Genomic DNA, 70,266 nt, shown 5'->3' with positions numbered 1-70,266 from the left:
GCAAGTACAGTGTATTGGACTGAAGAGGAGCTACTGTTCTTGTCAGTTTCCTAAGGAGAGTTGAACTAGATACGGCCCGTGTGTGTAGGAAGCACAATTCTTTTGTTCTGAGCAAGCTCACTCTTCGGACCCCATAGGAAACACAGTAGAGTAGAAGAATGCCCTTTTCTCAAAAGCAGAGTGTGTTTCTTGTAAGGCAAGCTAGCGTTTGTTTCCCAGTCCTAAATGGAGTTGAATCACATGCAGTTTCTGGTCCTATGAGCAAGAGTTGTTTTCTGGTAAGAAGAGTCACTATTGTGCTCCCCTTGTCAGACACAGGGCAAATAGCACTTGAGTCTTTTCCCAGCATGTACAGTGTATTGGACTAAAGAGGATCTACTGTTCTTGACAGTTTCCTATGCAGAATTGAACTAGATATGGTCCGTGTGTGTAGGAAGCACAGTTCTTTTGTTCTGAGCAAGCTCACTGTTCTGGCGCTATAGGAAACACAGTAGAGTAGAAGAGTGCTCTTTTCTCAAAAGCAGAGTGTGTTTCTTGTAAGGCGAGCTAGCGTTTGTTTCCCAGTACTAAATGGAGTTGAATCACATGCAGTTTCTATTCCTACGAGCAAGAGCTGTTTTCTGGTAAGAAGAGTCCCTATTGCGCTCCCATTGCCATACACAGTGCAAATAGCACTGGCGTCTGTTCGCAGCAAGTACAGTGAATTGGACTGAAGAGGAGCTACTGTTCTTGTCAGTTTCCTAAGAAGAGTTGAACCAGATATGGCCCGTTTGTGTAGGAAGCACAGTTCTTTTGTTCTGAGCAAGCTCACTGTTCGGACCATATGGAAACGCAGTAGAGTAGAAGAGTGCTCTTTTCTCAATAGCAGAGTGTGTTTCTTGTAAGGCGAGCTAGTGTTTGTTTCCCAGTCCTAAATGGAGTTGAATCCCATGCAGTTTTTGTTCCTACGAGCAAGAGTTGTTTTCTGGTAAGGAAAGTCACTCTTGCGCTCCCATTGCCATACACAGTGCAAGTAGCACTCGCATCTGTTCCCAGCAAGTACACTGTACTGGACTGAAGAGGAGCTACTGTTCTTGTCAGTTTCCTAAGCAGAGTTGAACTAGATATGGCCCGTGTGTGTAGAAAGCACAGTTCTTTTGTTCTGAGCAAGCTCACTGTTCGGACGCCATAGGAAACCCAGTAGAAGAGAAGAGTGCTCTTTTCTCAAAAGCAGAGTGTGTTTCTTGAAAGGTGAGCTAGCGTTTGTTTCCAAGTCCTAAATGTTGTTGAATCCCATGCAGTTGCTGGTCCTACGAGCAAGAGTTGTTTTCTGGTAAGAAGAGTCACTATTGCGCTCCCATTGCCATGCACAGTGCAAAAGGCACTCACGTCTGTTCCCAGAAAGTACAGTGTATTGGACTGAAGAGGAGCTACTGTTCTTGTCAGTTTCCTAATCAGAGTTGAACTAGATATGGCCCATGTGTGTAGGAAGCACAGTTCTTTTTTTCTGAGCAAGCTCAATGTTCGGACCCCATAGGAAACACAGTAGAGTAGAAGAGTGCTCATTTCTCAAAAGCAGATTGTGTTTCTTGTAAGGCGAACTAGCTTTTGTTTCCCCGTCCTAAACGGAGTTGAATCACATGCAGTTTCTGGTCCTTAGAGCAAGAGTTGTTTTCTGGTAAGAAGAGTCACTATTGTGCTCCCATCATACACAGTGCAAATAGCACTCACATCTGTTCACAGCAAGTACAGTGTATTGGATTGAAGAGGAGCTACTGTTCTTGTCAGTTTCCTAAGCAGAGTTGAGCTAGATATGGCCCCTGTGTGTAGGAAGCACAGTTCTTTTGTTCTGAGCAAGCTCACTGATTGGACCCCATATGAAACACATTAGATCAGAAGAGTGACTTTTCTCAAAAGCAGATTGTGTTTCCTGTACGGCGAACTAGCGTTTGTTTCCCAGTCCTAAATGGAGTTGAATCCCATGAAGTTTCTGGTCCTATGAGCAAGAGTTGTTTTCTGGTAAGAAGAGTCACTATTGTGCTCCCCTTGTCAGACACAGGGCAAATAGCACTGGAGTCTTTTCCCAGCATGTACAGTGTATTGGACCAAAGAGGATCTACTCTTCTTGTCATTTTCCTATGCAGAATTGAACTAGATATTGCCCGTGTGTGTAGGAAGCACAGTTCTTTTGTTCTGAGCAAGCTCACTGTTCGGACCATATGGAAACACAGTAGAGAAGAAGAGTGCTCTTTTCTCAAAAGCAGAGTGTGTTTCTTGTAAGGCGAGCTAGTCTTTGTTTCCCAGTCAGAAATGGAGTTGAATCCCATGCAGTTTTTGGTCTTATGAGCAAGAGTTGTTTTCTGGTAAGGAAAGTCACTATCGCGCTCCAATTGCCATACACAGTGCAAATAGCACTCACGTCTGTTCCCAGCAAGTACAGTGTATTGGACTGAACTGGAGCTACTTATCTTGTCAGTTTCCTAAGCAGAGTTGAACTAGATATGGCCCGTGAGTGTAGGAAGCACAGTTCTTTTGTTCTGAGAAAGCTAACTTTTCAGACCCCATAGGAAACACAGTAGAGTAGAAGAGTGCTCTTTTCTCAAAAGCAGAGTGTGTTTCTTGTAAGGCGAGCTAGTGTTTGTTTCCCAGTCCTAAATGGAGTTGAATCCCACTCAGTTTTTGTTCCTACAAGCAAGAGTTGTTTTCTGGTAAGGAAAGTCACTATTGTGCTCCCATTGCCATACACAGTGCAAGTAGCACTCGCATCTGTTCCCAGCAAGTACACTGTATTGGACTGAAGAGGAGCTACTGTTCTTGTCAGTTTCCTAAGCAGAATTGAACTAGATATGGCCCCTGTGTGTAGGAAGCACAGTTCTTTTGTTCTGAGCAAGCTGACTGTTTGGACCCTATATGTAACACATTAGAGTAGAAGAGTGATTTTTCTCAAAAGCAGATTGTGTTTCCTGTAAGGCGAACTAGCGTTTGTTTCCCAGTCCTAAATGGAGTTGAATCCCATGCAGTTTTTGGTCCTATGAGCAAGAGTTGTTTTCTGGTAAGGAAAGTCACTATTGCCCTCACATTGCCATACACAGTGCAAATGGCACTCACGTCTGTTCCCAGCAAGTACGGTGTATTGGACTTAAGAGGATCTACTGTTCTTGTCTGTTTCCTAAGCAGAATTAAACTAGATATGGCCCGTGTGTGTAGGAATCACAGTTCTTTTGGTCTGAGCAAGCTCACTGTTCTGGCCCTATAGGAAACACAGTAAAGTAGATGACTGCTCTTTTCTCAAACGCAGAGTGTATTTCTTGTAAGGCGAGCTAGCGTTTGTTTCCCAGTCCTAAATGGAGTTGAATCACATGCAGTTTCTGGTCCTAGGAGCAAGAGTTGTTTTCTGGTAAGGAAATTCAATATTGTGCTCCCATTGCCATACACAGTGCAAATAGCACTGGCGTCTTTTCCCAGCAAGTACAGTGTATTGGACTGAAGAGGAGCTACTGTTCTTGTCAGTATCCTAAGCAGAGTTGAACCAGATATGGCCCGTGTGTGTAGGAAGCACAGTTATTTTGTTCTGAGCAAGCTCACTGTACTGGCCCAATTGGAAACACAGTAGAGAAGAAGAGTGCTCTTTTCTCAAATGCAGAGTGTGTTTCTTGTAAGGTGAGCTAGCGTTTGTTTCCCATTCCTAAATGAAGTTGAGTCACATGCAGTTTTTTGTCCTACGAGCAAGAGTTGTTTTCTGGTAAGGAAAGTCACTATTGCGCTCCCATTGCCATACACAGTGCAAATAGCACTGGCGTCTGTTCCCAGGAAGTACAGTGTATTGGACTGAAGAGGAGCTACTGCTCTTGTCAGTTTCCTAAGGAGAGTTGAACTAGATATGGCCCGTGTGTGTAGGAAGCACAGTTCTTTTGTTCTGAGCAAGCTCACTGTTCGGACCCCATAGGAAACACAGTAGAGTAGAAGAGTGCCCTTTTCTCAAAAGCAGAGTGTGTTTCTTGTAAGGTGAGCTAGTGTTTGTTTCCCAGTCAGAAATGGAGTTGAATCCCATGCAGTTTTTGGTCTTATGAGCAAGAGTTGTTTTCTGGTAAGGAAAGTCACTGTTGCGCTCCAATTGCCATACACAGTGCAAATAGCACTCAAGTCTGTTCCCAGCAAGTACAGTGTATTGGACTGAACTGGAGCTACTGATCTTGTCAGTTTCCTAAGCAGAGTTGAACTAGATATGGACCGTGTGTGTAGGAAGCACAGTTCTTTTGTTCTGAAAAAGCTCACTGTTCAGACCCCATAGGAAACACAGTAGAGTAGAAGAGTGCTCTTTTCTCAAAAGCAGAGTGTGTTTCTTCTAAGGCGAGCTAGCGTTTGTATCCAGTCCTAAATGGAGTTGAATCCCACGCAGTTTTTGTTCCTACGAGCAAGAGTTGTTTTCTGGTAAGGAAAGTCACTATTGCGCTCCCATTGCCATACACAGTGCAAGTAGCACTCGCATCTGTTCCCAGCAAGTACACTGTATTGGACTGAAGAGGAGCTACTGTTCTTGTCAGTTTCCTAAGCAGAATTGAACTAGATATGGCCCGTGTCTGTAGGAAGCACAGTTCTTTTGTTCTGAGCAAGCTCACTGTTCGGACCCAATAGGAAACAAAGTAGAGTAGAAGAGTGCTCTTTTCTCAAAAGCAGAGTGTGTTTCTTGTAAGGCGAGCTAGCGTTTGTTTCCCAGTCCTAAATGGAGTTGAATCCCATGCAGTTTTTGGTCCTATGAGCAAGAGTTGTTTTCTCGTAAGGAAAGTCACTATTGTGCTCCCATTTCCATACATAGTGCAAATAGCACTCACGTCTGTTCCCAGCAAGTACAGTGTATTGGACGGAAGAGGAGCTACTGTTCTTGTCAGTTTCCTAAGGAGAGTTGAACTAGATATTGCCCGTGTGTGTAGGAAGCACAGTTCTTTTGTTCGGAGCAAGCTCACTGTTCGGACCATAAGGAAACACAGTAGAGTAGATGAGTGCTCTTCTCTCAAAAGCAGAGTGTGTTTCTTGTAAGGCGAGCTAGTGTTTGTTTCCCAGTCAAAATGGAGGTGAATCCCATGCAGTTTCTGGTCCTACGAGCAAGAGTTTTTTTCTGTTAAGAAGAGTCACTATTGTGCTCCCATTGCCATACACAGTGCAAATAGCCTCATGTCTGTTCACAGCAAGTACAGTGTATTGGACTGAAGAGGAGCTACTGTTCTTGTCAGTTTCCTAAGCAGAGTTGAACTAGATATGGCCCATGTGTGTAGGAAGCACAGATCTTTTTTTCTGAGCAAGCTCAATGTTCAGACCCCATATGAAACACATTAGAGTAGAAGAGTGCTCTTTTCTCAAAATCAGATTGTGTTTCTTGTAAGGCGAACTAGCTTTTGTTTCCCCGTCCTAAACGGAGTTGAATCACATGCAGTTTCTGGTCCTATAAGCAAGAGTTGTTTTCTGGTAAGAAGAGTCACTATTGTGCTCCCATCATACACAGTGCAAATAGCATTCACATCTGTTCGCAGCAAGTACAGTGTATTGGACTGAAGAGGAGCTACTGGTCTTGTCAGTTTCCTAAGCTGAATGGAGCCAGATATGGCCCGTGTGTGTAGGAAGCACAGTTCTTTTGTTCTGAGCAAGCTCACTGTTCTGGCCCTATAAGAAACACAATAGAGTTTAAGAGTGCTCTTCTCTCAAAAGCAGAGTGTGTTTCTTGTAAGGCGAGCTAGCGTTTGTTTCCCAGGCCTAAATGAATTTGAATCACATGCAGTTTCTGGTCCTAAGAGCAAGGTTGTTTTCTGTTAAGGAAAATCACCATTGCGCTCCCATTGCCATACACAGTGCAAATAGCACTCATGTCTGTTCCCAGCAAGTACAGTGTATTGGACTGAAGAGGAGCTACTGTTCTTGTCAGTTTCCTAAGCAGAGTTGAACTAGATATGGCCCGTGTGTGTACAAAGCACAGTTCTTTTGTTCTGAGCAAGCTCATTGTTCGGATGCCATAGGAAACCCAGTAGAGTAGAAGAGTGCTCTTTTCTCAAAAGCAGAGTGTGTTTCTTTTAAGGTGAGCTAGCTTTTGTTTCCCAGTCCTAAATGTTGTTGAATCCCATGCAGTTGCTGGTCCTACGAGCAAGAGTTGTTTTATGGTAAGAAGAGTCACTATTGCGCTCCCATTGCCATGCACAGTGCAAATAGCACTCACGTCTGTTCCCAGAAAGTACAGTGTATTGGACTGAAGAGGAGCTACTGTTCTTGTCTGTTTCCTAAGCAGAGTTGAACTAGATATGGCCCGTGTGTGTAGGAAGCACAGTTCTTTTGTTCTGAGTAAGCTCACTGTTCTGGCCCTATAGGAAACACAGTAGAGTAGAAGAGTGCTCTTTTCTCAAAAGCAGAGTGTGTTTCTTCTAAGGTGAGCTAGCGTTTGTTTCCGAGTCCTAAATGGATTTGAGGACATGCAGTTTCTGGTCGTATGAGCAAGAGTTGTTTTCTGGTAAGAAGAGTCACTATTGTGCTCCCATTGCCATACACAGTGCAAATAGCACTCACGTCTGTTCCCAGCAAGTACAGTGTATTGGACTGAAGAGGCGCTACTGTTCTTGTCAGTTTCCTAAGCAGAGTTGAACTAGATATGGCCCATGTGTTTAGGAAGCATAGTTCTTTTTTTCTGAGCAAGCTCATTGTTCGGACCCCATAGGAAACACATTAGAGTAGAAGAGTGCTCTTTTCTCAAAAGCAGATTGTGTTTTTGTAAGGCATACTAGCTTTTGTTTCGCAGTCCTAAACGGAGTTGAATCACATGCAGTTTCTGGTCCTAAGAGCAAGAGTTGTTTTCTGGTAAGAAGAGTCACTATTGTGCTCGCACCATACACAGTACAAATAGCACTCACATATGTACGCAGCAAGTCCAGTGTATTGGACTGAAGAGGAGCTACTGTTCTTGTCAGTTTCCTAAGGAGAGTTGAACTAGATATGGCCCGTGTGTGTAGGAAGCACAATTCTTTTGTTCTGAGCAAGCTCACTGTTCGGACCCCATAGGAAACACAGTAGAGTAGAAGAATGCCCTTTTCTCAAAAGCAGAGTGTGTTTCTTGTAAGGCGAGCTAGCGTTTGTTTCCCAGTCCTAAATGGAGTTGAATCACATGCAGTTTCTGGTCCTATGAGCAAGAGTTGTTTTCTGGTAAGAAGAGTCACTATTGTGCTCCCCTTGTCAGACACAGGGCAAATAGCACTTGAGTCTTTTCCCAGCATGTACAGTGTATTGGACTAAAGAGGATCTACTGTTCTTGTCAGTTTCCTATGCAGAATTGAACTAGATATGGTCCGTGTGTGTAGGAAGCACAGTTCTTTTGTTCTGAGCAAGCTCACTGTTCTGGCGCTATAGGAAACACAGTAGAGTAGAAGAGTGCTCTTTTCTCAAAAGCAGAGTGTGTTTCTTGTAAGGCGAGCTAGCGTTTGTTTCCCAGTCCTAAATGGAGTTGAATCACATACAGTTTCTATTCCTACGAGCAAGAGCTGTTTTCTGGTAAGAAGAGTCCCTATTGCGCTCCCATTGCCATACACAGTGCAAATAGCACTGGCGTCTGTTCGCAGCAAGTACAGTGAATTGGACTGAAGAGGAGCTACTGTTCTTGTCAGTTTCCTAAGAAGAGTTGAACCAGATATGGCCCGTTTGTGTAGGAAGCACAGTTCTTTTGTTCTGAGCAAGCTCACTGTTCTGGCCCTATAAGAAACACAGTAGAGTTTAAGAGTGCTCTTTTCTCAAAAGCAGAGTGTGTTTCTTGTAAGGCGAGCTAGCGTTTGTTTCCCAGGCCTAAATGAATTTGAATCACATGCAGTTTCTGGTCCTAAGAGCAAGGTTGTTTTCTGTTAAGGAAAATATCCATTGCGCTCTCATTGCCATACACAGTGCAAATAGCACTCATGTCTGTTCCCAGCAAGTACAGTGTATTGGACTGAAGAGGAGCTACTGTTATTGTCAGTTTCCTAAGCAGAGTTGAACTAGATAAGGCCCGTGTGTGTAGAAAGCACAGTTCTTTTGTTCTGAGCAAGCTCATTGTTCGGATGCCATAGGAAACCCAGTAGAGAAGAAGAGTGCTCTTTTCTCAAAAGCAGAGTGTGTTTCTTGTAAGGTGAGCTAGCTTTTGTTTCCCAGGCCTAAATGTTGTTGAATCCCATGCAGTTGCTGGTCCTACGAGCAAGAGTTGTTTTCTGGTAAGAAGAGTCACTATTGCGCTCCCATTGCCATGCACAGTGCAAATAGCACTCATGTCTGTTCCCTGAAAGTACAGTGTATTGGACTGAAGAGGAGCTACTGTTCTTGTCTGTTTCCTAAGCAGAGTTGAACTAGATATGGCCCGTATGTGTACGAAGCACAGTTCTTTTGTTCTGAGCAAGCTCACTGTTCTGGCCCTATAGGAAACACAGTAGAGTAGAAGAGTGCTCTTTTCTCAAAAGCATAGTGTGTTTCTTGTAAGGTGAGCTAGCGTTTGTTTCCGAGTCCTAAATGGATTTGAGGACATGCAGTTTCTGGTCGTATGAGCAAGAGTTGTTTTCTGGTAAAAAGAGTCACTATTGTGCTCCCATTGCCATACACAGTGCAAATAGCACTCAGGTCTGTTCCCAGCAAGTACAGTGTATTGGACTGAAGAGGCGCTACTGTTCTTGTCAGTTTCCTAAGCAGAGTTGAACTAGATATGGCCCATGTGTTTAGGAAGCATAGTTCTTTTTTTCTGAGCAAGCTCATTGTTCGGACCCCATAGGAAACACATTAGAGTAGAAGAGTGCTCTTTTCTCAAAAGCAGATTGTGTTTCTTGTAAGGCATACTAGCTTTTGTTTCACAGTCCTAAACGGAGTTGAATCACATGCAGTTTCTGGTCCTAAGAGCAAGAGTTGTTTTCTGCTAAGAAGAGTCACTATTGTGCTCGCATCATACACAGTGCAAATAGCACTCACATATGTTCCCAGCAAGTACAGTGTATTGGACTGAAGAGGAGCTACTGTTCTTGTCAGTTTCCTAAGGAGAGTTGAACTAGATACGGCCCGTGTGTGTAGGAAGCACAATTCTTTTGTTCTGAGCAAGCTCACTCTTCGGACCCCATAGGAAACACAGTAGAGTAGAAGAATGCCCTTTTCTCAAAAGCAGAGTGTGTTTCTTGTAAGGCAAGCTAGCGTTTGTTTCCCAGTCCTAAATGGAGTTGAATCACATGCAGTTTCTGGTCCTATGAGCAAGAGTTGTTTTCTGGTAAGAAGAGTCACTATTGTGCTCCCCTTGTCAGACACAGGGCAAATAGCACTTGAGTCTTTTCCCAGCATGTACAGTGTATTGGACTAAAGAGGATCTACTGTTCTTGACAGTTTCCTATGCAGAATTGAACTAGATATGGTCCGTGTGTGTAGGAAGCACAGTTCTTTTGTTCTGAGCAAGCTCACTGTTCTGGCGCTATAGGAAACACAGTAGAGTAGAAGAGTGCTCTTTTCTCAAAAGCAGAGTGTGTTTCTTGTAAGGCGAGCTAGCGTTTGTTTCCCAGTACTAAATGGAGTTGAATCACATGCAGTTTCTATTCCTACGAGCAAGAGCTGTTTTCTGGTAAGAAGAGTCCCTATTGCGCTCCCATTGCCATACACAGTGCAAATAGCACTGGCGTCTGTTCGCAGCAAGTACAGTGAATTGGACTGAAGAGGAGCTACTGTTCTTGTCAGTTTCCTAAGAAGAGTTGAACCAGATATGGCCCGTTTGTGTAGGAAGCACAGTTCTTTTGTTCTGAGCAAGCTCACTGTTCGGACCATATGGAAACGCAGTAGAGTAGAAGAGTGCTCTTTTCTCAATAGCAGAGTGTGTTTCTTGTAAGGCGAGCTAGTGTTTGTTTCCCAGTCCTAAATGGAGTTGAATCCCATGCAGTTTTTGGTCCTATGAGCAAGAGTTGTTTTCTGGTAAGGAAAGTCACTATTGCCCTCACATTGCCATACACAGTGCAAATGGCACTCACGTCTGTTCCCAGCAAGTACAGTGTATTGGACTTAAGAGGATCTACTGTTCTTGTCTGTTTCCTAAGCAGAATTAAACTAGATATGGACCGTGTGTGTAGGAAGCACAGTTCTTTTGTTCTGAGCAAGCTCACTGTTATGGCCCTATAGGAAACACAGTAGAGTAGATGACTGCTCTTTTCTCAAACGCAGAGTGTATTTCTTGTAAGGCGAGCTAGCGTTTGTTTCCCAGTCCTAAATGGAGTTGAATCACATGCAGTTTCTGGTCCTACGAGCAAGAGTTGTTTTCTGGTAAGGAAAGTCAAAATTGTGCTCCCATTGCCATACACAGTGCAAATAGCACTGGCGTCTTTTCCCAGCAAGTACAGTGTTTTGGACTGAAGAGGTGCTACGGTTCTTGTCAGTATCCTAAGCAGAGTTGAACCAGATATGGCCCGTGTGTGTAGGAAGCACAGTTATTTTGTTCTGAGCAAGCTCACTGTACTGGCCCTATTGGAAACACAGTAGAGGAGAAGAGTGCTCTTTTCTCAAATGCAGAGTGTGTTTCTTGTAAGGTGAGCTAGCGTTTGTTTCCCAGTCCTAAATGAAGTTGAGTCACATGCAGTTTTTGGTCCTACGAGCAAGAGTTGTTTTCTGGTAAGGAAAGTCACTATTGTGCTCCCCTTGCCATACATAGTGCATATCGCACTCGCGTCTGTTCCCAGCAAGTACATTCTATTGGACTGAAGAGGGTCTACTGCTCTTCTCAGTTTCCGAAGGAGAGTTGAACTAGATATGGCCCGCATGTGTAGGAATCACAGCTCTTTTGTTCTGAGCAAGCTCACTGTTCGGACCCCATAGGAAACACAGTAGAGTAGAAGAGTGCTCTTTTCTCAAAAGCAGAGTGCGTTTCTTGTAAGGCGAGCTAGCGTTTGTTTTCCATTCCTAAATGGAGTTTAATCACATGCAGTTTCTGGTCCTATGAGGAACAGTTGTTTTCTGGTAAGAAGAGTCACTATTGTGCTCCCATTTTCATACACAGGGCAAATAGCACTGGCGTCTGTTCCCAGCATGTACAGTGTATTGGACTGAAGAGGATCTACTGTTCTTGTCAGTTTCCTATGCAGAATTGAACTAGATATGGTCCGTGTGTGTAGGAAGCACAGTTCTTTTGTTCTGAGCAAGCTCACTGTTCTGGCGCTATAGGAAACACAGTAGAGTAGAAGAGTGCTCTTTTCTCAAAAGCAGAGTGTGTTTCTTGTAAGGCGAGCTAGCGTTTGTTTCCCAGTCCTAAATGGAGTTGAATCACATACAGTTTCTATTCCTACGAGCAAGAGCTGTTTTCTGGTAAGAAGAGTCCCTATTGCGCTCCCATTGCCATACACAGTGCAAATAGCACTGGCGTCTGTTCGCAGCAAGTACAGTGAATTGGACTGAAGAGGAGCTACTGTTCTTGTCAGTTTCCTAAGCAGAGTTGAACTAGATATGGCCCGTGTGTGTAGGAAGCACAGTACTTTTGTTCTGAGCAAGCTCACTGTTCGGACCATATGGAAACACAGTAGAGTAGAAGAGTGCTCTTTTCTCAAAAGCAGAGTGTGTTTCTTGTAAGGCGAGCTAGTGTTTGTTTCCCAGTCAGAAATGGAGTTGAATCCCATGCAGTTTTTGGTCTTATGAGCAAGAGTTGTTTTCTGGTAAGGAAAGTCACTATTGCGCTCCAATTGCCATACACAGTGCAAATAGCACTCACGTCTGCTTCCAGCAAGTACAGTGCATTGGAGTGAAGTGGAGCTACTGATCTTGTCAGTTTCCTAAGCAGAGTTGAACTAGATATGGCCCGTGTGTGTAGGAAGCACAGTTCTTCTGTTCTGAGAAAGCTCACTGTTCGGACTCCATAGGAAACACAGTAGAGTAGAAGAGTACTCTTTTCTCAAAAGCAGAGTGTGTTTCTTCTAAGGCGAGCTAGCGTTTGTATCCCAGTCCTAAATGGAGTTGAATCCCATGCAGTTTTTGTTCCTACGAGCAAGAGTTGTTTTCTGGTAAGGAAAGTCACTCTTGCGCTCCCATTGCCATACACAGTGCAAGTAGCACTCGCATCTGTTCCCAGCAAGTACACTGTATTGGACTGAAGAGGAGCTACTGTTCTTGTCAGTTTCCTAAGCAGAATTGAACTAGATATGGCCCGTGTGTGTAGGAAGCACAGTTCTTTTGTTCTGAGAAAGCTCTCTGTTCAGACCCCATAGGAAACACAGTAGAGTAGAAGAGTGCTCTTTTCTCAAAAGCAGAGTGTGTTTATTGTAAGGCGAGCTAGCATAGGTTTCCCAGTCCTAAATGGAGTTGAATCACATGCAGTTTTTGTTCCTAAGAGCAAGAGGTGTTTTCTGGTAAGGAAAGTCACTATTGCGCTCCCATTGCCATACACATTGCAAGTAGCAGTCACATCTGTTCCCAGCAAGTACACGGTATTGGACTGAAGAGGAGCTACTGTTTTTGTCAGTTTCCTAAGCACAGTTGAACTAGATATGGCCCGTGTGTGTAGAAAGCACAGTTCTTTTGTTCTGAGAAAGCTCACTGTTCGGACGCCATAGGAAACCCAGTAGAAGAGAAGAGTGCTCTTTTCTCAAATGCAGAGTGTGTTTCTTCTAAGGTGAGCTAGCGTTTGTTTCCAAGTCCTAAATGTTGTTGAATCCCATGCAGTTGCTGGTCCTACGAGCAAGAGTTGTTTTCTGGTAAGAAGAGTCACTATTGCGCTCCCATTGCCATGCACAGTGCAAAAGGCACTCACGTCTGTTCCCGGAAAGTACAGTGTATTGGACTGAAGAGGAGCTACTGTTCTTGTCAGTTTCCTAATCAGAGTTGAACTAGATATGGCATATGTGTGTAGGAAGCACAGTTCTTTTTTTCTGAGCAAGCTCAATGTTCGGACCCCATAGGAAACACAGTAGAGTAGAAGAGTGCTCATTTCTCAAAAGCAGATTGTGTTTCTTGTAAGGCGAACTAGCTTTTGTTTCCCCGTCCTAAACGGAGTTGAATCACATGCAGTTTCTGGTCCTAAGAGCAAGAGTTGTTTTCTGGTAAGAAGAGTCACTATTGTGCTCCCATCATACACAGTGCAAATAGCACTCACATCTGTTCACAGCAAGTACAGTGTATTGGATTGAAGAGGAGCTACTGTTCTTGTCAGTTTCCTAAGCAGAGTTGAGCTAGATATGGCCCCTGTGTGTAGGAAGCACAGTTCTTTTGTTCTGAGCAAGCTCACTGATTGGACCCCATATGAAACACATTAGATCAGAAGAGTGACTTTTCTCAAAAGCAGATTGTGTTTCCTGTACAGCGAACTAGCGTTTGTTTCCCAGTCCTAAATGGAGTTGAATCCCATGAAGTTTCTGGTCGTATGAGCAAGAGTTGTTTTCTGGTAAGAAGAGTCACTATTGTACTCCCCTTCTCAGACACAGGGCAAATAGCACTGGAGTCTTTTCCCAGCATGTACAGTGTATTGGACCAAAGAGGATCTACTCTTCTTGTCATTTTCCTATGCAGAATTGAACTAGATATTGCCCGTGTGTGTAGGAAGCACAGTTCTTTTGTTCTGAGCAAGCTCACTGTTCGGACCATATGGAAACACAGTAGAGAAGAAGAGTGCTCTTTTCTCAAAAGCAGAGTGTGTTTCTTGTAAGGCGAGCTAGTCTTTGTTTCCCAGTCAGAAATGGAGTTGAATCCCATGCAGTTTTTGGTCTTATGAGCAAGAGTTGTTTTCTGGTAAGGAAAGTCACTATCGCGCTCCAATTGCCATACACAGTGCAAATAGCACTCACGTCTGTTTCCAGCAAGTACAGTGTATTGGACTGAACTGGAGCTACTTATCTTGTCAGTTTCCTAAGCAGAGTTGAACTAGATATGGCCCGTGAGTGTAGGAAGCACAGTTCTTTTGTTCTGAGAAAGCTAACTTTTCAGACCCCATAGGAAACACAGTAGAGTAGAAGAGTGCTCTTTTCTCAAAAGCAGTGTGTGTTTCTTGTAAGGCGAGCTAGTGTTTGTTTCCCAGTCCTAAATGGAGTTGAATCCCACTCAGTTTTTGTTCCTACAAGCAAGAGTTGTTTTCTGGTAAGGAAAGTCACTATTGTGCTCCCATTGCCATACACAGTGCAAGTAGCACTCGCATCTGTTCCCAGCAAGTACACTGTATTGGACTGAAGAGGAGCTACTGTTCTTGTCAGTTTCCTAAGCAGAATTGAACTAGATATGGCCCCTGTGTGTAGGAAGCACAGTTCTTTTGTTGTGAGCAAGCTGACTGTTTGGACCCTATATGTAACACATTAGAGTAGAAGAGTGATTTTTCTCAAAAGCAGATTGTGTTTCCTGTAAGGCGAACTAGCGTTTGTTTCCCAGTCCTAAATGGAGTTGAATCCCATGCAGTTTTTGGTCCTATGAGCAAGAGTTGTTTTCTGGTAAGGAAAGTCACTATTGCCCTCACATTGCCATACACAGTGCAAATGGCACTCACGTCTGATCCCAGCAAGTACGGTGTATTGGACTTAAGAGGATCTACTGTTCTTGTCTGTTTCCTAAGCAGAATTAAACTAGATATGGCCCGTGTGTGTAGGAATCACAGTTCTTTTGGTCTGAGCAAGCTCACTGTTCTGGCCCTATAGGAAACACAGTAAAGTAGATGACTGCTCTTTTCTCAAACGCAGAGTGTATTTCTTGTAAGGCGAGCTAGCGTTTGTTTCCCAGTCCTAAATGGAGTTGAATCACATGCAGTTTCTGGTCCTAGGAGCAAGAGTTGTTTTCTGGTAAGGAAATTCAATATTGTGCTCCCATTGCCATACACAGTGCAAATAGCACTGGCGTCTTTTCCCAGCAAGTACAGTGTATTGGACTGAAGAGGAGCTACTGTTCTTGTCAGTATCCTAAGCAGAGTTGAACCAGATATGGCCCGTGTGTGTAGGAAGCACAGTTATTTTGTTCTGAGCAAGCTCACTGTACTGGCCCAATTGGAAACACTGTAGAGAAGAAGAGTGCTCTTTTCTCAAATGCAGAGTGTGTTTCTTGTAAGGTGAGCTAGCGTTTGTTTCCCATTCCTAAATGAAGTTGAGTCACATGCAGTTTTTTGTCCTACGAGCAAGAGTTGTTTTCTGGTAAGGAAAGTCACTATTGCGCTCCCATTGCCATACACAGTGCAAATAGCACTGGCGTCTGTTCCCAGGAAGTACAGAGTATTGGACTGAAGAGGAGCTACTGCTCTTGTCAGTTTCCTAAGGAGAGTTGAACTAGATATGGCCCGTGTGTGTAGGAAGCACAGTTCTTTTGTTCTGAGCAAGCTCACTGTTCGGACCCCATAGGAAACACAGTAGAGTAGAAGAGTGCCCTTTTCTCAAAAGCAGAGTGTGTTTCTTGTAAGGCGAGCTAGCGTTTGTTTCCCAGTCCTAAATGGAGTTGAATCACATGCAGTTTCTGGTCCTATGAGCAAGAGTTGTTTTCTGGTAAGAAGAGTCACTATTGTGCTCCCCTTGTCAGACACAGGGCAAATAGCACTGGAGTCTGTTCCCAGCATGTACAGTGTATTGGACTAAAGAGGATCTACTGTTCTTGTCGTTTTCCTATGCAGAATTGAACTAGATATTGCCCGTGTGTGTAGGAAGCACAGTTCTTTTGTTCTGAGCAAGCTCACTGTTCTGGGCCTATAGGAAACACAGTAGAGTAGAAGAGTGCTCTTTTCTCAAAAGCAGAGTGTGTTTCTTGTAAGGCGAGCTAGCGTTTGTTTCCCAGGCCTAAATGGAGTTGAATCACATGCAGTTTCTGTTCCTACGAGCAAGAGTTGTTTTCTGGTAAGAAGAGTCACTATTGCGCTCCTATTGCCATACACAGTCAAATAGCACTGGCGTCTGTTCGCAGCAAGTACAGTGTATTGGACTGAAGAGGAGCTACTGTTCTTGTCATTTTCCTATGCAGAATTGAACTAGATATTGCCCTTGTGTGTAGGAAGCACAGTTCTTTTGTTCTGAGCAAGCTCACTGTTCGGACCATATGGAAACACAGTAGAGTAGAAGAGTGCTCTTTTCTCAAAAGCAGAGTGTGTTTCTTGTAAGGCGAGCTAGCGTTTGTTTCCCAGTCCTAAATGGAGTTGAATCCCATGCAGTTTCTGGTCCTATGAGCAAGAGTTGTTTTCTGGTAAGAAGAGTCACTATTGTGCTCCCCTTGTCAGACACAGGGCAAATAGCACTGGAGTCTTTTCCCAGCATGTACAGTGTATTGGACTGAAGAGGATCTACTGCTCTTGTCAGTTTCCGAAGGAGAGTTGAACTAGATATGGCCCGTGTGTGTAGGAAGCACAGCTCTTTTGTTCTGAGCAAGCTCACTATTCGGACCCCATAGGAAACACAGTAGAGTAGAATAGTGCCATTTTGTCAAAAGCAGAGTGTGTTTCTTGTAAGGCGAGCTAGCATTTGTTTACCAGTCCTAAATGGAGTTTAATCACATGCAGTTTCTGGTCCTATGAGGAAGAGTTGTTTTCTGGTAAGAAGAGTCACTATTGAGCTCCCACTGCCATACACAGGGCAAATAGCACTGGTGTCTGTTCCCAGCATGTACAGTGTATTGGACTGAAGAGGATCTACTGTTCTTGTCAGTTTCCTAAGCAGAATTGAACTAGATATGGCCCGTGTGTGTAGGAAGCACAGTTCTTTTGTTCTGAGCAAGCTCACTGTTCTGGGCCTATAGGAAACACAGTAGAGTAGAAGAGTGCTCTTTTCTCAAAAGCAGAGTGTGTTTCTTGTAAGGCGAGCTAGCTTTTGTTTCCCAGTCCCAAATGGAGTTGAATCACATGCAGTTTCTTGTCCTAAGAGCAAGAGTTGTTTTCTGGTAAGAAGGGTCACTATTGTGTTCCCATTGCCATACACAGTGCAAATAGCACTCGCGTCTGTTCCCAGCAAGTACAGTGTATTGGACTGAAGAGGAGCTACTGTTCTTGTCAGTTTCCTAAGCAGAGTTGAACTAGATATGGCCCGTGTGTGTAGGATGCACAGTTCTTTTGTTCTGAGCAAGCTCACTGTTCGGACCATACGGAAACACAGTAGAGTAGAAGAGTGCTCTTTTCTCAAAAGCAGAGTGTGTTTCTTGTAAGGCGAGCTAGTGTTTGTTTCCCAGTCAGAAATGGAGTTGAATCCCATGCAGTTTTTGGTCTTATGAGCAAGAGTTGTTTTCTGGTAAGGAAAGTCACTATTGCGCTCCAATTGCCATACACAGTGCAAATAGCACTCACGTCTGTTTCCAGCAAGTACAGTGCATTGGAGTGAAGTGGAGCTACTGATCTTGTCAGTTTCCTAAGCAGAGTTGAACTAGATATGGCCCGTGAGTGTAGGAAGCACAGTTCTTCTGTTCTGAGAAAGCTCACTGTTCGGACCCCATAGGAAACACAGTAGAGTAGAAGAGTACTCTTTTCTCAAAAGCAGAGTGTGTTTCTTCTAAGGCGAGCTAGCGTTTGTATCCCAGTCCTAAATGGAGTTGAATCCCATGCAGTTTTTGTTCCTACGAGCAAGAGTTGTTTTCTGGTAAGGAAAGTCACTCTTGCGCTCCCATTGCCATACACAGTGCAAGTAGCACTCGCATCTGTTCCCAGCAAGTACACTGTATTGGACTGAAGAGGAGCTACTGTTCTTGTCAGTTTCCTAAGCAGAGTTAAACTAGATATGGCCCATGTGTGTAGAAAGCACAGTTCTTTTGTTCTGAGCAAGCTCACTGTTCGGACGCCATAGGAAACCCAGTAGAAGAGAAGAGTGCTCTTTTCTCAAAAGCAGAGTGTGTTTCTTGTAAGGTGAGCTAGCGTTTGTTTCCAAGTCCTAAATGTTGTTGAATCCCATGCAGTTGCTGGTCCTACGAGCAAGAGTTGTTTTCTGGTAAGAAGAGTCACTATTGCGCTCCCATTGCCATGCACAGTGCAAAAGGCACTCACGTCTGTTCCCAGAAAGTACAGTGTATTTGACTGAAGAGGAGCTACTGTTCTTGTCAGTTTCCTAATCAGAGTTGAACTAGATATGGCCCATGTGTGTAGGAAGCACAGTTCTTTTTTTCTGAGCAAGCTCAATGTTCGGACCCCATAGGAAACACAGTAGAGTAGAAGAGTGCTCATTTCTCAAAAGCAGATTGTGTTTCTTGTAAGGCGAACTAGCTTTTGTTTCCCCGTCCTAAACAGAGTTGAATCACATGCAGTTTCTGGTCCTAAGAGCAAGAGTTGTTTTCTGGTAAGAAGAATCACTATTGTGCTCCCATCATACACAGTGCAAATAGCACTCTCATCTGTTCACAGCAAGTACAGTGTATTGGACTGAAGAGGAGCTACTGTTCTTGTCAGTTTCCTAAGCAGAGTTGAGCTAGATATGGCCGGTGTGTGTAGGAAGCACAGTTCTTCTGTTCTGAGAAAGCTCACTGTTCGGACCCCATAGGAAACACAGTAGAGTAGAAGAGTACTCTTTTCTCAAAAGCAGAGTGTGTTTCTTCTAAGGCGAGCTAGCGTTTGTATCCCAGTCCTAAATGGAGTTGAATCCCATGCAGTTTTTGTTCCTACGAGCAAGAGTTGTTTTCTGGTAAGGAAAGTCACTCTTGCGCTCCCATTGCCATACACAGTGCAAGTAGCACTCGCATCTGTTCCCAGCAAGTACACTGTACTGGACTGAAGAGCAGCTACTGTTCTTGTCAGTTTCCTAAGCAGAGTTGAACTAGATATGGCCCGTGTGTGTAGAAAGCACAGTTCTTTTGTTCTGAGCAAGCTCACTGTTCGGACGCCATAGGAAACCCAGTAGAAGAGAAGAGTGCTCTTTTCTCAAAAGCAGAGTGTGTTTCTTGAAAGGTGAGCTAGCGTTTGTTTCCAAGTCCTAAATGTTGTTGAATCCCATGCAGTTGCTGGTCCTACGAGCAAGAGTTGTTTTCTGGTAAGAAGAGTCACTATTGCGCTCCCATTGCCATGCACAGTGCAAAAGGCACTCACGTCTGTTCCCAGAAAGTACAGTGTATTGGACTGAAGAGGAGCTACTGTTCTTGTCAGTTTCCTAATCAGAGTTGAACTAGATATGGCCCATGTGTGTAGGAAGCACAGTTCTTTTTTTCTGAGCAAGCTCAATGTTCGGACCCCATAGGAAACACAGTAGAGTAGAAGAGTGCTCATTTCTCAAAAGCAGATTGTGTTTCTTGTAAGGCGAACTAGCTTTTGTTTCCCCGTCCTAAACGGAGTTGAATCACATGCAGTTTCTGGTCCTAAGAGCAAGAGTTGTTTTCTGGTAAGAAGAGTCACTATTGTGCTCCCATCATACACAGTGCAAATAGCACTCACATCTGTTCACAGCAAGTACAGTGTATTGGATTGAAGAGGAGCTACTGTTCTTGTCAGTTTCCTAAGCAGAGTTGAGCTAGATATGGCCCCTGTGTGTAGGAAGCACAGTTCTTTTGTTCTGAGCAAGCTCACTGATTGGACCCCATATGAAACACATTAGATCAGAAGAGTGACTTTTCTCAAAAGCAGATTGTGTTTCCTGTACGGCGAACTAGCGTTTGTTTCCCAGTCCTAAATGGAGTTGAATCCCATGAAGTTTCTGGTCCTATGAGCAAGAGTTGTTTTCTGGTAAGAAGAGTCACTATTGTGCTCCCCTTGTCAGACACAGGGCAAATAGCACTGGAGTCTTTTCCCAGCATGTACAGTGTATTGGACCAAAGAGGATCTACTCTTCTTGTCATTTTCCTATGCAGAATTGAACTAGATATTGCCCGTGTGTGTAGGAAGCACAGTTCTTTTGTTCTGAGCAAGCTCACTGTTCGGACCATATGGAAACACAGTAGAGAAGAAGAGTGCTCTTTTCTCAAAAGCAGAGTGTGTTTCTTGTAAGGCGAGCTAGTCTTTGTTTCCCAGTCAGAAATGGAGTTGAATCCCATGCAGTTTTTGGTCTTATGAGCAAGAGTTGTTTTCTGGTAAGGAAAGTCACTATCGCGCTCCAATTGCCATACACAGTGCAAATAGCACTCACGTCTGTTCCCAGCAAGTACAGTGTATTGGACTGAACTGGAGCTACTTATCTTGTCAGTTTCCTAAGCAGAGTTGAACTAGATATGGCCCGTGAGTGTAGGAAGCACAGTTCTTTTGTTCTGAGAAAGCTAACTTTTCAGACCCCATAGGAAACACAGTAGAGTAGAAGAGTGCTCTTTTCTCAAAAGCAGAGTGTGTTTCTTGTAAGGCGAGCTAGTGTTTGTTTCCCAGTCCTAAATGGAGTTGAATCCCACTCAGTTTTTGTTCCTACAAGCAAGAGTTGTTTTCTGGTAAGGAAAGTCACTATTGTGCTCCCATTGCCATACACAGTGCAAGTAGCACTCGCATCTGTTCCCAGCAAGTACACTGTATTGGACTGAAGAGGAGCTACTGTTCTTGTCAGTTTCCTAAGCAGAATTGAACTAGATATGGCCCCTGTGTGTAGGAAGCACAGTTCTTTTGTTCTGAGCAAGCTGACTGTTTGGACCCTATATGTAACACATTAGAGTAGAAGAGTGATTTTTCTCAAAAGCAGATTGTGTTTCCTGTAAGGCGAACTAGCGTTTGTTTCCCAGTCCTAAATGGAGTTGAATCCCATGCAGTTTTTGGTCCTATGAGCAAGAGTTGTTTTCTGGTAAGGAAAGTCACTATTGCCCTCACATTGCCATACACAGTGCAAATGGCACTCACGTCTGTTCCCAGCAAGTACGGTGTATTGGACTTAAGAGGATCTACTGTTCTTGTCTGTTTCCTAAGCAGAATTAAACTAGATATGGCCCGTGTGTGTAGGAATCACAGTTCTTTTGGTCTGAGCAAGCTCACTGTTCTGGCCCTATAGGAAACACAGTAAAGTAGATGACTGCTCTTTTCTCAAACGCAGAGTGTATTTCTTGTAAGGCGAGCTAGCGTTTGTTTCCCAGTCCTAAATGGAGTTGAATCACATGCAGTTTCTGGTCCTAGGAGCAAGAGTTGTTTTCTGGTAAGGAAATTCAATATTGTGCTCCCATTGCCATACACAGTGCAAATAGCACTGGCGTCTTTTCCCAGCAAGTACAGTGTATTGGACTGAAGAGGAGCTACTGTTCTTGTCAGTATCCTAAGCAGAGTTGAACCAGATATGGCCCGTGTGTGTAGGAAGCACAGTTATTTTGTTCTGAGCAAGCTCACTGTACTGGCCCAATTGGAAACACAGTAGAGAAGAAGAGTGCTCTTTTCTCAAATGCAGAGTGTGTTTCTTGTAAGGTGAGCTAGCGTTTGTTTCCCATTCCTAAATGAAGTTGAGTCACATGCAGTTTTTTGTCCTACGAGCAAGAGTTGTTTTCTGGTAAGGAACGTCACTATTGCGCTCCCATTGCCATACACAGTGCAAATAGCACTGGCGTCTGTTCCCAGGAAGTACAGTGTATTGGACTGAAGAGGAGCTACTGCTCTTGTCAGTTTCCTAAGGAGAGTTGAACTAGATATGGCCCGTGTGTGTAGGAAGCACAGTTCTTTTGTTCTGAGCAAGCTCACTGTTCGGACCCCATAGGAAACACAGTAGAGTAGAAGAGTGCCCTTTTCTCAAAAGCAGAGTGTGTTTCTTGTAAGGTGAGCTAGTGTTTGTTTCCCAGTCAGAAATGAAGTTGAATCCCATGCAGTTTTTGGTCTTATGAGCAAGAGTTGTTTTCTGGTAAGGAAAGTCACTGTTGCGCTCCAATTGCCATACACAGTGCAAATAGCACTCAAGTCTGTTCCCAGCAAGTACAGTGTATTGGACTGAACTGGAGCTACTGATCTTGTCAGTTTCCTAAGCAGAGTTGAACTAGATATGGACCGTGTGTGTAGGAAGCACAGTTCTTTTGTTCTGAAAAAGCTCACTGTTCAGACCCCATAGGAAACACAGTAGAGTAGAAGAGTGCTCTTTTCTCAAAAGCAGAGTGTGTTTCTTCTAAGGCAAGCTAGCGTTTGTATCCAGTCCTAAATGGAGTTGAATCCCACGCAGTTTTTGTTCCTACGAGCAAGAGTTGTTTTCTGGTAAGGAAAGTCACTATTGCGCTCCCATTGCCATACACAGTGCAAGTAGCACTCGCATCTGTTCCCAGCAAGTACACTGTATTGGACTGAAGAGGAGCTACTGTTCTTGTCAGTTTCCTAAGCAGAATTGAACTAGATATGGCCCGTGTCTGTAGGAAGCACAGTTCTTTTGTTCTGAGCAAGCTCACTGTTCGGACCCAATAGGAAACAAAGTAGAGTAGAAGAGTGCTCTTTTCTCAAAAGCAGAGTGTGTTTCTTGTAAGGCGAGCTAGCGTTTGTTTCCCAGTCCTAAATGGAGTTGAATCCCATGCAGTTTTTGGTCCTATGAGCAAGAGTTGTTTTCTCGTAAGGAAAGTCACTATTGTGCTCCCATTTCCATACATAGTGCAAATAGCACTCACGTCTGTTCCCAGCAAGTACAGTGTATTGGACGGAAGAGGAGCTACTGTTCTTGTCAGTTTCCTAAGGAGAGTTGAACTAGATATTGCCCGTGTGTGTAGGAAGCACAGTTCTTTTGTTCGGAGCAAGCTCACTGTTCGGACCATAAGGAAACACAGTAGAGTAGATGAGTGCTCTTCTCTCAAAAGCAGAGTGTGTTTCTTGTAAGGCGAGCTAGTGTTTGTTTCCCAGTCAAAATGGAGGTGAATCCCATGCAGTTTCTGGTCCTACGAGCAAGAGTTTTTTTCTGTTAAGAAGAGTCACTATTGTGCTCCCATTGCCATACACAGTGCAAATAGCCTCATGTCTGTTCACAGCAAGTACAGTGTATTGGACTGAAGAGGAGCTACTGTTCTTGTCAGTTTCCTAAGCAGAGTTGAACTAGATATGGCCCATGTGTGTAGGAAGCACAGATCTTTTTTTCTGAGCAAGCTCAATGTTCAGACCCCATATGAAACACATTAGAGTAGAAGAGTGCTCTTTTCTCAAAATCAGATTGTGTTTCTTGTAAGGCGAACTAGCTTTTGTTTCCCCGTCCTAAACGGAGTTGAATCACATGCAGTTTCTGGTCCTATAAGCAAGAGTTGTTTTCTGGTAAGAAGAGTCACTATTGTGCTCCCATCATACACAGTGCAAATAGCATTCACATCTGTTCGCAGCAAGTACAGTGTATTGGACTGAAGAGGAGCTACTGGTCTTGTCAGTTTCCTAAGCTGAATGGAGCCAGATATGGCCCGTGTGTGTAGGAAGCACAGTTCTTTTGTTCTGAGCAAGCTCACTGTTCTGGCCCTATAAGAAACACAATAGAGTTTAAGAGTGCTCTTCTCTCAAAAGCAGAGTGTGTTTCTTGTAAGGCGAGCTAGCGTTTGTTTCCCAGGCCTAAATGAATTTGAATCACATGCAGTTTCTGGTCCTAAGAGCAAGGTTGTTTTCTGTTAAGGAAAATCACCATTGCGCTCCCATTGCCATACACAGTGCAAATAGCACTCATGTCTGTTCCCAGCAAGTACAGTGTATTGGACTGAAGAGGAGCTACTGTTCTTGTCAGTTTCCTAAGCAGAGTTGAACTAGATATGGCCCGTGTGTGTACAAAGCACAGTTCTTTTGTTCTGAGCAAGCTCATTGTTCGGATGCCATAGGAAACCCAGTAGAGTAGAAGAGTGCTCTTTTCTCAAAAGCAGAGTGTGTTTCTTTTAAGGTGAGCTAGCTTTTGTTTCCCAGTCCTAAATGTTGTTGAATCCCATGCAGTTGCTGGTCCTACGAGCAAGAGTTGTTTTATGGTAAGAAGAGTCACTATTGCGCTCCCATTGCCATGCACAGTGCAAATAGCACTCACGTCTGTTCCCAGAAAGTACAGTGTATTGGACTGAAGAGGAGCTACTGTTCTTGTCTGTTTCCTAAGCAGAGTTGAACTAGATATGGCCCGTGTGTGTAGGAAGCACAGTTCTTTTGTTCTGAGTAAGCTCACTGTTCTGGCCCTATAGGAAACACAGTAGAGTAGAAGAGTGCTCTTTTCTCAAAAGCAGAGTGTGTTTCTTCTAAGGTGAGCTAGCGTTTGTTTCCGAGTCCTAAATGGATTTGAGGACATGCAGTTTCTGGTCGTATGAGCAAGAGTTGTTTTCTGGTAAGAAGAGTCACTATTGTGCTCCCATTGCCATACACAGTGCAAATAGCACTCAGGTCTGTTCCCAGCAAGTACAGTGTATTGGACTGAAGAGGCGCTACTGTTCTTGTCAGTTTCCTAAGCAGAGTTGAACTAGATATGGCCCATGTGTTTAGGAAGCATAGTTCTTTTTTTCTGAGCAAGCTCATTGTTCGGACCCCATAGGAAACACATTAGAGTAGAAGAGTGCTCTTTTCTCAAAAGCAGATTGTGTTTTTGTAAGGCATACTAGCTTTTGTTTCGCAGTCCTAAACGGAGTTGAATCACATGCAGTTTCTGGTCCTAAGAGCAAGAGTTGTTTTCTGGTAAGAAGAGTCACTATTGTGCTCGCACCATACACAGTACAAATAGCACTCACATATGTACGCAGCAAGTCCAGTGTATTGGACTGAAGAGGAGCTACTGTTCTTGTCAGTTTCCTAAGGAGAGTTGAACTAGATATGGCCCGTGTGTGTAGGAAGCACAATTCTTTTGTTCTGAGCAAGCTCACTGTTCGGACCCCATAGGAAACACAGTAGAGTAGAAGAATGCCCTTTTCTCAAAAGCAGAGTGTGTTTCTTGTAAGGCGAGCTAGCGTTTGTTTCCCAGTCCTAAATGGAGTTGAATCACATGCAGTTTCTGGTCCTATGAGCAAGAGTTGTTTTCTGGTAAGAAGAGTCACTATTGTGCTCCCCTTGTCAGACACAGGGCAAATAGCACTTGAGTCTTTTCCCAGCATGTACAGTGTATTGGACTAAAGAGGATCTACTGTTCTTGTCAGTTTCCTATGCAGAATTGAACTAGATATGGTCCGTGTGTGTAGGAAGCACAGTTCTTTTGTTCTGAGCAAGCTCACTGTTCTGGCGCTATAGGAAACACAGTAGAGTAGAAGAGTGCTCTTTTCTCAAAAGCAGAGTGTGTTTCTTGTAAGGCGAGCTAGCGTTTGTTTCCCAGTCCTAAATGGAGTTGAATCACATACAGTTTCTATTCCTACGAGCAAGAGCTGTTTTCTGGTAAGAAGAGTCCCTATTGCGCTCCCATTGCCATACACAGTGCAAATAGCACTGGCGTCTGTTCGCAGCAAGTACAGTGAATTGGACTGAAGAGGAGCTACTGTTCTTGTCAGTTTCCTAAGAAGAGTTGAACCAGATATGGCCCGTTTGTGTAGGAAGCACAGTTCTTTTGTTCTGAGCAAGCTCACTGTTCTGGCCCTATAAGAAACACAGTAGAGTTTAAGAGTGCTCTTTTCTCAAAAGCAGAGTGTGTTTCTTGTAAGGCGAGCTAGCGTTTGTTTCCCAGGCCTAAATGAATTTGAATCACATGCAGTTTCTGGTCCTAAGAGCAAGGTTGTTTTCTGTTAAGGAAAATATCCATTGCGCTCTCATTGCCATACACAGTGCAAATAGCACTCATGTCTGTTCCCAGCAAGTACAGTGTATTGGACTGAAGAGGAGCTACTGTTCTTGTCAGTTTCCTAAGCAGAGTTGAACTAGATAAGGCCCGTGTGTGTAGAAAGCACAGTTCTTTTGTTCTGAGCAAGCTCATTGTTCGGATGCCATAGGAAACCCAGTAGAGAAGAAGAGTGCTCTTTTCTCAAAAGCAGAGTGTGTTTCTTGTAAGGTGAGCTAGCTTTTGTTTCCCAGGCCTAAATGTTGTTGAATCCCATGCAGTTGCTGGTCCTACGAGCAAGAGTTGTTTTCTGGTAAGAAGAGTCACTATTGCGCTCCCATTGCCATGCACAGTGCAAATAGCACTCATGTCTGTTCCCTGAAAGTACAGTGTATTGGACTGAAGAGGAGCTACTGTTCTTGTCTGTTTCCTAAGCAGAGTTGAACTAGATATGGCCCGTATGTGTACGAAGCACAGTTCTTTTGTTCTGAGCAAGCTCACTGTTCTGGCCCTATAGGAAACACAGTAGAGTAGAAGAGTGCTCTTTTCTCAAAAGCATAGTGGGTTCTTGTAAGGTGAGCTAGCGTTTGTTTCCGAGTCCTAAATGGATTTGAGGACATGCAGTTTCTGGTCGTATGAGCAAGAGTTGTTTTCTGGTAAAAAGAGTCACTATTGTGCTCCCATTGCCATACACAGTGCAAATAGCACTCAGGTCTGTTCCCAGCAAGTACAGTGTATTGGACTGAAGAGGCGCTACTGTTCTTGTCAGTTTCCTAAGCAGAGTTGAACTAGATATGGCCCATGTGTTTAGGAAGCATAGTTCTTTTTTTCTGAGCAAGCTCATTGTTCGGACCCCATAGGAAACACATTAGAGTAGAAGAGTGCTCTTTTCTCAAAAGCAGATTGTGTTTCTTGTAAGGCATACTAGCTTTTGTTTCACAGTCCTAAACGGAGTTGAATCACATGCAGTTTCTGGTCCTAAGAGCAAGAGTTGTTTTCTGCTAAGAAGAGTCACTATTGTGCTCGCATCATACACAGTGCAAATAGCACTCACATATGTTCCCAGCAAGTACAGTGTATTGGACTGAAGAGGAGCTACTGTTCTTGTCAGTTTCCTAAGGAGAGTTGAACTAGATACGGCCCGTGTGTGTAGGAAGCACAATTCTTTTGTTCTGAGCAAGCTCACTCTTCGGACCCCATAGGAAACACAGTAGAGTAGAAGAATGCCCTTTTCTCAAAAGCAGAGTGTGTTTCTTGTAAGGCAAGCTAGCGTTTGTTTCCCAGTCCTAAATGGAGTTGAATCACATGCAGTTTCTGGTCCTATGAGCAAGAGTTGTTTTCTGGTAAGAAGAGTCACTATTGTGCTCCCCTTGTCAGACACAGGGCAAATAGCACTTGAGTCTTTTCCCAGCATGTACAGTGTATTGGACTAAAGAGGATCTACTGTTCTTGACAGTTTCCTATGCAGAATTGAACTAGATATGGTCCGTGTGTGTAGGAAGCACAGTTCTTTTGTTCTGAGCAAGCTCACTGTTCTGGCGCTATAGGAAACACAGTAGAGTAGAAGAGTGCTCTTTTCTCAAAAGCAGAGTGTGTTTCTTGTAAGGCGAGCTAGCGTTTGTTTCCCAGTCCTAAATGGATTTGAATCACATGCAGTTTCTATTCCTACGAGCAAGAGCTGTTTTCTGGTAAGAAGAGTCCCTATTGCGCTCCCATTGCCATACACAGTGCAAATAGCACTGGCGTCTGTTCGCAGCAAGTACAGTGAATTGGACTGAAGAGGAGCTACTGTTCTTGTCAGTTTCCTAAGAAGAGTTGAACCAGATATGGCCCGTTTGTGTAGGAAGCACAGTTCTTTTGTTCTGAGCAAGCTCACTGTTCGGACCATATGGAAACGCAGTAGAGTAGAAGAGTGCTCTTTTCTCAATAGCAGAGTGTGTTTCTTGTAAGGCGAGCTAGTGTTTGTTTCCCAGTCCTAAATGGAGTTGAATCCCATGCAGTTTTTGGTCCTATGAGCAAGAGTTGTTTTCTGGTAAGGAAAGTCACTATTGCCCTCACATTGCCATACACAGTGCAAATGGCACTCACGTCTGTTCCCAGCAAGTACAGTGTATTGGACTTAAGAGGATCTACTGTTCTTGTCTGTTTCCTAAGCAGAATTAAACTAGATATGGACCGTGTGTGTAGGAAGCACAGTTCTTTTGTTCTGAGCAAGCTCACTGTTATGGCCCTATAGGAAACACAGTAGAGTAGATGACTGCTCTTTTCTCAAACGCAGAGTGTATTTCTTGTAAGGCGAGCTAGCGTTTGTTTCCCAGTCCTAAATGGAGTTGAATCACATGCAGTTTCTGGTCCTACGAGCAAGAGTTGTTTTCTGGTAAGGAAAGTCAAAATTGTGCTCCCATTGCCATACACAGTGCAAATAGCACTGGCGTCTTTTCCCAGCAAGTACAGTGTTTTGGACTGAAGAGGTGCTACGGTTCTTGTCAGTATCCTAAGCAGAGTTGAACCAGATATGGCCCGTGTGTGTAGGAAGCACAGTTATTTTGTTCTGAGCAAGCTCACTGTACTGGCCCTATTGGAAACACAGTAGAGGAGAAGAGTGCTCTTTTCTCAAATGCAGAGTGTGTTTCTTGTAAGGTGAGCTAGCGTTTGTTTCCCAGTCCTAAATGAAGTTGAGTCACATGCAGTTTTTGGTCCTACGAGCAAGAGTTGTTTTCTGGTAAGGAAAGTCACTATTGTGCTCCCCTTGCCATACATAGTGCATATCGCACTCGCGTCTGTTCCCAGCAAGTACATTCTATTGGACTGAAGAGGGTCTACTGCTCTTCTCAGTTTCCGAAGGAGAGTTGAACTAGATATGGCCCGCGTGTGTAGGAATCACAGCTCTTTTGTTCTGAGCAAGCTCACTGTTCGGACCCCATAGGAAACACAGTAGAGTAGAAGAGTGCTCTTTTCTCAAAAGCAGAGTGCGTTTCTTGTAAGGCGAGCTAGCGTTTGTTTTCCATTCCTAAATGGAGTTTAATCACATGCAGTTTCTGGTCCTATGAGGAACAGTTGTTTTCTGGTAAGAAGAGTCACTATTGTGCTCCCATTTTCATACACAGGGCAAATAGCACTGGCGTCTGTTCCCAGCATGTACAGTGTATTGGACTGAAGAGGATCTACTGTTCTTGTCAGTTTCCTATGCAGAATTGAACTAGATATGGTCCGTGTGTGTAGGAAGCACAGTTCTTTTGTTCTGAGCAAGCTCACTGTTCTGGCGCTATAGGAAACACAGTAGAGTAGAAGAGTGCTCTTTTCTCAAAAGCAGAGTGTGTTTCTTGTAAGGCGAGCTAGCGTTTGTTTCCCAGTCCTAAATGGAGTTGAATCACATACAGTTTCTATTCCTACGAGCAAGAGCTGTTTTCTGGTAAGAAGAGTCCCTATTGCGCTCCCATTGCCATACACAGTGCAAATAGCACTGGCGTCTGTTCGCAGCAAGTACAGTGAATTGGACTGAAGAGGAGCTACTGTTCTTGTCAGTTTCCTAAGAAGAGTTGAACCAGATATGGCCCGTTTGTGTAGGAAGCACAGTTCTTTTGTTCTGAGCAAGCTCACTGTTCTGGCCCTATAAGAAACACAGTAGAGTTTAAGAGTGCTCTTTTCTCAAAAGCAGAGTGTGTTTCTTGTAAGGCGAGCTAGCGTTTGTTTCCCAGGCCTAAATGAATTTGAATCACATGCAGTTTCTGGTCCTAAGAGCAAGGTTGTTTTCTGTTAAGGAAAATATCCATTGCGCTCTCATTGCCATACACAGTGCAAATAGCACTCATGTCTGTTCCCAGCAAGTACAGTGTATTGGACTGAAGAGGAGCTACTGTTCTTGTCAGTTTCCTAAGCAGAGTTGAACTAGATAAGGCCCGTGTGTGTAGAAAGCACAGTTCTTTTGTTCTGAGCAAGCTCATTGTTCGGATGCCATAGGAAACCCAGTAGAGAAGAAGAGTGCTCTTTTCTCAAAAGCAGAGTGTGTTTCTTGTAAGGTGAGCTAGCTTTTGTTTCCCAGGCCTAAATGTTGTTGAATCCCATGCAGTTGCTGGTCCTACGAGCAAGAGTTGTTTTCTGGTAAGAAGAGTCACTATTGCGCTCCCATTGCCATGCACAGTGCAAATAGCACTCATGTCTGTTCCCTGAAAGTACAGTGTATTGGACTGAAGAGGAGCTACTGTTCTTGTCTGTTTCCTAAGCAGAGTTGAACTAGATATGGCCCGTATGTGTACGAAGCACAGTACTTTTGTTCTGAGCAAGCTCACTGTTCTGGCCCTATAGGAAACACAGTAGAGTAGAAGAGTGCTCTTTTCTCAAAAGCATAGTGTGTTTCTTGTAAGGTGAGCTAGCGTTTGTTTCCGAGTCCTAAATGGATTTGAGGACATGCAGTTTCTGGTCGTATGAGCAAGAGTTGTTTTCTGGTAAAAAGAGTCACTATTGTGCTCCCATTGCCATACACAGTGCAAATAGCACTCAGGTCTGTTCCCAGCAAGTACAGTGTATTGGACTGAAGAGGCGCTACTGTTCTTGTCAGTTTCCTAAGCAGAGTTGAACTAGATATGGCCCATGTGTTTAGGAAGCATAGTTCTTTTTTTCTGAGCAAGCTCATTGTTCGGACCCCATAGAAAACACATTAGAGTAGAAGAGTGCTCTTTTCTCAAAAGCAGATTGTGTTTCTTGTAAGGCATACTAGCTTTTGTTTCACAGTCCTAAACGGAGTTGAATCACATGCAGTTTCTGGTCCTAAGAGCAAGAGTTGTTTTCTGCTAAGAAGAGTCACTATTGTGCTCGCATCATACACAGTGCAAATAGCACTCACATATGTTCCCAGCAAGTACAGTGTATTGGACTGAAGAGGAGCTACTGTTCTTGTCAGTTTCCTAAGGAGAGTTGAACTAGATACGGCCCGTGTGTGTAGGAAGCACAATTCTTTTGTTCTGAGCAAGCTCACTCTTCGGACCCCATAGGAAACACAGTAGAGTAGAAGAATGCCCTTTTCTCAAAAGCAGAGTGTGTTTCTTGTAAGGCAAGCTAGCGTTTGTTTCCCAGTCCTAAATGGAGTTGAATCACATGCAGTTTCTGGTCCTATGAGCAAGAGTTGTTTTCTGGTAAGAAGAGTCACTATTGTGCTCCCCTTGTCAGACACAGGGCAAATAGCACTTGAGTCTTTTCCCAGCATGTACAGTGTATTGGACTAAAGAGGATCTACTGTTCTTGACAGTTTCCTATGCAGAATTGAACTAGATATGGTCCGTGTGTGTAGGAAGCACAGTTCTTTTGTTCTGAGCAAGCTCACTGTTCTGGCGCTATAGGAAACACAGTAGAGTAGAAGAGTGCTCTTTTCTCAAAAGCAGAGTGTGTTTCTTGTAAGGCGAGCTAGCGTTTGTTTCCCAGTCCTAAATGGAGTTGAATCACATGCAGTTTCTATTCCTACGAGCAAGAGCTGTTTTCTGGTAAGAAGAGTCCCTATTGCGCTCCCATTGCCATACACAGTGCAAATAGCACTGGCGTCTGTTCGCAGCAAGTACAGTGAATTGGACTGAAGAGGAGCTACTGTTCTTGTCAGTTTCCTAAGAAGAGTTGAACCAGATATGGCCCGTTTGTGTAGGAAGCACAGTTCTTTTGTTCTGAGCAAGCTCACTGTTCGGACCATATGGAAACGCAGTAGAGTAGAAGAGTGCTCTTTTCTCAATAGCAGAGTGTGTTTCTTGTAAGGCGAGCTAGTGTTTGTTTCCCAGTCCTAAATGGAGTTGAATCCCATGCAGTTTTTGGTCCTATGAGCAAGAGTTGTTTTCTGGTAAGGAAAGTCACTATTGCCCTCACATTGCCATACACAGTGCAAATGGCACTCACGTCTGTTCCCAGCAAGTACAGTGTATTGGACTTAAGAGGATCTACTGTTCTTGTCTGTTTCCTAAGCAGAATTAAACTAGATATGGACCGTGTGTGTAGGAAGCACAGTTCTTTTGTTCTGAGCAAGCTCACTGTTATGGCCCTATAGGAAACACAGTAGAGTAGATGACTGCTCTTTTCTCAAACGCAGAGTGTATTTCTTGTAAGGCGAGCTAGCGTTTGTTTCCCAGTCCTAAATGGAGTTGAATCACATGCAGTTTCTGGTCCTATGAGCAAGAGTTGTTTTCTGGTAAGGAAAGTCAAAATTGTGCTCCCATTGCCATACACAGTGCAAATAGCACTGGCGTCTTTTCCCAGCAAGTACAGTGTTTTGGACTGAAGAGGTGCTACGGTTCTTGTCAGTATCCTAAGCAGAGTTGAACCAGATATGGCCCGTGTGTGTAGGAAGCACAGTTATTTTGTTCTGAGCAAGCTCACTGTACTGGCCCTATTGGAAACACAGTAGAGGAGAAGAGTGCTCTTTTCTCAAATGCAGAGTGTGTTTCTTGTAAGGTGAGCTAGCGTTTGTTTCCCAGTCCTAAATGAAGTTGAGTCACATGCAGTTTTTGGTCCTACGAGCAAGAGTTGTTTTCTGGTAAGGAAAGTCACTATTGTGCTCCCCTTGCCATACATAGTGCATATCGCACTCGCGTCTGTTCCCAGCAAGTACATTCTATTGGACTGAAGAGGGTCTACTGCTCTTCTCAGTTTCCAAAGGAGAGTTGAACTAGATATGGCCCGCGTGTGTAGGAATCACAGCTCTTTTGTTCTGAGCAAGCTCACTGTTCGGACCCCATAGGAAACACAGTAGAGTAGAAGAGTGCTCTTTTCTCAAAAGCAGAGTGCGTTTCTTGTAAGGCGAGCTAGCGTTTGTTTTCCATTCCTAAATGGAGTTTAATCACATGCAGTTTCTGGTCCTATGAGGAACAGTTGTTTTCTGGTAAGAAGAGTCACTATTGTGCTCCCATTTTCATACACAGGGCAAATAGCACTGGCGTCTGTTCCCAGCATGTACAGTGTATTGGACTGAAGAGGATCTACTGTTCTTGTCAGTTTCCTAAGCAGAATTGAACTAGATATGCCCCGTGTGTGTAGGAAGCACAGTTCTTTGTTCTGAGCAAGCTCACTGTTCTGGGCCTATAGGAAACACAGTAGAGTAGAAGAGTGCTCTTTTCTCAAAAGCAGAGTGTGTTTCTTGTAAGGCGAGCTAGGGTTTGTTTCCCTGTCCTAAATGGAGTTGAATCCCATGCAGTTTCTGGTCCTACGAGCAAGAGTTGTTTTCTGGTAAGAAGAGTCACTATTGCGTTCCCATTGCCATACACAGTGCAAATAGCACTCACGTCTGTTGCCAGCAAGTACAGTGTATTGGACTGAAGAGGAGCTACTGTTCTTGTCAGTTTCCTAAGGAGAGTTGAACTAGATATGGCCCGTGTGTAGGAAGCAGAGTTCTTTTGTTCTGAGCAAGCTCACTGTTCGGACCATATGGAAACACAGTAGAGTAGAAGAGTGCTCTTTTCTCAAAAGCAGAGTGTGTTTCTTGTAAGGCGAGCTAGTGTTTGTTTCCCAGTCAGAAATGGAGGTGAATCCCATGCAGTTTCTGGTCCTAGGATCAAGAGTTTTTTTCTGTTAAGAAGCCTCACTACTGTGCTCCCATTGCATTACACAGTGCAAATAGCACTCGCGTGTGTTCCCAGCAAGTACAGTGTATTGGACTGAATAGGAGCTACTGTTCTTTTCAGTTTCCTAAGCAGAGTTGAACTAGATATGACCCGTGTGTGTAGGAAGCACACTTCTTTTGTTTGAGCAAGCTCCTATACTGGCCCTATATGAAACACAGTAGAGAAGAAGAGTGCTCTTTTCTCAAAAGCAGAGTGTGTTTCTTGTAAGGTGAGCTAGTGTTTGTTTCCCAGTCCTAAATGAAGTTGAGTCACATGCAGTTTTTGGTCCTAAGAGCAAGAGTTGTTTTCTGGTAAGGAAATTCACTATTGCGCTCCCATTGCCATGCACAGTGCAAATAGCACTAGCATCTGTTCCCAGAAAGTACAGTGTATTGGACTGAATAGGAGCTACTGTTCTTGTCAGATTCCTAAGGAGAGTTGAACTAGATATGGCCGTGTTTGTAGGAAGCACAGTACTTTTGTTCTGAGCCAGCTCACTCTTTTGGCCCTATTGGAAACACAGTAGAGTAGAAGAGTGCTTTGTTCTCAAAAGCAGCGTGTGTTTCTTGTAAGGGAAGCTAGCGTTTGTTTCCCAGTCCTAAATGGAGTTGAATTACAAGCAGTTTTTGGTCCTAAGCGCAAGGGTTGTTTTCTGCTAAGAAGAGTCACTATTGCGCACCCATTGCCATACACAGTGCAAATAGCACTCACGTCTGTTCCCAGCAAGTACAGTGTATTGGACTGAAGAGGAGCTACTGTTCTTGTCAGTTTCCTAAGCAGAGTTGAACCAGATCTGGCCCGTGTGTGTAGGAAGCACAGTTCTTTTCTTCTGAGCAAGGTCACTGTTCGGACACCATAGGAAACACAGTAGAGTAGAATAGTGCTCTTTTCTCAAAAGCAGAGTGTGTTTCTTGTAAGGCGAGCTAGGGTTGTTTCCCAGTCTTAAATGGAGTTGAGTCACATGCAGTTTCTGGTCGTATGAGCAAGAGTTGTTTTCTGCTAAGAAGTGTCACTATTGCGCTCCCATTGCCATGCACAGTGCAAATAGCACTAGCGTCTGTTCCCAGAAAGTACAGTGTATTGGACTGAATAGGAGCTACTGTTCTTGTCAGTTTCCTAAGCAGAGTTGAAGTAGATATGGCCCATGTGTGTAGGAAGCACAGTTCTTTTGTTCTGAGCCTCTGCTTGCAGCAAGTACAGTGTATTGGACTGAAGAGGAGCTACTGTTCTTGTCAGTTTCCTAAGCAGAGTTGAACTAGTTATGGCCCATGTGTGTAGGAAGCACAGTTCTTTTGTTCTGAGCAAGGTCACTGTTCGGACCCCATAGGAAACACAGTAGAGTAGAAGAGTGCTCTTTTCTCAAAAGCAGAGTATGTTTCTTGTAAGGCGAGCTAACATTTGTTTCCCAGTCCTAAATGGAGTTGAATCACATGCAGTTTTTGGTGCTAAGCGCAAGGGTTGTTTTCTGCTAAGAAGATTCACTATTGTGCTCCCATTGCCATACACAGTGCAAATAGCACTGGCGTCTTTTCCCAGCAAGTACAGTGTATTGGACTGAAGAGGAGCTACTGTTCTTGTCACTTTCCTAAGCAGAGTTGAACCAGATCTGGCCCGTGTGTGTAGGAAGCACAGTTCTTTTGTTCTGAGCAAGCTCACTGTACTGGCCCTATAGGAAACACAGTAGAGAAGAAGAGTGCTCTTTTCTCAAAAGCAGAGTGTGTTTCTTGTAAGGTGAGCTAGTGTTTGTTTCCCAGTCCTAAATGAAGTTGAGTCACATGCAGTTTTTGTTCCTAGGAGGAAGAGTTGTTTTCTGGTAAGGAAAGTCACTATTGTGCTCCCATTGCCATACATAGTGCAAATAGCCCTAACGTCTGTTCCCAGCAAGTACAGTGTATTGGACTGAAGAGGAGCTACTGCTCTTGTCAGTTTCCTAAGGAGAGTTGAACTAGATATGGCCCGTGTGTGTAGGAAGCACAGTTCTTTTGTTCTGAGCAAGCTCACTGTTCGGACCCCTTAGGAAACACAGTAGAGTAGAAGAGTGCCCTTTTCTCAAAAGCAGAGTGTGTTTCTTGTAAGGCGAGCTAGCGTTTGTTTCCCAGTCCTAAACAGAGTTGAATCACATGCAGTTTCTGGTCCTATGAGCAAGAGATGTTTTCTGGTAAGAAGAGTCACTATTGTGCTCCCCCTGTCAGACACAGGGCAAATAGCACTGGCGTCTATTCCCAGCATGTAGAGTGTATTGGACAAAAGAGGATCTACTGTTCTTGTCAGTGTCCTATGCAGAATTGAACTAGATATGGCCCGTGTGTGTAGGAAGCACAGTTCTTTTGTTCTGAGCAAGCTCACTGTTCTGGGCCTATAGGAAACACAGTAGAGTAGAAGAGTGCTCTTTTCTCAAAAGTTTCTTGTAAGGCGAGCTAGCGTTTGTTTCCCAGTCCTAAATGGAGTTGAATGACATGCAGTTTCTGGTCCTATGAGCAAGAGTTGTTTTCTGGTAAAGAAAGTCACTATTGCGCTCCCTTTGCCATACACAGTGCAAATAGCACTCACGTCTGTTCCCAGCAAGTACAGTCTATTTGACTGAAGAGGAGCTACTGTTATTGTCATTTCCTAAGCAGAGTTGAACTAGATATGGCCCGTGTGTGTAGGAAGCACAGTTCTTTTGTTCTGAGCAAGCTCACTGTTCGGACCCCATAGGAAAAACAGTAGAGTAGAAGAGTGCTCTTTTCTCAAAAGCAGAGTGTGTTTCTTGTAAGGCGAGCTAGTGTTTCTTTCCCAGTCAGAAATGGAGGTGAATCCCATGCAGTTTCTGGTCCTACGAGCAAGAGTTTTTTTCTGGTAAGAAGAGTCACTATTGTGCTCCCATTGCCATACACAGTGCAAATAGCACTCGCGTCTGTTCCCAGCAAGTACAGTGTATTGGACTGAAAAGGAGCTACTGTTCTTGTCAGTTTCCTAAGCAGATTTGAACTAGATATGGCCCGTGTGTGTAGGAAGCTCACTTCTTTTGTTTGAGCAAGCTCCTGTACTGGCCCTATATGAAACACAGTAGAAAAGAAGAGTACTCTTTTCTCAAAGCAGAGTGTGTTTCTTGTAAGGTTAGCTAGCGTTTGTTTCCCAGTCCTAAATGAAGTTGAGTCCCATGCAGTTTTTGGTCCTAAGAGCAAGAGTTGTTTTCTGGTAAGGAAATACACTATTGCGCTCCCATTGCCATACATAGTGCATATAGCACTCGCGTCTGTTCCCAGCAAGTACAGTGTATTGGACTGAAGAGGAGCTACTGCTCTTGTCAGTTTCCTAAGGAGAGTTGAACTAGATATGGCCCGTGTGTGTAGGAAGCACGGTTCTTTTGTTCTGAACAAGCTCACTGTTCGGACCCCATAGGAAACACAGTAGAGTAGAAGAGTGCTCTTTTCTCAAAAGCAGAGTGTGTTTCTTGTAAGGCGATCTAGCCTTTGTTTCCCAGTACTAAATGGAGATGAATCACATGCAGTTTCTATTCCTACGAGCAAGAGTTGTTTTCTGGTAAGAAGAGTCACTATTGTGCTCCCATTGCCTTACACAATGCAAATAGCACTAACGTCTGTTCGCAGCAAGTACAGTGTATTGGACTGAAGAGGAGTTACTGTTCTTGTCAGTTTCCTAAGCAGAGTTGAACTAGATATGGCCCATGTGTGTAGGAAGCACAGTTCTTTTGTTCTGAGCAGGCTCACTGTTCGGACCGCATAGGAAACACATTAGAGTAGAAGAGTGCTCTTTTCTCAAAAGCAGAGTGTGTTTCTTGTAAGGCGAACTAGAATTTATTTCCCAGTCCTAAATGGAGTTGAATCCCATGCAGTTTCTGGTCCTACGAGCAAGAGTTGTTTTCTGGTAAGAAGAGTCACTATTGTGCTCCCTTTGTAATACACAGTGCAAATAGCACTCGCGTCTGTTCGCAGCAAGTACAGTGTATTGGACTGAAGTGGAGCTACTGTTCTTGTCAGTTTCCTAAGCAGAGTTGAACTAGATATGGCCCATGTGTGTAGGAAGCACAGTTCATTTGTTCTGAGCAAGCTCACTCTTCGGACCCCATAGGAAACACAGTAGAGTGGAAGAGTGCTCTTTTCTCAAAAGCAGATTGTGTTTCTTGTAAAGCGAACTAGCGTTTGTTTCCCTGTCCTAAATGGAGTTGAATGTCAGGCAGTTTCTGATCCTACGAGCAAGAGTTGTTTTCTGGTAAGAAGAGTCACTATTGCGCTCCCAATCTCATACACAGTGCAAATAGCTCTCGCCTCTGTTCGCAGCAAGTACAGTGTATTGGACTGAAGAGGAGCTACTGTTCTTGTCAGTTTCCTAAGCAGAGTTGAACTAGTTATGGCCAATGTGTGTAGGAAGCACAGTTCTTTTGTTCTGAGCAAGCTCACTGTTCGGACCACATAGGAAACACATTAGAGTAGAAGAGTGCTCTTTTCTCAAAAGCAGATTGTGTTTCCTGAAAGGCAAAATAGCGTTTGTTTCCCAGTTTTAAATGGAATTGAATCACATGCAGGTTCTAGTCCTACTAGCAAGAGTTGTTTCTGCTAAGAAGAGTCACTATTGCGCTCCCATTGTCATACACAGGGCAAATAGCACTGGCGTCTCTTCCCAGCATGTACAGTGTATTGGACTGAAGAGGATCTACTGTTCTTGTCAGTTTCCTAAGCAGAGTTGAACTAGATATGGCCGTGTATGTAGGAAGCACAGTTCTTTGGTTCTGAGCCAGCTCACTGTTTTGGCCCAATAGGAAACACAGTAGAGTAGAAGAGTGCTTTTTTCTCAAAAGCAGAGTGTGTTTCCTGTAAGGGAAGCTAGCGTTTGTTTCCCAGTCCTAAATGGAGTTGAATTACAGGCAGTTTTTGTCCTACCAGCAAGAGTTGTTTTCTGGTAAGGAAAGTCACTATTGCGCTCCCATTTTCATAAACAGTGCAAATAGCACTCACGTCTGTTCCCAGCAAGTACAGTATATTTGACTGAAGAGGAGCTACTGTTATTGTCATTTCCTAAGCAGAGTTGAACTAGATACGGCCCGTGTGTGTAGGAAGCACAGTTCTTTTGTTCTGAGCAAGCTCACTGTTCGGACCCCATAGGAAACACAGTAGAGTAGAAGAGTGCTCTTTTCTCAAAAGCAGAGTGTGTTTCTTGTAAGGCAAGCTAGTGTTTGTTTCCCAGTCAGAAATGGAGGTGAATCCCATGCAGTTTCTAGTCCTACGAGCAAGAGCTTTTTCTGGTAAGAAGAGTCACTATTGTGCTCCCATTGCCATACACAGTGCAAATAGCACTCGCGTCTGTTCCCAGCAAGTACAGTGTATTGGACAAAAAAGGAGCTACTGTTCTTGTCAGTTTCCTAAGCAGATTTGAACTAGATATGGCCCGTGTGTGTACGAAGCACACTTCTTTTGTTCTGAACAAGCTCACTGTTCGGACCCCACTGGAAACACAGTAGAGTAGAAGAGTGCCCTTTTCTCAAAAGCAGAGTGTGTTTCTTGTAAGGCGAGCTAGCGTTTGTTTCCCAGTCCTAAATGGAGTTGAATGACATGCAGTTTCTGGTCCTATGAGGAACAGTTGTTTTCTGGTAAGAAGAGTCACTATTGCGCTCCCACTGCCATACACAGGGCAAATAGCACTGGTGTCTGTTCCCAGCATGTACAGTGTATTGGACTGAAGAGGAGCTACTGTTCTTGTCAGTTCCCTAAGCAGAGTTGAACTAGATATGGCCCATGCGTATAGGAAGCACAGTTCTTTTGTTCTGAGCAAGCTCTCTGTATTGGCCCTATATGAAACACAGTAGAGTAGAAGAGTGCTCTTTTCTCAAAAGCAGTGTGTGTTTCTTGTAAGGCGAGCTTGCATTTGTTTCCCTGTCCTAAATGAAGTTGGGTCACATGCAGTTTTTGGTCCTACGAGCAAGAGATGTTTTCTGGTAAGAAGAGTCACTATTGTGCTCCCCCTGTCAGACACAGGGCAAATAGCACTGGCATCTGTTCCCAGCATGTAGAGTGTATTGGACAAAAGAGGATCTACTGTTCTTGTCATTGTCCTATGCGAAATTGAACTAGATATGGCCCGTGTGTGTAGGAAGCACAGTTCTTTTGTTCTGAGCAAGCTCACTGTTCTGGGCCTATAGGAAACACAGTAGAGTAGAAGAGTGCTCTTTTCTCAAAAGCAGAGAGTGTTTCTTGCAAGGCGAGCTAGTGTTTGTTTCCCAGTCAGAAATGGAGTTGAACCCCATGCAGTTTCTGGTCCTACGAGCAAGAGTTTTTTTCTGTTAAGAAGAGTCACTATTGTGCTCCCATTGCCATACACAGTGCAAATAGCACTCGCGTCTGTTCCCAGCAAGTACAGTGTATTGGACTAAACAGGAGCTACTGTTCTTGTCAGTTTCCTAAGCAGAGTGGAACTAGATATGGCCCGTGTGTGTAGGAAGCACAGTTCTTTTGTTCTGAACAAGCTCTCTGTACTGGCCCTATAGGAATCACAGTAGAGAAGATGAGTGCTCTTTTCTCAAAAGCAGAGTGTGTTTCTTGTAAGGTGAGCTTCCAATTGTTTCCCAGTCCTAAATGAAGTTGAGTCACATGCAGTTTTTGGTCCTAGGAGGAAGAGTTGTTTTCTGGTAAGGAAAGTCACTATTGCGCTCCCCTTGCCATACATAGTGCATATAGCACTCGCGTCTGTTCCCAGCAAGTACAGTGTATTGGACTGAACAGGATCTACTGCTCTTGTCAGTTTCCTAAGGAGAGTTGAACTAGATATGGCCCGTGTGTGTAGGAAGCACAGCTCTTTTGTTCTGAGCAAGCTCACTGTTCAGACCCCAAAGGAAACACAGTAGAGTAGAAGAGTGCCCTTTTGTCAAAAGCAGAGTGTGTTTCTTGTAAGGCGAGCTAGTGTTTGTTTTCCAGTCCTAAATGGAGTTTAATCACATGCAGTTTCTGGTCCTATGAGGAAGAGTTGTTTTCTGGTAAGAAGAGTCACTATTGCGCTCCCATTTTCATACACAGGGCAAATAGCACTGGCGTCTGTTCCCAGCATGTACAGTGTATTGGACTGAAGGGGATCGACTGTTCTTGTCAGTTTCCTAAGCAGAATTGAACTAGATATGGCCCGTGTGTGTAGGAAGCACAGTTCTTTTGTTCTGAGCAAGCTCACTGTTCTGGGCCTATAGGAAACACAGTAGAGTAGAAGAGTGCTCTTTTCTCAAAAGCAGAGTGTGTTTCTTGAAGGCGAGCTAGCGTTTGTTTCCCTGTCAGAAATGGAGTTGAATCCCATGCAGTTTCTGGTCCTACGAGCAAGAGTTGTTTTCTGGTAAGAAGAGTCACTATTGCGTTCCCACTGCCATACACAGTGCAAATAGCACTCACGTCTGTTCCCAGCAAGTACATTGTATTGGACTGAAGAGGAGCTACTGTTCTTGTCAGTTTCCTAAGCAGAGTTGAACTAGATATGGCCCGTGTGTGTAGGAAGCACAGTTCTTTTGTTCTGAGCAAGCTCACTGTTATGGCGCTATAGGAAGCACAGTAGAGTAGAAGAGTGCTCTTTTCTCAAAAGCAGAGTGTGTTTCTTGTAAGGCGAGCTAGTGTTTGTTTCCCAGTCAGAAATGGACTTGAACCCCATGCAGTTTCTGGTCCTACGAGCAAGAGTTTTTTTCTGTTAAGAAGAGTCACTATTGTGCTCCCATTGCCATACACAGTGCAAATAGCACTCGCGTCTGTTCCCAGCAAGTACAGTGTATTGGACTGAAAAGGAGCTACTGTTCTTTTCAGTTTCCTAAGCAGAGTTGAACTAGATATGGCCCGTGTGTGTAGGAAGCACAGTTCTTTTGTTCTGAGCAAGCTCACTGTTCGGACCATATGGAAACACAGTAGAGTAGAAGAGTGCTCTTTTCTCAAAAGCAGAGTGTGTTTCTTGTAAGGCGAGCTAGTGTTTGTTTCCCAGTCAGAAATGGAGGTGAATCCCATGCAGTTTCTGGTCCGACAAGCAAGAGTTTTTTTCTGTTAAGAAGAGTCACTATTGTGCTCCCATTGCCATACACAGTGCAAATAGCACTCGCGTCTGTTCCCAGCAAGTACAGTGTATTGGACTGAAAAGGAGCTACTGTTCTTTTCAGTTTCCTAAGCAGAGTTGAACTAGATATGGCCCGTGTGTGTAGGAAGCACACTTCTTTTGTTTGAGCAAGCTCCTGTACTGGCCCTATATGAAACACAGTAGAGAAGAAGAGTGCTCTTTTCTCAAAAGCAGAGTGTGTTTCTTGTAAGGTGAGCTAGCGTTTGTTTCCCAGTCCTAAATGAAGTTGAGTCCCATGCAGTTTTTGGTCCTAAGAGCAAGAGTTGTTTTCTGGTAAGGAAATTCACTATTGTGCTCCCATTGCCATACATAGTGCATATAGTACTCGCGTCTGTTCCCAGCAAGTACAGTGTATTGGACTGAAGAGGAGCTACTGCTCTTGTCAGTTTCCTAAGGAGAGTTTAACTAGATATGGCCCTTGTGTGTAGGAAGCACAGTTCTTTTGTTCTGAACAAGCTCACTGTTCGGACCCCATAGGAAACACAGTAGAGTAGAAGAGTGCCCTTTTCTCAAAAGCAGTGTGTTTTTCTTGTAAGGCAAGCTAGCGTTTGTTTCCCAGTCCTAAATGGAGTTGAATGACATGCAGTTTCTGGTCCTATGAGCAAGAGTTGTTTTCTGGTAAGGAAAGTCACTATTGCGCTCCCTTTGCCATACAGAGTGCAAATAGCACTCACGTCTGTTCCCAGCAAGTACAGTGTATTGGACTGAAGTGGAGCTACTGTTCTTGTCAGTTTCCTAAGCAGAGTTGAACTAGATATGGCCCGTGCATGTAAGAAGCACAGTTCTTTTGTTCTGAGCAAGCTCACTGTTCTAGAGCTATAGGAAACACAATAGATTAGAAGAGTGCTCTTTTCTCAAAAGCAGAGTGTGTTTCTTGTAAGGCGATCTAGCCTTTGTTTCCCAGTCCTAAATGGAGATGAATCACATGCAGTTTCTATTCCTACGAGCAAGAGTTGTTTTCTGGTAAGAAGAGTCACTATTGCGCTCCCATTGCCTTACACAATGCAAATAGCACTAACGTCTGTTCGCAGCAAGTACAGTGTATTGGACTGAAGAGGAGTTACTGTTCTTGTCAGTTTCCTAAGCAGAGTTGAACTAGATATGGCCCCTGTGTGTAGGAAGCACAGTTCTTTTGTTCTGAGCAGGCTCACTGTTCGGACCTCATAGGAAACACATTAGAGTAGAAGAGTGCTCTTTTCTCAAAAGCAGATTGTGTTTCTTGTAAGGCGAACTAGAATTTGTTTCCCAGTCCTAAATGGAGTTGAATCCCATGCAGTTTCTGGTCCTACGAGCAAGAGTTGTTTTCTGGTAAGAAGAGTCCCTATTGTGCTCCCTTTGTAATACATAGTCCATATAGCACTCGCGTCTGTTCGCAGCAAGTACAGTGTATTGGACTGAAGAGGAGCTACTGTTCTTGTCAGTTTCCTAAGCAGAGTTGAACTAGTTATGGCCAATGTGTGTAGGAAGCACAGTTCTTTTGTTCTGAGCAAGCTCACTGTTCAGACCACATAGGAAACACATTAGAGTAGAAGAGTGCTCTTTTCTCAAAAGCAGATTGTGTTTCCTGTAAGGCGAACTAGCGTTTGTTTCCCAGTTTTAAATGGAATTGAATCACATGCAGGTTCTAGTCCTACTAGCAAGAGTTGTTTCTGGTAAGAAGAGTCACTATTGCGCTCCCATTGTCATACACAGGGCAAATAGCACTGGCGTCTCTTCCCAGCATGTACAGTGTATTGGACTGAAGAGGATCTACTGTTCTTGTCAGTTTCCAAAGCAGAGTTGAACTAGATATGGCCGTGTATGTAGGAAGCACAATTCTTTGGTTCTGAGCCAGCTCACTCTTTTGGCCCTATAGGAAACACAGTAGAGTAAAAGAGTGCTTTTTTCTCAAAAGCAGAGTGTGTTTCTTGTAAGGGAAGCTAGCGTTTCTTTCCCAGTTCTAAATGGAGTTGAATTACAGGCAGTTTTTGTCCTACCAGCAAGAGTTGTTTTCTGGTAAGGAAAGTCACTATTGCGCTCCCATTTTCATAAACAGTGCAAATAGCACTCACGTCTGTTCCCAGCAAGTACAGTGTATTTGACTGAAGAGGAGCTACTGTTATTGTCATTTCCTAAGCAGAGTTGAACTAGATATGGCCCATGTGTGTAGGAAGCACAGTTCTTTTGTTCTGAGCAAGCTAACTATTCGGACCCCATAGGAAACACAGTAGAGTAGAAGAGTGCTCTTTTCTCAAAAGCAGAGTGTGTTTCTTGTAAGGCGATCTAGCCTTTGTTTCCCAGTCTTAAATGGAGTTGAATCACATGCAGTTTCTATTCCTACGAGCAAGAGTTGTTTTCTGGTAAGAAGAGTCACTATTGTGCTCCCATTGCCATAGACAGTGCAAATAGCACTGGCGTCTCTTCGCAGCAAGTACAGTGTATTGGACTGAAGAGGAGCTACTGTTCTTGTCAGTTTCCTAAGGAGAGTTGAACTAGATATGGCCCGTGTGTGTAGGAAGCACAGTTCATTTGTTCTGAGCAAGCTAACTGTTCGGAACATACAGAAACACAGTAGAGTAGAAGAGTGCTCTTTTCTCAAAAGCAGAGTGTGTTTCTTGTAAGGCGAGCTAATATTTGTTTCCCAGTCAGAAATGGAATTGAATCCCATGCAGTTTCTCTTCCTACGAGCAAGAGTTTTTTTCTGTTAAGAAAAGTCACTATTGTGCTCCCATTGCCATACACAGTGCAAATAGCACTCGCATCTCTTCCCAGCAATTACAGTGTATTGGACTGGACAGGAGCTACTCTTCTTGTCAGTTTCCTAAGCAGAGTGGAACTAGATATGGCCCGTGTGTGTAGGAAGCACAATTGTTTTGTTCTGAGCAAGCTCTCTGTACTGGCCCTATAAGAAACACAGTAGAGAAGAAGAGTGCTCTTTTCTCAAAAGCAGAGTGTGTTTCTTTTAAGGTGAGCTTGCGTTTGTTTCCCAGTCCTAAATGAAGTTGAATCACATGCAGTTTTTGGTCCTACGAGCAATAGTTGTTTTCTGGTAAGGAAAGTCACTATTGCGCTCCCCTTGCCATACATAGCACATATAGCACTCGCGTCTGTTCCCAGCAAGTACAGTGTATTGGACTGAAGAGGATCTACTGCTCTTGTCAGTTTCCGAAGGAGAGTTGAACTAGATATGGCCCGTGTGTGTAGGAAGCACAGCTCTTTTGTTCTGAGCAAGCTCACTGTTCTGGGCCTATAGGAAACACAGTAGAGTAGAAGAGTGCTCTTTTCTCAAAAGCAGAGTGTGTTTCTTGTAAGGCGAGCTAGCGTTTGTTTCCCAGTCCTAAATGGAATTGAATCACATGCAGTTTCTGGTCCTACGAGCAAGAGTTGTTTTCTGGTAAGAAGAGTCACTATTGCATTCCCATTGCCATACCCAGTGCAAATAGCACTCACGTCTGTTCCCAGCATGTACAGTGTATTGGACTGAAGAGGAGCTACTCTTCTTGTCATTTCCTAAGCAGAGTGGAACTAGATATGGCCCGTGTGTGTAGGAAGCACAGTTCCTTTGTTCTGAGCAAGCTCACTGTTCGGACCAAATGGAAACACAGTAAAGTAGAAGAGTGCTCTTTTCTCAAAAGCAGAGTGTGTTTCTTGTAAGGCGAGCTAGTTTTTGTTTCCCAGTCAGAAATGGAGTTGAATCCCATGCAGTTTCTGGTCCTACGAGCAAGAGTTTTTTTCTGTTAAGAAGAGTCACTATTGTGCTCCCATTGCCATACACAGTGCAAATAGCACTCGCGTCTGTTCCCAGCAAGTACAGTGTATTGGACTGAAGAGGAGCTACTCTTCTTGTCAGTTTCCTAAGCAGAGTTGAACTAGATATGGCCCGTGCATGTAGGAAGCACAGTTCTTTTGTTCTGAGCAAGCTCTCTGTACTGGCCTTATATGAAACACAGTAGAGAAGAAGAGTGCTCTTTTCTCAAAAGCAGAGTGTGTTTCTTGTAAGGCGAGCTTGCGTTTGTTTCCCTGTCCTAAATGAAGTTGGGTCACATGCAGTTTTTGGTCCTACGAGCAAGAGTTGTTTTCTGGTAAGGAAAGTCACTATTGTGCTCCCCTTGCCATACATAGTGCATATAGCACTGGCGTCTGTTCCCAGCATGTACAGTGTATTGGACTGAAGAGGATCTACTGTTCTTGTCAGTTTCCTAAGCAGAATTGAACTAGATATGGCCCGTGTGTGTAGGAAGCACAGTTCTTTTGTTCTGAGCAAGCTCACTGTTCTGGGCCTATAGGAAACACAGTAGAGTAGAAGAGTGCTCTTCACTCAAAAGCAGAGTGTGTTTCTTGTAAGGCGAGCTAGCGTTTCTTTCCCAGTCCTAAATGGAGTTGAATCACATGCAGTTTCTGGTCCTACGAGCAAGAGTTGTTTTATGGTAAGAATAGTCACTATTGCATTCCCATTGCCATACCCAGTGCAAATAGCACTCACGTCTGTTCCCAGCATGTACAGTGTATTGGACTGAAGAGGAGCTACTGTTCTTGTCAGTTTCCTAAGCAGAGTTGAACTAGATATGGCCCGTGTGTGTAGGAAGCACAGTTCCTTTGTTCTGAGCAAGCTCACTGTTCGGACCAAATGGAAACACAGTAAATTAGAAGAGTGCTCTTTTCTCAAAAGCAGAGTGTGTTTCTTGTAAGGCGAGCTAGTTTTTGTTTCCCAGTTTTAAATGGAATTGAATCACATGCAGGTTCTAGTCCTACTAGCAAGAGTTGTTTCTGGTAAGAAGAGTCACTATTGCGCTCCCATTGTCATACACAGGGCAAATAGCACTGGCGTCTCTTCCCAGCATGTACAGTGTATTGGACTGAAGAGGATCTACTGTTCTTGTCAGTTTCCTAAGCAGAGTTGAACTAGATATGGCCGTGTATGTAGGAAGCACAGTTCTTTGGTTCTGAGCCAGCTCACTGTTTTGGCCCTATAGGAAATACAGTAGAGTAAAAGAGTGCTTTTTTCTCAAAAGCAGAGTGTTTTTCTTGCAATGCGAGCTAACGTTTGTTTCCCAGTCCTAAATGGAGTTGAATCACATGCAGTTTTTGGTCCTAAGTGCAAGGATTGTTTTCTGCTAAGAAGAGTCACTATTGCGCTCCCATTGCCATACACAGTGCAAATAGGACTGGCGTGTTTTCCCAGCAAGTACAGTGTATTGGACTGAAGAGGAGCTACTGTTCTTGTCAGTTTCCTAAGGAGAGTTGAACCAGATTTGGCCCATGTGTGTAGGAAGCACAGTTCTTTTGTTCTGAGCAAGCTCACTGTACTGGCCCTATAGGAAACACAGTAGAGAAGAAGAGTGCTCTTTTCTCAAAAGCAGAGTGTGTTTCTTTTAAGGTGAGCTAGCGTTTGTTTCCCAGTCCTAAATGAAGTTGAGTCACATGCAGTTTTTGGTCCTACAAGCAAGAGTTGTTTTCTGGTAAGGAAAGTCACTATTGTGCTCCCATTGCCATACATAGTGCAAATAGCACTCGCGTCTGTTCCCAGCAAGTACAGTGTATTGGACTGAAGAGGAGCTACTGCTCTTGTCAGTTTCCTAAGGAGAGTTGAACTAGATATGGCCCGTGTGTGTAGGAAGCACAGTTCTTTTGTTCTGAGCAAGCTCACTGTTCGGACCCCATAGGAAACACAGTAGAGTAGAAGAGTGCCCTTTTCTCTAAAGTAGAGTGTGTTTCTTGTAAGGCGAGCTAGCGTTTGTTTCCCAGTCCTAAATGGAGTTGAATCACATGCAGTTTCTGGTCCTATGAGCAAGAATTGTTTTCTGGTAAGAAGAGTCACTATTGTGCTCCCCTTGTCAGACACAGGGCAAATAGCACTGGCGTCTGTTCCCAGCATGTACAGTGTATTGGACTGAAGAGGAGCTACTGTTCTTGTCAGTTCCCTAAGCAGAGTTGAACTAGATATGGCCCATGCGTATAGGAAGCACAGTTCTTTTGTTCTGAGCAAGCTCTCTGTACTGGCCCTATATGAAACACAGTAGAGTAGAAGAGTGCTCTTTTCTCAAAAGCAGTGTGTGTTTCTTGTAAGGCGAGCTTGCATTTGTTTCCCTGTCCTAAATGAAGTTGGGTCACATGCAGTTTTTGGTCCTACGAGCAAGAGATGTTTTCTGGTAAGGAAAGTCACTATTGTGCACCCCTTGCCATACATAGTGCATATTGCACTGGCGTCTGTTCCCAGCATGTACAGTGTATTGGACTGAAGAGTATCTACTGTTCTTGTCAGTTTCCTAAGCAGAATTGAACTAGATATGGCCCTTGTGGGTAGGAAGCACAGTTCTTTTCTTCTGAGCAAGCTCACTGTTCTGGGCCTATAGGAAACACAGTAGAGTAGAAGAGTGCTCTTTTCTCAAAAGCAGAGTGTGTTTCTTGTAAGGCGAGCTAGCGTTTGTTTCCCAGTCCGAAATGGAGTTGAATTCCATGCAGTTTCTGGTCCTACGAGCAAGAGTTTTTTTCTGTTAACAAGAGTCACTATTGCGTTCCCATTGCCATACACAGTGCAAATAGCACTCACGTCTGTTCCCAGCAAGTACAGTGTATTGGACTGAAGAGGAGTTACTGTTCTTGTCAGTTTCCTAAGCAGAGTTGAACTAGTTATAACCCATGTGTGTAGGAAGCACAGTTCTTTTGTTCTGAGCAAGCTCACTGTACTGGCCCTATAGGAAACACAGTAGAGAAGAAGAGTGCTCTTTTCTCAAAAGCAGAGTGTGTTTCTTGTAAGGTGAGCTAGCGTTTGTTTCCCAGTCCTAAATGAAGTTGAGTCACATGCAGTTTTTGTTCCTAGGAGGAAGAGTTGTTTTCTGGTAAGGAAAGTCACTATTGTGCTCCCATTGCCATACATAGTGCAAATAGCACTCACGTCTGTTCCCAGCAAGTACAGTGTATTGGACTGAAGAGGAGCTACTGCTCTTGTCAGTTTCCTAAGGAGAGTTGAACTAGATATGGCCCGTGTTTGTAGGAAGCACAGTTCTTTTGTCCTGAGCAAGCTCACTGTTCGGACCCCTTAGGAAACACAGTAGAGTAGAAGAGTGCCCTTTTCTCAAAAGCAGAGTGTGTTTCTTGTAAGGCGAGCTAGCGATTGTTTCCCAGTCCTAAATGGAGTTGAATCACATGCAGTTTCTGGTCCTATGAGCAAGAGATGTTTTCTGGTAAGAAGAGTCACTATTGTGCTCCCCCTGTCAGACACAGGGCAAATAGCACTGGCATCTGTTCCCAGCATGTAGAGTGTATTGGACAAAAGAGGATCTACTGTTCTTGTCATTGTCCTATGCGAAATTGAACTAGATATGGCCCGTGTGTGTAGGAAGCACAGTTCTTTTGTTCTGAGCAAGCTCACTGTTCTGGGCCTATAGGAAACACAGTAGAGTAGAAGAGTGCTCTTTTCTCAAAAGCAGAGAGTGTTTCTTGCAAGGCGAGCTAGTGTTTGTTTCCCAGTCAGAAATGGAGTTGAACCCCATGCAGTTTCTGGTCCTACGAGCAAGAGTTTTTTTCTGTTAAGAAGAGTCACTATTGTGCTCCCATTGCCATACACAGTGCAAATAGCACTCGCGTCTGTTCCCAGCAAGTACAGTGTATTGGACTAAACAGGAGCTACTGTTCTTGTCAGTTTCCTAGGCAGAGTGGAACTAGATATGGCCCGTGTGTGTAGGAAGCACAGTTCTTTTGTTCTGAACAAGCTCTCTGTACTGGCCCTATAGGAATCACAGTAGAGAAGATGAGTGCTCTTTTCTCAAAAGCAGAGTGTGTTTCTTGTAAGGTGAGCTTCCAATTGTTTCCCAGTCCTAAATGAAGTTGAGTCACATGCAGTGTTTGGTCCTAAGAGCAAGAGTTGTTTTCTGGTAAGGAAAGTCACTATTGCGCTCCCCTTGCCATACATAGTGCATATAGCACTCGCGTCTGTTCCCAGCAAGTACAGTGTATTGGACTGAACAGGATCTACTGCTCTTGTCAGTTTCCTAAGGAGAGTTGAACTAGATATGGCCCGTGTGTGTAGGAAGCACAGCTCTTTTGTTCTGAGCAAGCTCACTGTTCAGACCCCAAAGGAAACACAGTAGAGTAGAAGAGTGCCCTTTTGTCAAAAGCAGAGTGTGTTTCTTGTAAGGCGAGCTAGTGTTTGTTTTCCAGTCCTAAATGGAGTTTAATCACATGCAGTTTCTGGTCCTATGAGGAAGAGTTGTTTTCTGGTAAGAAGAGTCACTATTGCGCTCCCATTTTCATACACAGGGCAAATAGCACTGGCGTCTGTTCCCAGCATGTACAGTGTATTGGACTGAAGGGGATCGACTGTTCTTGTCAGTTTCCTAAGCAGAATTGAACTAGATATGGCCCGTGTGTGTAGGAAGCACAGTTCTTTTGTTCTGAGCAAGCTCACTGTTCTGGGCCTATAGGAAACACAGTAGAGTAGAAGAGTGCTCTTTTCTCAAAAGCAGAGTGTGTTTCTTGAAGGCGAGCTAGCGTTTGTTTCCCTGTCAGAAATGGAGTTGAATCCCATGCAGTTTCTGGTCCTACGAGCAAGAGTTGTTTTATGGTAAGAAGAGTCACTATTGCGTTCCCACTGCCATACACAGTGCAAATAGCACTCACGTCTGTTCTGAGCAAGTACATTGTATTGGACTGAAGAGGAGCTACTGTTCTTGTCAGTTTCCTAAGCAGAGTTGAACTAGATATGGCCCGTGTGTGTAGGAAGCACAGTTCTTTTGTTCTGAGCAAGCTCACTGTTATGGCGCTATAGGAAGCACAGTAGAGTAGAAGAGTGCTCTTTTCTCAAAAGCAGAGTGTGTTTCTTGTAAGGCGAGCTAGTGTTTGTTTCCCAGTCAGAAATGGACTTGAACCCCATGCAGTTTCTGGTCCTACAAGCAAGAGTTTTTTTCTGTTAAGAAGAGTCACTATTGTGCTCCCATTGCCATACACAGTGCAAATAGCACTCGCGTCTGTTCCCAGCAAGTACAGTGTATTGGACTGAAAAGGAGCTACTGTTCTTTTCAGTTTCCTAAGCAGAGTTGAACTAGATATGGCCCGTGTGTGTAGGAAGCACAGTTCTTTTGTTCTGAGCAAGCTCACTGTTCGGACCATATGGAAACACAGTAGAGTAGAAGAGTGCTCTTTTCTCAAAAGCAGAGTGTGTTTCTTGTAAGGCGAGCTAGTGTTTGTTTCCCAGTCAGAAATGGAGGTGAATCCCATGCAGTTTCTGGTCCGACAAGCAAGAGTTTTTTTCTGTTAAGAAGAGTCACTATTGTGCTCCCATTGCCATACACAGTGCAAATAGCACTCGCGTCTGTTCCCAGCAAGTACAGTGTATTGGACTGAAAAGGAGCTACTGTTCTTTTCAGTTTCCTAAGCAGAGTTGAACTAGATATGGCCCGTGTGTGTAGGAAGCACACTTCTTTTGTTTGAGCAAGCTCCTGTACTGGCCCTATATGAAACACAGTAGAGAAGAAGAGTGCTCTTTTCTCAAAAGCAGAGTGTGTTTCTTGTAAGGTGAGCTAGCGTTTGTTTCCCAGTCCTAAATGAAGTTGAGTCCCATGCAGTTTTTGGTCCTAAGAGCAAGAGTTGTTTTCTGGTAAGGAAATTCACTATTGTGCTCCCATTGCCATACATAGTGCATATAGTACTCGCGTCTGTTCCCAGCAAGTACAGTGTATTGGACTGAAGAGGAGCTACTGCTCTTGTCAGTTTCCTAAGGAGAGTTTAACTAGATATGGCCCTTGTGTGTAGGAAGCACAGTTCTTTTGTTCTGAACAAGCTCACTGTTCGGACCCCATAGGAAACACAGTAGAGTAGAAGAGTGCCCTTTTCTCAAAAGCAGTGTGTTTTTCTTGTAAGGCAAGCTAGCGTTTGTTTCCCAGTCCTAAATGGAGTTGAATGACATGCAGTTTCTGGTCCTATGAGCAAGAGTTGTTTTCTGGTAAGGAAAGTCACTATTGCGCTCCCTTTGCCATACAGAGTGCAAATAGCACTCACGTCTGTTCCCAGCAAGTACAGTGTATTGGACTGAAGAGGAGCTACTGTTCTTGTCAGTTTCCTAAGCAGAGTTGAACTAGATATGGCCCGTGCATGTAAGAAGCACAGTTCTTTTGTTCTGAGCAAGCTCACTGTTCTGGAGCTATAGGAAACACAATAGATTAGAAGAGTGCTCTTTTCTCAAAAGCAGAGTGTGTTTCTTGTAAGGCGATCTAGCCTTTGTTTCCCAGTCCTAAATGGAGATGAATCACATGCAGTTTCTATTCCTACGAGCAAGAGTTGTTTTCTGGTAAGAAGAGTCACTATTGCGCTCCCATTGCCTTACACAATGCAAATAGCACTAACGTCTGTTCGCAGCAAGTACAGTGTATTGGACTGAAGAGGAGTTACTGTTCTTGTCAGTTTCCTAAGCAGAGTTGAACTAGATATGGCCCCTGTGTGTAGGAAGCACAGTTCTTTTGTTCTGAGCAGGCTCACTGTTCGGACCTCATAGGAAACACATTAGAGTAGAAGAGTGCTCTTTTCTCAAAAGCAGATTGTGTTTCTTGTAAGGCGAACTAGAATTTGTTTCCCAGTCCTAAATGGAGTTGAATCCCATGCAGTTTCTGGTCCTACGAGCAAGAGTTGTTTTCTGGTAAGAAGAGTCCCTATTGTGCTTCTTTGTAATACATAGTGCATATAGCACTCGCGTCTGTTCGCAGCAAGTACAGTGTATTGGACTGAAGAGGAGCTACTGTTCTTGTCAGTTTCCTAAGCAGAGTTGAACTAGTTATGGCCAATGTGTGTAGGAAGCACAGTTCTTTTGTTCTGAGCAAGCTCACTGTTCAGACCACATAGGAAACACATTAGAGTAGAAGAGTGCTCTTTTCTCAAAAGCAGATTGTGTTTCCTGTAAGGCGAACTAGCGTTTGTTTCCCAGTTTTAAATGGAATTGAATCACATGCAGGTTCTAGTCCTACTAGCAAGAGTTGTTTCTGGTAAGAAGAGTCACTATTGCGCTCCCATTGTCATACACAGGGCAAATAGCACTGGCGTCTCTTCCCAGCATGTACAGTGTATTGGACTGAAGAGGATCTACTGTTCTTGTCAGTTTCCAAAGCAGAGTTGAACTAGATATGGCCGTGTATGTAGGAAGCACAATTCTTTGGTTCTGAGCCAGCTCACTCTTTTGGCCCTATAGGAAACACAGTAGAGTAAAAGAGTGCTTTTTTCTCAAAAGCAGAGTGTGTTTCTTGTAAGGGAAGCTAGCGTTTCTTTCCCAGTTCTAAATGGAGTTGAATTACAGGCAGTTTTTGTCCTACCAGCAAGAGTTGTTTTCTGGTAAGGAAAGTCACTATTGCGCTCCCATTTTCATAAACAGTGCAAATAGCACTCACGTCTGTTCCCAGCAAGTACAGTGTATTTGACTGAAGAGGAGCTACTGTTATTGTCATTTCCTAAGCAGAGTTGAACTAGATATGGCCCATGTGTGTAGGAAGCACAGTTCTTTTGTTCTGAGCAAGCTAACTATTCGGACCCCATAGGAAACACAGTAGAGTAGAAGAGTGCTCTTTTCTCAAAAGCAGAGTGTGTTTCTTGTAAGGCGATCTAGCCTTTGTTTCCCAGTCTTAAATGGAGTTGAATCACATGCAGTTTCTATTCCTACGAGCATGAGTTGTTATCTGGTAAGAAGAGTCACTATTGTGCTCCCATTGCCATAGACAGTGCAAATAGCACTGGCGTCTCTTCGCAGCAAGTACAGTGTATTGGACTGAAGAGGAGCTACTGTTCTTGTCAGTTTCCTAAGGAGAGTTGAACTAGATATGGCCCGTGTGTGTAGGAAGCACAGTTCATTTGTTCTGAGCAAGCTAACTGTTCGGAACATACAGAAACACAGTAGAGTAGAAGAGTGCTCTTTTCTCAAAAGCAGAGTGTGTTTCTTGTAAGGCGAGCTAATGTTTGTTTCCCAGTCAGAAATGGAATTGAATCCCATGCAGTTTCTCTTCCTACGAGCAAGAGTTTTTTTCTGTTAAGAAAAGTCACTATTGTGCTCCCATTGCCATACACAGTGCAAATAGCACTCGCATCTCTTCCCAGCAATTACAGTGTATTGGACTGGACAGGAGCTACTCTTCTTGTCAGTTTCCTAAGCAGAGTGGAACTAGATATGGCCCGTGTGTGTAGGAAGCACAGTTGTTTTGTTCTGAGCAAGCTCTCTGTACTGGCCCTATAAGAAACACAGTAGAGAAGAAGAGTGCTCTTTTCTCAAAAGCAGAGTGTGTTTCTTTTAAGGTGAGCTTGCGTTTGTTTCCCAGTCCTAAATGAAGTTGAATCACATGCAGTTTTTGGTCCTACGAGCAATAGTTGTTTTCTGGTAAGGAAAGTCACTATTGCGCTCCCCTTGCCATACATAGCACATATAGCACTCGCGTCTGTTCCCAGCAAGTACAGTGTATTGGACTGAAGAGGATCTACTGCTCTTGTCAGTTTCCGAAGGAGAGTTGAACTAGATATGGCCCGTGTGTGTAGGAAGCACAGCTCTTTTGTTCTGAGCAAGCTCACTGTTCTGGGCCTATAGGAAACACAGTAGAGTAGAAGAGTGCTCTTTTCTCAAAAGCAGAGTGTGTTTCTTGTAAGGCGAGCTAGCGTTTGTTTCCCAGTCCTAAATGGAGTTGAATCACATGCAGTTTCTGGTCCTACGAGCAAGAGTTGTTTTCTGGTAAGAAGAGTCACTATTGCATTCCCATTGCCATACCCAGTGCAAATAGCACTCACGTCTGTTCCCAGCATGTACAGTGTATTGGACTGAAGAGGAGCTACTCTTCTTGTCATTTCCTAAGCAGAGTGGAACTAGATATGGCCCGTGTGTGTAGGAAGCACAGTTCCTTTGTTCTGAGCAAGCTCACTGTTCGGACCAAATGGAAACACAGTAAAGTAGAAGAGTGCTCTTTTCTCAAAAGCAGAGTGTGTTTCTTGTAAGGCGAGCTAGTTTTTGTTTCCCAGTCAGAAATGGAGTTGAATCCCATGCAGTTTCTGGTCCTAAGAGCAAGAGTTTTTTTCTGTTAAGAAGAGTCACTATTGTGCTCCCATTGCCATACACAGTGCAAATAGCACTCGCGTCTGTTCCCAGCAAGTACAGTGTATTGGACTGAAGAGGAGCTACTCTTCTTGTCAGTTTCCTAAGCAGAGTTGAACTAGATATGGCCCGTGCATGTAGGAAGCACAGTTCTTTTGTTCTGAGCAAGCTCTCTGTACTGGCCTTATATGAAACACAGTAGAGAAGAAGAGTGCTCTTTTCTCAAAAGCAGAGTGTGTTTCTTGTAAGGCGAGCTTGTGTTTGTTTCCCTGTCCTAAATGAAGTTTGGTCACATGCAGTTTTTGGTCCTACGAGCAAGAGTTGTTTTCTGGTAAGGAAAGTCACTATTGTGCTCCCCTTGCCATACATAGTGCATATAGCACTGGCGTCTGTTCCCAGCATGTACAGTGTATTGGACTGAAGAGGATCTACTGTTCTTGTCAGTTTCCTAAGCAGAATTGAACTAGATATGGCCTGTGTGTGTAGGAAGCACAGTTCTTTTGTTCTGAGCAAGCTCACTGTTCTGGGCCTATAGGAAACACAGTAGAGTAGAAGAGTGCTCTTTACTCAAAAGCAGAGTGTGTTTCTTGTAAGGCGAGCTAGCGTTTCTTTCCCAGTCCTAAATGGAGTTGAATCACATGCAGTTTCTGGTCCTACGAGCAAGAGTTGTTTTATGGTAAGAATAGTCACTATTGCATTCCCATTGCCATACCCAGTGCAAATAGCACTCACGTCTGTTCCCAGCATGAACAGTGTATTGGACTGAAGAGGAGCTACTGTTCTTGTCAGTTTCCTAAGCAGAGTTGAACTAGATATGGCCCGTGTGTGTAGGAAGCACAGTTCCTTTGTTCTGAGCAAGCTCACTGTTCGGACCAAATGGAAACACAGTAAATTAGAAGAGTGCTCTTTTCTCAAAAGCAGAGTGTGTTTCTTGTAAGGCGAGCTAGTTTTTGTTTCCCAGTTTTAAATGGAATTGAATCACTTGCAGGTTCTAGTCCTACTAGCAAGAGTTGTTTCTGGTAAGAAGAGTCACTATTGCGCTCCCATTGTCATACACAGGGCAAATAGCACTGGCGTCTCTTCCCAGCATGTACAGTGTATTGGACTGAAGAGGATCTACTGTTCTTGTCAGTTTCCTAAGCAGAGTTGAACTAGATATGGCCGTGTATATAGGAAGCACAGTTCTTTGGTTCTGAGCCAGCTCACTGTTTTGGCCCTATAGGAAATACAGTAGAGTAAAAGAGTGCTTTTTTCTCAAAAGCAGAGTGTTTTTCTTGCAAGGCGAGCTAACGTTTGTTTCCCAGTCATAAATGGAGTTGAATCACATGCAGTTTTTGGTCCTAAGTGCAAGGGTTGTTTTCTGCTAAGAAGAGTCACTATTGCGCTCCCATTGCCATACACAGTGCAAATAGGACTGGCGTGTTTTCCCAGCAAGTACAGTGTATTGGACTGAAGAGGAGCTACTGTTCTTGTCAGTTTCCTAAGGAGAGTTGAACCAGATTTGGCCCATGTGTGTAGGAAGCACAGTTCTTTTGTTCTGAGCAAGCTCACTGTACTGGCCCTATAGGAAACACAGTAGAGAAGAAGAGTGCTCTTTTCTCAAAAGCAGAGTGTGTTTCTTTTAAGGTGAGCTAGCGTTTGTTTCCCAGTCCTAAATGAAGTTGAGTCACATGCAGTTTTTGGTCCTACAAGCAAGAGTTGTTTTCTGGTAAGGAAAGTCACTATTGCGCTCCCATTGCCATACATAGTGCAAATAGCACTCGCGTCTGTTCCCAGCAAGTACAGTGTATTGGACTGAAGAGGAGCTACTGCTCTTGTCAGTTTCCTAAGGAGAGTTGAACTAGATATGGCCCGTGTGTGTAGGAAGCACTGTTCTTTTGTTCTGAGCAAGCTCACTGTTCGGACCCCATAGGAAACACAGTAGAGTAGAAGAGTGCCCTTTTCTCTAAAGTAGAGTGTGTTTCTTGTAAGGCGAGGTAGCGTTTGTTTCCCAGTCCTAAATGGAGTTGAATCACATGCAGTTTCTGGTCCTATGAGCAAGAATTGTTTTCTGGTAAGAAGAGTCACTATTGTGCTCCCCTTGTCAGACACAGGGCAAATAGCACTGGCGTCTGTTCCCAGCATGTAGAGTGTATTGGACAAAAGAGGATCTACTGTTCTTGTCAGTTTCCTATGCAGAATTGAACTAGTTATGGCCCGTGTGTGTAGGAAGCACAGTTCTTTTGTTCTGAGCAAGCTCACTGTTCTGGGCCTATAGGAAACACAGTAGAGTAGAAGAGTGCTCTTTTCTCAAAAGCAGAGTGTGTTTCTTGTAAGGCGATCGAGCATTTGTTTCCCAGTCCTAAATGGAGTTGAATCACATGCAGTTTCTATTCCTACGAGCAAGAGTTGTTTTCTGGTAAGAAGAGTCACAATTGCGCTCCCATTGCCATACACAGTGCAAATAGCACTGGCGTCTCTTCGCAGCAAGTACAGTGTATTGGACTGAAGAGGAGCTACTGTTCTTGTCAGTTTCCTAAGGAGAGTTGAATTAGATATGGCCCGTGTGTGTAGGAAGCACAGTTCATTTGTTCTGAGCAAGCTAACTGTTCGGAACATATAGAAACACAGTAGAGTAGAAGAGTGCTCTTTTCTCAAAAGCAGAGTGTGTTTCTTGTAAGGCGAGCTAACGTTTGTTTCCCAGTCAGAAATGGAATTGAATCCCATGCAGTTTCTCTTCCTACGAGCAAGAGTTTTTTTCTGTTAAGAAAAGTCACTATTGTGCTCCCATTGCCATACACAGTGCAAATAGCACTCGCGTCTGTTCCCAGCAATTACAGTGTATTGGACTGGACAGGAGATACTCTTCTTGTCAGTTTCCTAAGCAGAGTGGAACTAGATATGGCCCCTGTGTGTAGGAAGCACAGTTCTTTTGTTCTGAGCAAACTCTCTGTACTGGCCCTATAAGAAACACAGTAGAGAAGAAGAGTGCTCTTTTCTCAAAAGCAGAGTGTGTTTCTTTTAAGGTGAGCTTGCATTTGTTTCCCAGTCCTAAATGAAGTTGAATCACATGCAGTTTTTGGTCCTACGAGCAAGAGTTGTTTTCTGGTAAGGAAAGTCACTATTGCGCTCCCCTTGCCATACATAGTGCATATAGCACTCGCATCTGTTCCCAGCAAGTACAGTGTATTGGACTGAAGAGGATCTACTGCTCTTGTCAATTTCCGAAGGAGAGTTGAACTAGATATGGCCCGTGTGTGTAGGAAGCACAGCTCTTTTGTTCTGAGCAAGCTCACTGTTCTGACCCCATAGGAAACACAATAGCGTAGAATAGTGCCATTTTGTCAAAAGCAGAGTGTGTTTCTTGTAAGGCGAGCTAGCATTTGTTTACCAGTCCTAAATGGAGTTTAATCGCATGCAGTTTCTGGTCCTATGAGGAACAGTTGTTTTCTGGTAAGAAGAGTCACTATTGTGCTCCCACTGCCATACACAGGGCAAATAGCACTGGTGTCTGTTCCCAGCATGTACAGTGTATTGGACTGAAGAGGAGCTACTGTTCTTGTCAGTTCCCTAAGCAGAGTTGAACTAGATATGGCCCATGCGTATAGGAAGCACAGTTCTTTTGTTCTGAGCAAGCTCTCTGTACTGGCCCTATATGAAACACAGTAGAGTAGAAGAGTGCTCTTTTCTCAAAAGCAGTGTGTGTTTCTTGTAAGGCGAGCTTGCATTTGTTTCCCTGTCCTAAATGAAGTTGGGTCACATGCAGTTTTTGGTCCTACGAGCAAGAGTTGTTTTCTGGTAAGGAAAGTCACTATTGTGCACCCCTTGCCATACATAGTGCATATTGCACTGACGTCTGTTCCCAGCATGTACAGTGTATTGGACTGAAGAGTATCTACTGTTCTTGTCAGTTTCCTAAGCAGAATTGAACTAGATATGGCCCGTGTGGGTAGGAAGCACAGTTCTTTTCTTCTGAGCAAGCTCACTGTTCTGGGCCCATTGGAAACACAGTAGAGTAGAAGAGTGCTCTTTTCTCAAAAGCAGAGTGTGTTTCTTGTAAGGCGAGCTAGCGTTTGTTTCCCAGTCCGAAATGGAGTTGAATTCCATGCAGTTTCTGGTCCTACGAGCAAGAGTTTTTTTCTGTTAACAAGAGTCACTATTGCGTTCCCATTGCCATACACAGTGCAAATAGCACTCACGTTTGTTCCCAGCAAGTACAGTGTATTGGACTGAATAGGAGCTACTGTTCTTGTCAGTTTCCTAAGCAGAGTTGAACTAGTTATAACCCATGTGTGTAGGAAGCACAGTTCTTTTGTTCTGAGCAAGCTCACTGTACTGGCCCTATAGGAAACACAGTAGAGAAGAAGAGTGCTCTTTTCTCAAAAGCAGAGTGTGTTTCTTGTAAGGTGAGCTAGCGTTTGATTCCCAGTCCTAAATGAAGTTGAGTCACATGCAGTTTTTGTTCCTAGGAGGAAGAGTTGTTTTCTGGTAAGGAAAGTCACTATTGTGCTCCCATTGCCATACATAGTGCAAATAGCACTCACGTCTGTTCCCAGCAAGTACAGTGTATTGGACTGAAGAGGAGCTACTGCTCTTGTCAGTTTCCTAAGGAGAGTTGAACTAGATATGGCCCGTGTGTGTAGGAAGCACAGTTCTTTTGTCCTGAGCAAGCTCACTGTTCGGACCCCTTAGGAAACACAGTAGAGTAGAAGAGTGCCCTTTTCTCAAAAGCAGAGTGTGTTTCTTGTAAGGCGAGCTAGCGATTGTTTCCCAGTCCTAAATGGAGTTGAATCACATGCAGTTTCTGGTCCTATGAGCAAGAGATGTTTTCTGGTAAGAAGAGTCACTATTGTGCTCCCCCTGTCAGACACAGGGCAAATAGCACTGGCATCTGTTCCCAGCATGTAGAGTGTATTGGACAAAAGAGGATCTACTGTTCTTGTCATTGTCCTATGCGAAATTGAACTAGATATGGCCCGTGTGTGTAGGAAGCACAGTTCTTTTGTTCTGAGCAAGCTCACTGTTCTGGGCCTATAGGAAACACAGTAGAGTAGAAGAGTGCTCTTTTCTCAAAAGCAGAGAGTGTTTCTTGCAAGGCGAGCTAGTGTTTGTTTCCCAGTCAGAAATGGAGTCGAACCCCATGCAGTTTCTGGTCCTACGAGCAAGAGTTTTTTTCTGTTAAGAAGAGTCACTATTGTGCTCCCATTGCCATACACAGTGCAAATAGCACTCGCGTCTGTTCCCAGCAAGTACAGTGTATTGGACTGAAAAGGAGCTACTGTTCTTTTCAGTTTCCTAAGCAGAGTTGAACTAGATATGGCCCGTGTGTGTAGGAAGCACACTTCTTTTGTTTGAGCAAGCTCCTGTACTGGCCCTATATGAAACACAGTAGAGAAGAAGAGTGCTCTTTTCTCAAAAGCAGAGTGTGTTTCTTGTAAGGTGAGCTAGCGTTTGTTTCCCAGTCCTAAATGAAGTTGAGTCCCATGCAGTTTTTGGTCCTAAGAGCAAGAGTTGTTTTCTGGTAAGGAAATTCACTATTGTGCTCCCATTGCCATACATAGTGCATATAGTACTCGCGTCTGTTCCCAGCAAGTACAGTGTATTGGACTGAAGAGGAGCTACTGCTCTTGTCAGTTTCCTAAGGAGAGTTTAACTAGATATGGCCCTTGTGTGTAGGAAGCACAGTTCTTTTGTTCTGAACAAGCTCACTGTTCGGACCCCATAGGAAACACAGTAGAGTAGAAGAGTGCCCTTTTCTCAAAAGCAGTGTGTTTTTCTTGTAAGGCAAGCTAGCGTTTGTTTCCCAGTCCTAAATGGAGTTGAATGACATGCAGTTTCTGGTCCTATGAGCAAGAGTTGTTTTCTGGTAAGGAAAGTCACTATTGCGCTCCCTTTGCCATACAGAGTGCAAATAGCACTCACGTCTGTTCCCAGCAAGTACAGTGTATTGGACTGAAGTGGAGCTACTGTTCTTGTCAGTTTCCTAAGCAGAGTTGAACTAGATATGGCCCGTGCATGTAAGAAGCACAGTTCTTTTGTTCTGAGCAAGCTCACTGTTCTGGAGCTATAGGAAACACAATAGATTAGAAGAGTGCTCTTTTCTCAAAAGCAGAGTGTGTTTCTTGTAAGGCGATCTAGCCTTTGTTTCCCAGTCCTAAATGGAGATGAATCACATGCAGTTTCTATTCCTACGAGCAAGAGTTGTTTTCTGGTAAGAAGAGTCACTATTGCGCTCCCATTGCCTTACACAATGCAAATAGCACTAACGTCTGTTCGCAGCAAGTACAGTGTATTGGACTGAAGAGGAGTTACTGTTCTTGTCAGTTTCCTAAGCAGAGTTGAACTAGATATGGCCCCTGTGTGTAGGAAGCACAGTTCTTTTGTTCTGAGCAGGCTCACTGTTCGGACCTCATAGGAAACACATTAGAGTAGAAGAGTGCTCTTTTCTCAAAAGCAGATTGTGTTTCTTGTAAGGCGAACTAGAATTTGTTTCCCAGTCCTAAATGGAGTTGAATCCCATGCAGTTTCTGGTCCTACGAGCAAGAGTTGTTTTCTGGTAAGAAGAGTCCCTATTGTGCTCCCTTTGTAATACACAGTGCAAATAGCACTCGCGTCTGTTCGCAGCAAGTACAGTGTATTGGACTGAAGAGGAGCTACTGTTCTTGTCAGTTTCCTAAGCAGAGTTGAACTACTTATGGCCAATGTGTGTAGGAAGCACAGTTCTTTTGTTCTGAGCAAGCTCACTGTTCGGACCACATAGGAAACACATTAGAGTAGAAGAGTGCTCTTTTCTCAAAAGCAGATTGTGTTTCCTGTAAGGCGAACTAGCGTTTGTTTCCCAGTTTTAAATGGAATTGAATCACATGCAGGTTCTAGTCCTACTAGCAAGAGTTGTTTCTGGTAAGAAGAGTCACTATTGCGCTCCCATTGTCATACACAGGGCAAATAGCACTGGCGTCTCTTCCCAGCATGTACAGTGTATTGGACTGAAGAGGATCTACTGTTCTTGTCAGTTTCCAAAGCAGAGTTGAACTAGATATGGTCGTGTATGTAGGAAGCACAATTCTTTGGTTCTGAGCCAGCTCACTCTTTTGGCCCTATAGGAAACACAGTAGAGTAAAAGGGTGCTTTTTTCTCAAAAGCAGAGTGTGTTTCTTGTAAGGGAAGCTAGCGTTTCTTTCCCAGTTCTAAATGGAGTTGAATTAGAGGCAGTTTTTGTCCTACCAGCAAGAGTTGTTTTCTGGTAAGGAAAGTCACTATTGCGCTCCCATTTTCATAAACAGTGCAAATAGCACTCACGTCTGTTCCCAGCAAGTACAGTGTATTTGACTGAAGAGGAGCTACTGTTATTGTCATTTCCTAAGCAGAGTTGAACTAGATATGGCCCATGTGTGTAGGAAGCACAGTTCTTTTGTTCTGAGCAAGCTAACTATTCGGACCCCATAGGAAACACAGTAGAGTAGAAGAGTGCTCTTTTGTCAAAAGCAGAGTGTGTTTCTTGTAAGGCGAGCTAGTGTTTGTTTCCCAGTCAGAAATGGAGGTGAATCCCATGCAGTTTCTGGTCCTACGAGGAAGAGTTTTTTTCTGTTAAGAAGAGTCACTATTGTGCTCCCATTGCCATACACAGTGCAAATAGCACTCGCGTCTGTTCCCAGCAAGTACAGTGTATTGGACTGAAAAGGAGCTACTGTTCTTGTCAGTATCCTAAGCAGAGTTGAACTAGATATGGCCCGTGTGTGTAGGAAGCACACTTCTTTTGTTTGAGCAAGCTCCTGTACTGGCCCTATATGAAACACAGTAGAGAAGAAGAGTGCTCTTTTCTCAAAAGCAGAGTGTGTTTCTTGTAAGGCGAGCTAGTGTTTGTTTCTCAGTCAGAAATGTAGGTGAATCCCATGCAGTTTCTGGTCCTACGAGCAAGAGTTTTTTTCTGTTAAGAAGAGTCACTATTGTGCTCCCCTTGTCAGACACAGGGCAAATAGCACTGGCGTCTGTTCCCAGCATGTAGAGTGTATTGGACAAAAGAGGATCTACTGTTCTTGTCAGTTTCCTATGCAGAATTGAACTAGATATGGCCCGTGTGTGTAGGTAGCACAGTTCTTTTGTTCTGAGCAAGCTCCTGTACTGGCCCTATATGAAACACAGTAGAGAAGAAGAGTGCTCTTTTCTCAAAAGCAGAGTGTGTTTCTCGTAAGGTGAGCTAGCGTTTGTTTCCCAGTCCTAAATGAAGTTGAGTCACATGCAGTTTTTGGTCCTAAGAGCAACAGTTGTTTTCTGGTAAGGAAATTCACTATTGCGCTCCCTTTGCCATACATAGTGCATATAGCACTCGCGTCTGTTCCCAGCAAGTACAGTGTATTGGACTGAAGTGGAGCTACTGTTCTTGTCAGTTTCCTAAGCAGAGTTGAACTAGATATGGCCCTTGTGTGTAGGAACCACAGTTCTTTTGTTCTGAGCAAGGTCACTGTTCGGACCCCATAGGAAACACAGTAGAGTAGAAGAGTGCTCTTTTCTCAAAAGCAGAGTTTGTTTCTTGTAAGGCGAGCTAGGGTTGTTTCCCATTCTTAAATAGAGTTGAGTCACATGCAGTTTATGGTCGTAGGAGCAAGTGTTGTTTTCTGGTAAGAAGTGTCACTATTGCGCTCCCATTGCCATGCACAGTGCAAATAGCACTAACGTCTGTTCCCAGAAAGTACAGTGTATTGGACTGAACAGGAGCTACTGTTCTTGTCAGTTTGCTAAGCAGAGTGGAACTAGATATGGCCCGTGTGTGTAGGAAGCACAGTTCTTTTTTTCTGAACCAGCTCTCTGTACTGGCCCTATAGGAATCACTGTAGAGAAGATGAGTGCTCTTTTCTCAAAAGCAGAGTGTGTTTCTTGTAAGGTGAGCTTCCAATTGTTTCCCAGTCCTAAATGAAGTTGAGTCACATGCAGTTTTTGGTCCTACGAGCAAGAGTTGTTTTCTGGTAAGGAAAGTCACTATTGTGCTCCCCTTGCCATACATAGTGCATATAGCACTCGCGTCTGTTCCCAGCAAGTACAGTGTATTGGACTGAAGAGGAGCTACTGCTCTTGTCAGTTTCCTAAGCAGAGTTGAACTAGATATGGCCCGTGTGTGTAGGAAGCACAGTTCTTTTGTTCTGAGCAAGCTCACTGTTCTGGCGCTATAGGAAACACAGTAGAGTAGAAGAGTGCTCTTTTCTCAAAAGCAGAGTGTGTTTCTTGTAAGGCGAAATAGCGTTTGTTTCCCAGTCAGAAATGGACTTGAACCCCATGCAGTTTCTGGTCCTACGAGCAAGAGTTTTTTTCTGTTAAGAAGAGTCACTATTGTGCTCCCATTGCCATACACAGTGCAAATAGCACTCGCATCTGTTCCCAGCAAGTACAGTGTATTGGACTGAATAGGAGCTACTGTTCTTGTCACTTTCCTAAGCAGAGTTGAACTATATATGGCCCGTGTGTGTAGGAAGCACAGTTCTTTTGTTCTGAGCAAGCTCACTGTTCTGGCCCTATAGGAATCACAGTAGAGAAGATGAGTGCTCTTTTCTCAAAAGCAGATTGTGTTTCTTGTAAGGCGAACTAGAATTTGTTTCCCACTCCTAAATGGAGTTGAATCCCATGCAGTTTCTGGTCCTACGAGCAAGAGTTGTTTTCTGGTAAGAAGAGTCACTATTGTGCTCCCTTTGTAATACACAGTGCAAATAGCACTCGCGTCTGTTCGCAGCAAGTACAGTGTATTGGACTGAAGTGGAGCTACTGTTCTTGTCAGTTTCCTAAGCAGAGTTGAACTAGATATGGCCCATGTGTGTAGGAAGCACAGTTCATTTGTTCTGAGCAAGCTCACTGTTCGGACCCCATAGGAAACACAGTAGAGTGGAAGAGTGCTCTTTTCTCAAAAGCAGATTGTGTTTCTTGTAAAGCGAACCAGCGTTTGTTTCCCTGTCCTAAATGGAGTTGAATCTCATGCAGTTTCTGATCCTACGAGCAAGAGTTGTTTTCTGGTAAGAAGAGTCACTATCGCGCTCCCAATCTCATACACAGTGCAAATAGCTCTCGCCTCTGTTCGCAGCAAGTACAGTGTATTGGACTGAAGAGGAGCTACTGTTCTTGTCAGTTTCCTAAGCAGAGTTGAACTAGTTATGGCCAATGTGTGTAGGAAGCACAGTTCTTTTGTTCTGAGCAAGCTCACTGTTCAGACCACATAGGAAACACATTAGAGTAGAAGAGTGCTCTTTTCTGAAAAGCAGATTGTGTTTCCTGTAAGGCGAACTAACGTTTGTTTCCCAGTTTTAAATGGAATTGAATCACATGCAGGTTCTAGTCCTACTAGCAAGAGTTGTTTCTGGTAAGAAGAGTCACTATTGCGCTCCCATTGTCATACACAGGGCAAATAGCACTGGCGTCTCTTCCCAGCATGTACAGTGTATTGGACTGAAGAGGATCTACTGTTCTTGTCAGTTTCCTAAGCAGAGTTGAACTAGATATGGCCGTGTATGTAGGAAGCACAGTTCTTTGGTTCTGAGCCAGCTCACTCTTTTAACCCTATAGGAAACACAGTAGAGTATTAGAGTGCTTTTTTCTCAAAAGCAGAGTGTGTTTCTTGTAAGGGAAGCTAGCGTTTGTTTCCCAGTCCTAAATGGAGTTGAATTACAGGCAGTTTTTGTCCTACCAGCAAGAGTTGTTTTCTGGTAAGGAAAGTCACTATTGCGCTCCCATTTTCATAAACAGTGCAAATAGCACTCACGTCTGTTCCCAGCAAGTACAGTGTATTTGACTGAAGAGGAGCTACTGTTATTGTCATTTCCTAAGCAGAGTTGAACTAGATATGGCCCGTGTGTGTAGGAAGCACAGTTCTTTTGTTCTGAGCAAGCTCACTGTTCGGACCCCATAGGAAACACAGTAGAGTAGAAGAGTGCTCTTTTCTCAAAAGCAGAGTGTGTTTCTTGTAAGGCGAGCTAGTGTTTGTTTCCCAGTCAGAAATGGACTTGAACCCCATGCAGTTTCTGGTCCTACGAGCAAGAGTTTTTTTTCTGTTAAGAAGAGTCACTATTGTGCTCCCATTGCCATACACAGTGCAAATAGCACTCGCGTCTGTTCCCAGCAAGTACAGTGTATTGGACTGAAAAGGAGCTACTGTTCTTGTCAATTTCCTAAGCAGAGTTGAACTAGATATGGCCCGTGTGGGTAGGAAGTACACTTCTTTTGTTTGAGCAAGCTCCTGTACTGGCCCTATATGAAACACAGTAGAGAAGAAGAGTGCTCTTTTATCAAAAGCAGAGTGTGTTTCTTGTAAGGTGAGCTAGCGTTTGTTTCCCAGTCCTAAATGAAGTTGATTCCCATGCAGTTTTTGGTCCTAAGAGCAAGAGTTGTTTTCTGGTAAGGAAATTCAATATTGCGCTCCCATTGCCATACATAGTGCATGTAGCACTCGCGTCTGTTCCCAGCAAGTACAGTGTATTGGACTGAAGAGGAGCTACTGCTCTTGTCAGTTTCCTAAGGAGAGTTGAACTAGATATGGCCCGTGTGTGTAGGAAGCACAGTTCTTTTGTTCTGAAGAAGCTCACAGTTCAGACCCCATAGGAAACACAGTAGAGTAGAAGAGTGCCCTGTTCTCAAAAGCAGAGTGTGTTTCTTGTAAGGCAAGCTAGCGTTTGTTTCCCAGTCCTAAATGGAGTTGAATCACATACAGTTTCTGGTCCTATGAGCAAGAGTTGTTTTCTGGTAAGGAAAGTCACTATTGCGCTCCCTTTGCCATACACAGTGCAATTAGCACTCACGTCTGTTCCCAGCAAGTACAGTGCATTGGACTGAAGTGGAGCTACTGTTCTTGTCAGTTTTCCTAAGCAGAGTTGAACTAGATATGGCCCGTGCATGTAAGAAGCACAGTTTTTTTGTTCTGAGCAAGCTCACTGTTCTGGCGCTATAGGAAACACAATAGATTAGAAGAGTGCTCTTTTCTCCAAAGCAGAGTGTGTTTCTTGTAAGGTGCTCTAGCCTTTGTTTCCAGTCCTAGAATGGAGATGAATCAACATGCAGTTTCTATTCCTACGAGCAAGAGTTGTTTTCTGGTAAGAAGAGTCACTATTGTGCTCCCATTACCTTACGCAATGCAAATAGCACTCGCGTCTGTTCGCAGCAAGTACAGTGTTTTGGACTGCAGTGGGAGCTACTGTTCTTGTCAGTTTCCTAAGCAGAGTTGAACTAGATATGTCCCATTTGTGTAGGAAGCACAGTTCATTTGTTCTGAGCAAGCTCACTGTTCGGAACCCATAGGAAAAACAGTAGAGTAGAAGAGTGCTCTTTTCTCAAAAGCAGATTGTGTTTCTTGTAAGCGAACTAGCATTTGTTTCCCTTGTCCTAAATGGAGTTGAATCTCATGCAGTTTTTGATCCTACGAGCAAGAGTTGTTTTCTGGTAAGAAGAGTCACTATTGCGCTCCAATCTCATACACAGTGCAAATAGCTCTCGCCTCTGTTCGCAGCAAGTACAGTGTATTGGACTGAAGATGGGCTACTGTTCTTGTCAGTTTCCTAAGCAGAGTTGAACTACTTATGGCCAATGTGTGTAGGAAGCACAGGTTCTTTTGTTCTGAGCAAGCTCACTGTTCGGACCACATAGCAAACACATTAGAGTAGAAGAGTGCTCTTTTCTCAAAAGCAGATTGTGTTTCCTGTAAGGCGAACTAGCGTTTGTTTCCCTGTTTTAAATGGAATTGAATCACATGCAGGTTCTAGTCCTACTAGCAAGAGTTGTTTCTGGTTAGAAGAGTCACTATTGCGCTCCCATTGTCATACACAGGGCAAATAGCACTGGCGTCTCTTCCCAGCATGTACAGTGTATTGGACTGAAGAGGATCTACTGTTCTTGTCAGTTTCCTAAGCAGAGTTGAACTAGATATGGGCGTGTATGTAGGAAGCACAGTTCTTTGGTTCTGAGCCAGCTCACTTCTTTTGGCCCTATAGGAAACACAGTAGAGTAGAAGAGTGCTTTTTTCTCAAAGCAGAGTGTGTTTCTTGTAAGGGAAGCTAGCGTTTCTTTCCCAGTCCTAAATGGAGTTGAATTACAGGCAGTTTTTGTCCCTACCAGCAAGAGTTGTTTTCTGGTAAGGAAAGGTCACTATTGCGCTCCCCATTTTCATAAACAGTGCAAATAGCACTCACGTCTGTTCCCAGCAAGTACAGTCTATTTGACTGAAGAGGAGCTACTGTAATTGTCATTTCCTAATCAGAGTTGAACTAGATATGGCCGTGTGTTGTAGGAAGCACAGTTCTTTTGTTCTGAGCAAGCACACTGTTCGGACCCCATAGGAAACACAGTAGAGTAGAAGAGTGCTCTTTTCTCAAAAGCAGAGTGTGTTTCTTGTAAGGCGAGCTAACGTTGTTTTCCCAGTCATAAATGGAGTTGAATCACACGCAAGTTTTTGCTCCTAAGCGCAAGGGTGTTTTAGGCTAAGAAGAGTCACTATTGCGCTCCCATTTGCCCATACACAGTGCAAATAGCACTCACATCTGTTCCCAGCAAGTACAGTGTATTGGACTGAACAGGAGCTACTGTTCTTGTCAGTTTCCTAAGCAGAGTTGAACCAGATCTGGCCCATGTGTGTAGGAAGCACAGTTCTTTTGTTCTGAGCAAGCTCACTGTACTGGCCCTATAGGAAACACAGTAGAGAAGAAGAGTGCTCTTTTCTCAAAAGCAGAGTGTGTTTCTTGTAAGGTGAGCTAGCGTTTGTTTCCCAGTCCTAAATGAAGTTGAGTCACATGCAGTTTTTGGTCCTACGAGCAAGAGTTGTTTTCTGGTAAGGAAAGTCACTATTGCGCTCCCATTGCCATTCATAGTGCAAATAGCACTCGCGTCTGTTCCCAGCAAGTACAGTGTATTGGACTGAAGAGGAGCTACTGCTCTTGTCAGTTTCCTAAGCAGAGTTGAACTAGTTATGGCCAATGTGTGTAGGAAGCACAGTTCTTTTGTTCTGAGCAAGCTCACTGTTCGGACCACATAGCAAACACATTAGAGTAGAAGAGTGCTCTTTTCTCAAAAGCAGATTGTGTTTCCCTGAAAGGCGAACTAGCGTTTGTTTCCCAGTTTTAAATGGAATTGAATCACATGCATGTTCTAGTCCTACTAGCAAGAGTTGTTTCTGGTAAGAAGAGTCACTATTGCGCTCCCATTGTCATACACAGGGCAAATAGCACTGGCGTCTCTTCCCAGCATGTACAGTGTATTGGACTGAAGAGGATCTACTGTTTTTGTCAGTTTCCTAAGCAGAGTTGAACTAGATATGGCCGTGTATGTAGGAAGCACAGTTCTTTGGTTCTGAGCCAGCTCACTGTTTTGGCCCTATAGGAAACACAGTAGAGTAGAAGAGTGCTTTTTCTCAAAAGCAGAGTGTGTTTCTTGTAAGGGAAGCTAGCGTTTGTTTCCCAGTCCTAAATGGAGTTGAATTACAGGCAGTTTTTTTCCTACCAGCAAGAGTTGTTTTCTGGTAAGGAAAGTCACTATTGGGCTCCCATTTTCATAAACAGTGCAAATAGCACTCACGTCTGTTCCCAGCAAGTACCGTCTATTTGACTGAAGAGGAGCTACTGTAATTGTCATTTCCTAAGCAGAGTTGAACTAGATATGGCCCGTATGTGTAGGAAGCACAGTTCTTTTGTTCTGAGCAAGCACACTGTCGGACCCCATAGGAAACACAGTAGAGTAGAAGAGTGCTCTTTTCTCAAAAGCAGAGTGTGTTTCTTGTAAGGCGAGCTAACGTTTGTTTCCAGTCATAAATGGAGTTGAATCACACGCAGTTTTTGCTCCTAAGCGCAAGGGTTGTTTTAGGCTAAGAAGAGTCACTATTGCGCTCCCATTGCCATACACAGTGCAAATAGCACTCACATCTGTTCCCAGCAAGTACAGTGTATTGGACTGAACAGGAGCTACTGTTCTTGTCAGTTTCCTAAGCAGAGTTGAACAGATCTGGCCCATGTGTGTAGGAAGCACTGTTCTTTTGTTCTGAGCAAGCTCACTGTACTGGCCCTATAGGAAACACAGTAGAGAAGAAGAGTGCTCTTTTCTCAAAAGCAGAGTGTGTTTCTTGTAAGGTGAGCTAGCGTTTGTTTCCCAGTCCTAAATGAAGTTGAGTCACATGCAGTTTTTGGTCCTACGAGCAAGAGTTGTTTTCTGGTAAGGAAAGTCACTATTGCGCTCCCATTGCCATTCATAGTGCAAATAGCACTCGCGTCTGTTCCCAGCAAGTACAGTGTATTGGACTGAAGAGGAGCTACTGCTCTTGTCAGTTTCCTAAGCAGAGTTGAACTAGTTATGGCCAATGTGTGTAGGAAGCACAGTTCTTTTGTTCTGAGCAAGCTCACTGTTCGGACCACATAGGAAACACATTAGAGTAGAAGAGTGCTCTTTTCTCAAAAGCAGATTGTGTTTCCTGAAAGGCGAACTAGCGTTTGTTTCCCAGTTTTAAATGGAATTGAATCACATGCATGTTCTAGTCCTACTAGCAAGAGTTGTTTCTGGTAAGAAGAGTCACTATTGCGCTCCCATTGTCATACACAGGGCAAATAGCACTGGCGTCTCTTCCCAGCATGTACAGTGTATTGGACTGAAGAGGATCTACTGTTTTTGTCAGTTTCCTAAGCAGAGTTGAACTAGATATGGCCGTGTATGTAGGAAGCACAGTTCTTTGGTTCTGAGCCAGCTCACTCTTTTGGCCCTATAGGAAACACAGTAGAGTAGAAGAGTGCTTTTTTCTCAAAAGCAGAGTGTGTTTCTTGTAAGGGAAGCTAGCGTTTGTTTCCCAGTCCTAAATGGAGTTGAATTACAGGCAGTTTTTGTCCTACCAGCAAGAGTTGTTTTCTGGTAAGGAAAGTCACTATTGCGCTCCCATTTTCATAAACAGTGCAAATAGCACTCACGTCTGTTCCCAGCAAGTACAGTCTATTTGACTGAAGAGGAGCTACTGTTATTGTCATTTCCTAAGCAGAGTTGAACTAGATATGGCCCGTGTGTGTAGGAAACACAGTTCTTTTGTTCTGAGCAAGCTCACTGTTCGGACCCCATAGGAAACACAGTAGAGTAGAAGAGTGCTCTTTACTCAAAAGCAGAGTGTGTTTCTTGTAAGGCGAGCTAACGTTTGTTTCCCAGTCCTAAATGGAGTTGAATCACATGCAGTTTTTGGTCC

Source organism: Peromyscus eremicus, unplaced genomic scaffold (assembly GCF_949786415.1).
Source record: "Peromyscus eremicus unplaced genomic scaffold, PerEre_H2_v1 PerEre#2#unplaced_58, whole genome shotgun sequence".
Classification (NCBI taxonomy): Eukaryota; Metazoa; Chordata; class Mammalia; order Rodentia; family Cricetidae; genus Peromyscus; species Peromyscus eremicus.
This window is presented reverse-complemented; position numbering follows the sequence as displayed.